This window comes from Gadus macrocephalus, chromosome 17, assembly GCF_031168955.1.
Source record: "Gadus macrocephalus chromosome 17, ASM3116895v1".
Taxonomy (NCBI): Eukaryota; Metazoa; Chordata; class Actinopteri; order Gadiformes; family Gadidae; genus Gadus; species Gadus macrocephalus.
The window spans coordinates 13,469,174-13,530,121 of NC_082398.1; the positions used below are offsets into that span (position 1 = coordinate 13,469,174).

A 60,948-nucleotide genomic window follows, 5' to 3' on the forward strand; every position below is an offset into this window, starting at 1 on the left:
TTGCTTCCGGGCTAAATTTAAACCTTAAAAAAATGTGAATTGCTTGCTCTTAAGAATTGCGATCTACCGTCTATTTGTAATATTCCTGTAAAGGACTCTATAACCTATCTAGGAGTTGTTATTACCAAAGATATAGATTGCAGATGTGGTTTAAACTACGACCCTATTATTGACAAAACTAAAAAAAAGTTTAATCAGTGGTTACAGCGAGACCTATCAGTCAGAGGTAGGATCCTTCTTACCAAGGCTGAGGGCATCTCCCGGCTCACTTATGCAGCTCTGTCCTTGGATGTAAACAAAAAGACTTCTAAACAAATGGACAAAATGTTATTTAATTTTATTTGGAGGAATAAAAGCCACTATATTAAAAAATGCTGTGATAATGAACCCGTATGATAAGGGCGGCCTTAACTTCCTTGATGTTTCAAACTTAAATTACACTTTCCAAATTAACTGGCTAAAACAATTTATAAAGAATCAATTTGGAATTTGATCCCTCACTTTATCTTCTCCAAATTAGGGGGCCTTCATTTTGTTTTATTCTGTAATTATAATATTTTGATGGAGTATGGTATTCCAATCCCCCTAATGGAATTTGCTATTGTCATGGATGCAATCCCTACAGGAGTTGTGATGCTTCTAAGTCTCTAAGAAGTAGAGCAGGGGTTAGGCCAACCTTGCTACCTCTTGACCCTACCGAGTCTGCAGTTGGTGGGGTTTGTTTCTCCCCTGGAACACGTAACAATAATTGTGGAATACGATCATTGTTCCACAATTATATAGTCTCTGTCCCATAGGTAGTTGCCTACTGGAATAATTGTGTATCTGACCTTAATTGGAAGAAAATCTGGACTTTACCATCTACATTTTTGATCACTAACAAAATGAAAGAGGTATCTTTTAAGATTATACACGTTCCCTATGAACTATTTTTGCAAAGATTTAAATTAGATATAGATGTCAATTGCTCATTTGGTAATATGTACCCTGAAGATGTGACACATTTATTTTGGAACTGTACCCATTCAAAACATGTATGGAAAGATATTTGCACTTTTATCACTTGTTTCATTGACCCCAAGTTTTCTCTTTGTATTGAACATGTATTGTTTGGTTTCTTCAATTACACCTCTAGTCAAGCAAACCAATATTTTATTATAAACCTTATTATTTTATTAGCTAAATGGAATATTCATAAATGTAAATACTCGAATCAGAAACCGCTTTTTGTTGTGATTGAGAATGAAACCAGGCAGTAGGTGGGGAATATTCGATGTTCTAGAAATGGGAAAGCTATTAAAACACTTACAGCACACACAGTGTGTGTGCTCTTTATAATATTTTTACATAATTTAATGCTGCATTTTGTATTTTTTGTGTCTGTATTTTGTATGTCTGCCATTTCTGTACCCCCTGGTTGTTGTTGTATTGCTAATTGTCAATACAATTTATTTAAAAATAAATAAATAAATACACTTTTCGTACTCAACGGCAGCCATCTTAGCTACGTAGCGGAAGAGGGCAGGGCCAGGCTGAGCCAACGACGTTGCATTTTTCACATAGCCTACATTAATAGAGTCATTTTGTAGTTTTTATAGCTTTTTATAGCTGCTAGGCGTAAAGAGTTCACCGTTCAAAGCGGGATTTTTATTGCGGGGGAGGAGCCGCGGCGGCAGTCGTGATCGTAATTTCCGTGATGCACAGTTAGTGCATCAGAGTATTCGATTTGGAACAACACTGACATCTGAAAATTAGCGCACTTAGTGAGTACGGATAGGGTACTTCGGTTAAGTGTACTGATGGAAGTATGGATATTGGAACACGGCAATGCTATAGAGCTGTGACCGCCCCCACAGCTTTTTAACAGCGTGGGTGTCAGATTGACTCGGCTGCCAGATCGACTCGGGGTCCTAGATGCGCAATAATGACGCACTTCCTGTAAACGATCTCCTTCTGTTTTCTAATCTATGAATAATAATCGAATGTACAAATTATTGATGCATATACTTGGGTTATATATAAAAGAAGAATCGGTTAACTCCATTTACTGAACGGGGCGATCCACTTTAATTCCAGCGCTCCCAACAGAGTCAAAACAGCAACCCACACCCAGCCACTTGCGTTCTCCCTCTTCAGAATAAGAGTCCCTAACAGGAACTGGGTTACATATGCATTCATCAGTGCTTTTAGACGTGCTTCTAATGGCTTTGTTGTGCGAAAGAACGGGCTGCTTTTTAAGTCTATGATTGAGCCCCGTTTATAAACAACCCTTCCGGGTTTTGTCCGTTGGCTTGTGTCGATGCGTCATCTGTAAGCGCAGGACCCAGAGTCGATCTGGCCAATAGGGTCCGACTGCGTCCTGCGTCCTCCTGCAAGACACGCCCCTCGTGTGAAATACACGCCCCTCGTGTGAAATACACGCCTATACAACGACTGACCAATCTCAGCGTGATGACGTAATACGTATGTACGGTGTCACAATGACAATGGGATTTCCACTGAAGTTTCCCCCGTCCTTCCTTACTCTGATGTTGGAGTTTATTTGTAAGCAACTTTATTGGAGCTCCAGCAGTTGTCTTGTTGAGCAACAACATCGTTAACTCTTCTGTTACGAAGCTGTTCCGTTAGAATTGTACATTTTCGCCCCTATTCCACTTGTATTGTTTACAGACAATACTTATACGATAGGGAATTCTTAGTAAGGGAAACATGACTCAGGCCATAAGGGTAGGCTACATTTTTTTATTATAGAGAAAGGGAAGGTCATTACACAAAGCATTTAAAGTAAATAAAAAAGTAAACACAAAATATGTGCAATAACATTAAGGGATACAATTATTATTAGAGAAGAGATCCGCAAATGTCAAATAGAATAGATTATGGCTCTGCACGAGGCTATGTGTGACGCCAGACGCCGTCGTGAATCAGACCAATCAGGGCCGACTAAATACACGCCCTCCTTACAATACACGCCTCCTCAAAATACACGCCCCCGTCTTGCAGGACGCAGTCGGACCCTACTCGATCTGGCAGCCGAGTCAATCTGGTACCCACACCGGAGGCGAATTTCCATTCATTTTCTCCATTTCATTTTCGTAAAATCGTTATATAAAGAGTTTTAAGCCTGGAACAACACCAATCATCCGTCAGGCTATTCTTGACGATAAAACATTTCATTCTGGGCCAAAAATAATTTGGAACACGGAAAAAAGGCAAAGGTACAAGTCTGAGTACATTATTTTTGTGAATGAGTGAGGAACATCTCATCCAATAAACCATTGCAAACTTTTGTTACAATGGTTACAACCCAATAATTTAGCGTGTTTCTTGCATCTTATAACTTTTGTCATTATGATATTGTTGTATTGTTAATACAAGTTGTGTCATATATTCTGTGTGTGCGTGTATCTGTGTGTGTGTGTATATATGTGTGTATGTGTGTGTGTAGGTATAGTGTTTCATATAGCATTGTGTGATCGACATAGCACGTTCCTTTGTTCCTGACTGCAATCACCGCATCATAACGTTACATGTGAATTCAGTCTCATATACCAGTTAAGTATTCGTTCAACATTAAGTATTCCTGTTTTTATGCAACCAAAAATACTTAAAAGGACTGCTAGTGTTAGATCATATATTGTTACTTTTATTTTAGCATCTATATCAAAAAAATGTTCAACATGTAGACCTAATTTCCTCTAGATCTCTTAAAGCAACTCTCTAACTTTCCATTAATCTAAGGCATTGGTTCTCAAAGTGCGGCCCGCAGAAACATTCCTGGCAGCCCGCAATGACATACAGATGTAAGTAAAATAAATAAATATATATACATATATATATAATATATATTTTTTAATTATTATATCAATATTAATTTAAACAAAAATGAATAAATATAAAGAGAAAAGTCGACTCTCTAGCTTTCCATTAAATCCTGTTACATTTGTTAGTTTTACACCGACTGTACATTACTTTGAAAGGATGAACCTCAGTTTCGTGATTTAGACCTCACTTGACCTCAATCCCAGAGGTCTGGGATTTTTTTCCTTTGGCGGCCCTCAGTTAAATTTTGACTTCCTAAATTGTCCCTCAGCTGTCAAAACTTTGAGAACCCCTGATCTAAGGGATTCATGGTTTCTGTGGTGATCAAGTTCAGTAGCAGGGGTCATCGACGACTTCACTTTCGCGGGTGCAGTAAAGTTTCCATGGTAACAGCGAGTTCCACCATTTAAAGACGTTGTGTTACACTGTAGGATTATGGGTAGTGTACTGGTTTCAAATGACATTGTTAATAAAACGTAAAAAAACTAAATTTTCAATTCTTTAATTTGTGGCTTCCACAGTAGAATATACAATCGTTTCACATGTATAAATGCACGTGGTAAGTATACTTTGGATGGTTACGACATTATGGCTCATAATGAAAACCTCTATGGAGAAAATTAAATGGATTTGAAACCTACCTATTTAGCCTACTTGTAGGCTTCAAACCAACCAAACTAAATGCTTTACCTAAATAAACAAAATACGCAGTTTATTATAGCTTTAAATTAGGGCTGTGCGATATATATATCGAATTTACTCGATATATCTCTGAAATAGCTGTGTGCGACACATACAATTATTATTTCGTAAGTATCGAGTATTTTACGGTAATGTGGGTTTTTTCAAGCGGCAGCCGAGACTTGCCTTGGTTTGGTGTTCAAAACATTCTCTGGTGGCTTTCTCCCTCCCTAACGCAGTTATGTGAGTGAGGGGTAAAAAAAAACACTTGCGTCACACACTCACCAACCTTCCCACGCGACATCTAGGTGCGGAAGGGAGGGAACTCATTTTCAAGTTTCTTACGTTTGCAGCGCCGGCCGGCTCAGTGTAGCATAGTATCCTAACCAATTCAATCGACAATTGAAACATGGAAGCAGACGAGCTGCTGGTTCCTAAAATAACTAATAAGGGATCAGTGATCTGGCAGTTTTTTGGATATCGAGAGGAGGACGTGGAGCAAAACACGCCAATGCTTGTAACGTCTTGGAGCAAGGTACGTTTTATTACTCTGTTTTCTGGGAATAATTGACGCAAGCAGAAACCAGAAAACAAGCCGTTTTTTCGTTTTTTCGTTTTGACAAGAAAACGAAAATCTAAATTTCAGTTCGTTTATTCGTTTTTTGGTTCTTACTGAGCGAAACGAATTTACCACTCAATATCTGGTTTCCGCCGGTGGGCGGGTCCTCTTATTGGCTAGCGTGCTTCATTGCCCTGTGCTCTTCATAATAAAAGTTCTTCCGTTTGATAATGTCGACAAAAATATTACTGTATTATAGACACTAGCAGACACAGAGGACCACACCACCCACAGTCAAGACTGACACGGCTTCAAATAACAATAATAGTATTCATAATCATTTGAAAATGAGAATTTATGAAGTTATGATGACTTCAGTGCAGTTGATGTTTAACCACAGTTAATACATGCAGAGCAGACCTGCGATCGCTGGCTGCTGATTTCCTCACAGCTTGAGAGCTATGAGGAATACAAGTGATCACAACACATTTCTGACAGCTGAAATGACCTTTATCCACTTAAAGTAAACAAATTATTTTTTCTTGTTGAAAGATATTTTATATTGTTTTCATATTATTATTTACGGATGGTGTTTACAGAATGCGAGTGCGTGTTATATTGAAAGCGAGGCTGGCTGTGCCTATGAATATAGGCTACAGTGAGTTTAAGGTGCTGTACAAGCAAATCATATTGTCTACTCTGTACAGTGACGGGGAGTGTAAAGTAACCTACTTCATTCAATATCGAATAGGCTACTGTAGCCTACACATACAAATGGTTTTGCTCATGGCAGTTGTGACAGTCATTTTAACGTGTCAGCAGGCAAGCTTCACTCATTCCAGGATGCATTATGCGTTGTCCTATAGCCTACTTGGAACATGTTTTGGAATGGATCTATAGTAGCGTATAGAAATTTGCTCATAACAGGCCAGCTGGAATACAAAGCAAACTCTTTGTATTCCAGCTGTTTTTTTTGTGATGTTTTATGATGTTTCAATGTTGTGTTGGTAATGTGTTAGACAGCTTAGATGTTCTTAGATGTTTTGTTAACCTGATTCCTATCCCACTCTGTTTAAGTAAAAGTGTGCTACTAATGCAAAATCTCTTTGCTTTTGTTTTTTTGTTTTCTTTAATGTGTTTGGAAATGACTTTTAATGATCTTAACTAGATCTCATAACTGGCCTAAACACATACAAATTTGTATATACCCTATACCGTTTGACTATAAGACCTATATAAGAATCTCTCTATTCATGTAGTCAGTCAATGATCAAACTAGTAGCATGAATATGAATTACAGTCCAAGCGGGTAAGGCAAGGCAAGGCAATTTAATTTTTATAGCCCGTTTTTACAAACAGTTTGTCTCAAAGGGCTTTACATAGCATGAGCATCATAACAACATCCTCTTCCCTTAAACCCTCACATCGACTGAGTAAAAACTCCCTGGAAAACCAAGGGGAAAAATTGCAGTTGGTCCAGACTGGGGGTGGAGCTGTGGAGAATATATGGAAACACAGAGAGACTGCGAGACGCCAAGGCCAAACTACAAGGTGCGAAAGGTGAGGGGGGGGGGGGGTCTGCCTCTCTGACCCATGGGGAGAGCTGGTTCCACAGTAAAGGAGCCCAGTAACTGAATGCTCTACTTCCCAGTCTGTTTTTAGAGATAAAAAATCATGGATAAGTCATAATAAAGGTAATGATTCATTATTGTGCATTTAAAGATGTATATTATTACATTGCAGCATTATTTGGGGATGACAATACAAGACTTCCATGAATGTGCATTTGAAGGAGAGTTTGCTTTGTATTCCAGCTGGCAAATTTCTATAGGCTACTATAGATCCATTTCAAAACACGTTCCAAGTAGGCTATAGGACAAAGCATTGTACATCCTTGAATGAGTGAAGCTTGCCTGCTGACATATTAAAATGACTGCCACAACTGCCATGAGCAAAGAGCAAAACCATCTGTACATAGTGTAGGCTACAGTAGCCTATTCAATATTGAATGAAGTAGGTTACTGTACACTCTTTGTCACTGTACAGAGTAGTCAATATGATTTGCTTGTACAGCACCTTAAAAAACTCACTGTAGCCTATACTCATAGGCACACTCAGCCTCGCTTTCAATATAACACACACTCGCATTCTGTAATCACTGTCAGGAAATAATAATATGAAAACAATATAAAATATCTTCCAGCAAGAAAAAATTATCTGTTTACTGTAAATGGATAAAGGTCAACAGATGCGCAATGCAGGGCTCTCCATTTTTGAACTGAGTTCAGAGTGAGATTTTGTACAAATTTGTTCACAGACATGGTGACTAATGTATGATAGTAGGCATTATTGGCCCTTAACACTAATATTCAGAAACAACACAGCCTCAAAAGGATATTGGCCTAAGCAACACCAGTAGAGGCATATACTTTCCCTGAACTTTTAAACGTTGCAAACGTGCAAAACATATATTATATTTAGGCGGCATTCAGTCCAATGCTTCAAAATATATCTGTGGCATTCCAATAGGCCAATGCTGTGGTAAAGTGTGCAAAGTATGAGTATGAATATTTGATGGAGTAGGCCTATGAGTAAGTGTTCCCTTCTGTTACATAGATAGAACTTTTTCAATCCCCTGCAGGAGAAATGTGTTATTGTTTGTCCCTATAAAACAATAATGGTAAAAAATCCTTACAAAAACAATAGGGATCCAACCTGTTGGCTTGGACCCCTAAAAAATATAATACTAAACATGACGGTAACTCTAAAGTCAAACCGTCCAATCTGAAGGCTTTACTTAAAGGGCAACTTCACCCATTTCACATAAGCTTTGTATTTTTAGAACCCCCCGCATATTTTTGAATGGTCTAGCATCATTTCCTTATTTTCTGGAGAGACTGGAGAGATCCGTATCGATCTCCAACACTTCCTGTTTTTTATGACGCAATATGACGATTTTTGCGTACCAGAAAACAGGAAGTGTAAGAGGGGATGATTCTCGTACGACTACAACCACTAGTCCCACCCCCCTCTAGGGGGGTGGGACTAGGAGTCCGAGGTAGGAAACCCAAACGCAATAATCGGGTTGAATAACTTCACATGGTGTGTCTGGTGTGTTTCCAGCATTCGTAGTGTTGATCAGCAGATAGTCCGCCAAGACGTTGAGGTTGCTTAGCAACCAGAGACGCTGTCCATGCAAGTGAATGGAGCGTTCCCTCTTCGTCATAACTATCAAACCAAACATCCTTCACATTCAACGAGCGAACATTATGAAATTAAAATGCACATTTCTCGCTAAAAATGTTTACATAAACGCATTTAATTGCGTAACTATGTTACTATTTCCACCCAGAATAAAGAAAGATGTCGGCCGTATGCTTCTGTGCAAGCGTCACTACTCTAGTGACGTCGGTTCAAGCTCCACGCTGATTTGTTCCATTAGTAGATGGAACAAGGAGGTGTCCGATAGGCGGAGATGATCAGCGGGAGTGGCCGCCAGCGAAGCTGTGCATGGTGGGAGTTGTTGTCTTCAATCCACAAGCGCCAAAAAGTCACTTTCTGCCTTTTCTCGGTCAAGACTGCACCGAATTAGAATTTTATTTTATTATTCGACTACATATAGGACCCAATTTCAATACATATTCATGCCTCCACCGGTGAAATGCTCCTTTAACCACTCCCCCTACTCACTTCCACCAATGCAAAGTGAACAGAACTGAGTAGGGGAGTATGAAGGTATTATTGTAGCAAAAGTCTTTAGCACCTGTAACTGCAGAATTTGAATGCGTACACTAAAGTCACAGTAAATTTGAAGTCGTATATATTTATTTTGCATGTGTACTCTAAAGTCACAAATGTGTAACAGTACATTTGTAGTCGTAAAAAAAATATAAATATTTTTTATACCATTGTAAACACAAAATAGGGTCTACGAGTACGCTAATCTGTGTTACAGGTGCACAAATCCTTTTGCTACAATTATTGCAGCGCAGTTGGTGCAAAACACATTCGCACACCCGTGTTTCATAATCTGAGAACATGCCCAAAAGGTGTGCATTCGTAAACCCAAATTTGAACAAATGCATCAGAAGTTGCACATCTGTGAACGCTATGTTAATTCAGCATTTTAATGAGCGAGCACAAAACCATTTTACAACTATGGCGACACATTAGTGCCATAATTCACTAATGTGATAAAAGATGCATTCGGGCGTATTATATTATTCCACACGCGTAGATATTAACTGCGAGCGCGCAAATTATCTCTGCGCACGCGCAAATTACCTCTGCACGCGCAAAACAGCCTCTCGCGCGCGCAAATGACCTCAGCGCGCGCAAAACAGCCTCTCGCGCGTAACAGCCTCTTGCGAAAGATGTTTTTACGCTCGCTCGAATTTAATTTTGGCACTATGGGGGAGGGAACCAAGGCAGGGCGGGCTTTCCTATGATTGGCCGTTTCTGAAGCGCGATATTTGATTGACACCCCTCCTCAGCCTTCCTCTCATTCAATTCTGAATTGTACAGTAAATGGCTGAAACGATAGTTACGTATTGTAACTCTAGATTCTATGAGTATAGTCGCAGCCTTTTAAGGCTATCGCTATTGGGTTATCCCTAGGCGTGAGCCGTAGCACTGAAAAAAGTGTAATCCCCGACCACCAACAGCGTGGGCCTCAATTACGTCCGCGTGCGGCGTGCCTCAACGACGTCCGCATTTCGCAGATATAATCGGGCGCCGGCAGACGTTCTGCTCCCAATAAACAACTTTTCTTCAGCTATTTAAAGGACAATGAGGCCGACACTTAAAAGGCTGCGCCTATACTCATAGAATCTGGAGTTACAATACGTAACTATTGTTTCAGCCATTTACTGTACAATTCAGAATTGAATGAGAGGAGGGCTGAGGAGGGCTGTCAATAAAATATCGCGCTTCAGAAACGGCCAATCATAGGAAAGCCCGCCCTGCCTTGGTTCCCTCCCCCATAGTGCCAAAATTAAATTCGAGCGAGCGTAAAAACATCTTTCGCGAGAGGCTGTTACGCGCGAGAGGCTGTTTTGCGTGCGCTGAGGTAATTTGCGCGCGCGAGAGGCTGTTTTGCGCGCGCAGAGGTAATTTGCGCGCGCGCAGAGATCATTTGCGCGCTCGCAGTTAATATCTACGCGTGGGGAATAATATAATACGCCCGAATGCATCTTTTATCACATTAGTGAATTATGGCACTAATGTGTCGCCATATACAACTGCTCGAATCTGCTCCTGCAAGTCTCAGCTGTGGGGTTTTTTGCAGGTTGTTTTGCAACACCCCTAGGTGGTAAATGTGTAGCAAAAGTATTCGTATCCGTAGATGACAGAGCGTCCGTGAGCGGGACAAGATAGTCCCGCCCATAATTTCCTAATCCAATGAAAATCGCCGGCAGGGATGCATTTCTCAAATTACACTGGGACCCACCCCGTGCCAGCCATGGAGCTATAAAGATCGCAGCATACTCAGCACGGGATACGTTTATTTCTGGAGAAGTGAAGAGGGCGTCCTACTGAACGGAGATGGGTATCCTACATTATGTTAAATGAAATGACTTAGTTCAAGTGAATTCCCCCCAAAGTATTTCATTAACATGCCGCAAATGTCCTTGAATGTATTTTAATGGTCGCCATAACATAAATTCAGAAATGCAATACTTTGGGGAGAATTCCCTTGAACTAAGTCATTTCATTTTACATAATGTAGGATACCCACCTCCGTTCAGTAGGACGCCCTCTTCACTTCTCCAGAAAGAAACGTACCCGCGCTAAGAATGCTGCGATCTTTATAGCTCCATGGCTGGCACGCGATGGGTCCCAGTCAGGGACGGCTGGTATAAATGGGCTAACAGGGCTAAGCCCTCTTACAGTGAAAATAAAAAAAATATTATTAAAAACTTAGAACATATTGTTTTAAATTTTGGTAGAACCTAAAGGAGCAACAGCACCAAAAAGTGACAGAAAAACCCAGGATATATATATCTTCGTTTTTTTCCTGTGAATGGGCTAAATGTATTCAGCCCAAGCGCAGTAGCGTAAGCTTCCATTGATGTTTGATTGACAGGTGCCCTGACACGCCCCCTTCATATGCTTCCCATTTGGGCTAAATTAGTTTAGCCCAAAGGCTGACCTAGCACAGTAGCTACAGTACAGTGTCCTTCGACTAATCACAGCACAGTAGCGCAAGTGCAGTATGGCGGGCGTTAGCATGAAAATGAATGAAGTGGATTATTTACTTTCTAATCGGTTTTCTTTAATGTCTTTGGAGGATAAATTGGAAGTTAAAAGATTGGGGACACATCAACCAAACGATGTACAGATTTACTGTCAGGAGTGCGGTCAGAATATGGCCGGTAATAGTGCATTTGTAAGCGGGTCAACTACGTTTCGTATCGAAACATTTAAAAAGCTGTCTAAATAACCCAACATGACGTGACAAGTGTGTAGAGATAGTGGCCCCTCTCCAAGCTGCATTTCAGCGACAGGCAGTAACAATAAGGTTCTCTAAGGAATCGGAAATGATCTAATTTAATGTTGCATACAACATTGCCAAAGAGGAGTTGCCATTCTCAATTTAAATCCGAAATTATTCTCATGAAGAGAAATGGATTAAACATCAACCCGACGTAGGCCTATAGCAATGAGATGGCATGTGCACAATTCATTGCAGTAGGCCTAATGGGCGACACCTTAAAGCAAAAGACAGCTGCGGACGTCGGAAACGCCACATAGGCCTACATGTCCTTCATGATTGACGGCGACACAGACGTCTCTACCAAAGAGTGTGTGATCGTCTACAGCCGCATTTTGCGCAAAGGGAGACCAGTCAACATTTTAATTGTGTAATACTTTAAGCACAAAAAAAGTTTTATTTTGCTTAATGGTTTAGTTCGAAATGTTCAATTTCAGCTCAGTGAAGCACTTTAAACACCTTATTTTTCTTTTTATTTATAATTGTGCTTCAAATAAAGAAATGCCTTTCTCTACACCTTAATCTTGTTTAAAAATCATTCACATTATATGAAAGTTATGAACAGAGATATAACGGTGACCTCATGGCGTCTGGAGCCCTGTGAAGTATTGATAAATGTAATGCATTCTTTAGCCCACCCACCCAAAATCACCACCAGCCGTCACTGTAATTTGAGAAATGCATCCCGGCCGGTGATTTTCATTGGATTAGGAAATTATGGGTGGGACTATTTTGTCCCGCTCACGGACGCTCTGTCATCTACGGATACGAATACTTTTGCTACACATTTACCACCTAGGGGTGTTGCAAAACAACCTGCAAAAAACCCCACAGCTGAGACTTGCAGGAGCAGATTCGAGCAGTTGTAAAATGGTTTTGTGCTCGCTCATTAAAATGCTGAATTAACATAGCGTTCACAGATGTGCAACTTCTGATGCATTTGTTCAAATTTGGGTTTACGAATGCACACCTTTTGGGCATGTTCTCAGATTATGAAACACGGGTGTGCAAATGTTTTGCACCAACTGCGCTGCAATAATTGTAGCAAAAGGATTTGTGCACCTGTAACACAGATTAGCGTACTCGTAGACCCTATTTTGTGTTTACAATGGTATAAAAAATATTTATATTTTTTTTACGACTACAAATGTACTGTTACACATTTGTGACTTTAGGGTACACATGCAAAATAAATATATACGACTTCAAATTTACTGTGACTTTAGTGTACGCATTCAAATTCTGCAGTTACAGGTGCTAAAGACTTTTGCTACAATAATACCTTCATATAGTAAAGCCCTCAGGTCTATTCTGCATGTATTAACTGTGGCTAAACATCAACTGCACTGAAGTCATCATAACTTCATAAGTTCTCATTGTCAAATGATTATGAACACTATTATTGTTATTTGAAGCCGTCAGTCTTGACTGTGGGTGGTGTGGTCCTCTGTGTCTGCTAGTGTCTATAATAAAGTAATATTTTTGTCGACATTATCAAACGGAAGAACTTTTATTATGAAGAGCACAGGGCAATGAAGCACGCTAGCCAATAAGAGGACCCGCCCACCGGCGGAAACCAGATATTGAGTGGTAAATTCGTTTCGCTCAGTAAGAACCAAAAAACGAATAAACGAACTGAAATATTGATTTTTGTTTTTTTGACAAAAAGTAGAAACGAATAAACGAACTGAAATCTTGATTTTCGTTTTCTTGTCAAAACGAAAAAACGAAAAAACGGCTTGTTTTCTGGTTTCTGCTTGCGTCAATTATTCCCAGAAAACAGAGTAATAAAACGTACCTTGCTCGTCTTGTCTGATCTCGTAATGGTTACCAGCTGCACGCTCCGTAACAGTTATACACACAATCGGAGTACAAGGTGCTCCCTCGTCTTATGCTTTTCTAGCTATAAGTTGGCCTCGAAAAAACCTTGTTGTTTTACCCTACTTCAAGCAACCATAAAGACGTGTCTGTGTGGTTTGTTGGGGAGAGGAGTTATCTATCTGTCGACCCCGGCAAGGCGCAGGGGGTAGAGGGCAGCACACCTACAATTCCAAAATAAATTCAATGAGCTCAAAAATATCGAACACATTGTATCAAAATGAGTTTATAATATTTTAGTTTAATTCATTGCAATGGCCTACATATGAAGAAAATGCTGCCTGAATTAGTTATTTGTGTAGAATATTTGTAGATGATTAAGCCTTAATGTTTATAAGCCTATTAATATCTCTCTCTCTCTTTCCCCCCCCCCCCCCCCCCTTTTTTGTAATTTGGAAGATTGTTTTTGCAGTTTGTGTTTTGTTTGAATATTTTTTTTTCTTATTTCAACTCAACTCTGAATATAACTAGCCCCCTGCTGGGATCCATTCTGCTCACTAACGTGCTCTGAACAGGACAGAAGGACAGTGCATTGGGCATCTGCTACAATGTGCTTTACGTGGGGCATAAAGCAGCGAACACCCACAGCTACAAAGTTCTCCAAACTTTTCTTTGTTGGGTCGTCGATTGGGTTGAGGAAAGGTTATTACGGTGAAATTCCTGCCTGTGTTGTAATGCATATAAAGTAATCATGGTGAACCATACCCCCTGAACCTGCCTTAAAGAAATGCTCTCAGGTTGGCTCATTGTCAGGCTGCCAGCTCACTGTAAACCCCTTCAGGTCAGTTTCAGACAGTTCACAGGTACCGGCTGACCAAATCCACCAAAGACAGGTTCCAAAGCCTGCTTGGGCCTGTGTTTCACCTGGCGAGGGACTCATCTCATGCAAACGCATCCACAAGTGATGTCCTTAAAGGTCCCATGGCATGCTACTTTATGGATGCTTTAATATAGATATTAGTGGGCCCCTAACACAGTATTTGAAGACGTTCCCGAAATTCAGCCGTGGTGCAGAATTACAGCCACTACGAGCCAGTCGCACATTGAGCTTTCCCCAAACGCGCCGTTTCGGTGCCTGTTGCCTTAATGCAAATGAGGAGGAGAGAGGTGGGTCAAGGAGGAGGGTGGGGGTGTGGCCCTGAGCAGCTTGCGGCCACGGTACCGTGCGCTCTGTTTACAGTGGATGTATTGCAATGGTGAGGCGCACACAGCCTTCGGCCGTGTTCGGTAAATATTCTAGAACACTCTGGGTGCTCCGGCGGGAGTCCTGGAGCTCTATATCTAAATAATATCATATCATACATAGATATCTATATCATATAATCAGTGTTTGTAATAACGCCGTTTAAAAGAACGGCGTTAGGTAACGCCGTTATTTTTTCAGTAGATTTGATATTTTTTCAGTAGAAGAGTTGATTGAATGAACTGCGTAATCCGAACACACCCCTGGCTCCAAACACAAACTGCTAGTGAGGAGACTGGGTGGGTTAACAACGAGATAAGCGGCTAAGGCAGAGTCATGTTTCATGGTAGCCAATCGGAGCCAGTGTTTTTACACACAAGCCAGGTCACGCATGCCACACACACACACACACACACGCATACGCACACACCAAACAGATTTGATGAAGCAGCAGAAATGGCGAGTCCGGAGCAATCCGATGAAAAGTTGGCATTTTCTGTAGTATTCGGCAGATGTTTCACAGCCTTTGCAACCAAGCAAAGTAAATTCAGTTGGAAGTATATCAGGGCCTTGAATGGGCAGTTGAACCGTTTAACACATTAAGGCCAAGTGAAAACTGCTTGGAAAAGTCAAAATTCTTTGACAAATAGCAACATTATTTTTTTTACAGTAGCCCAAATAGTTACTTTCCCTGATAAATAGTTACTTTTATTATAGAGTAATCCAGTTACTAACTCAGTTACTTTTTGGAACAAGTAGTGAGTAACTATGACTAATTACTTTTTTAAAGTAACGTTCCCAACAAACAAATTGTGATGTCTGCCTAACTTTACTCTCCTACCACTGCTGCATCATCCTGCCTTTCTGCCTATGTCCTTGGCCAATCACAACACTTATTTAGAATCCAAAAACACTATCTGCCTTAGTCATCTCTTTGACTTAGACAATTTTGATACAAACAAAATGGCAGAAAGCATGAGAAAGAGGGCTCGTATTAGCGCGAGAGAAGTATTAGCTCTTGTCTTGTATTCATCTTCATCTGGTAAGAGTTCATATTTCCTCAATTTTCTAGACACTAAATGTTATTTCAGTCAACCAAAGGGATTTTGAACTATGTATTTAAAATTTTAATCACGTTTTTTTGCTACAAGGTATGCTGAAGTTGCTAGCTAACACTAGCAAAACATTGCCTCATTTCTGGTCAGAACAAATCTTTACACTTAAGAAACATCATCGTAAAAAGACATTCAGGCAATTTTATACATTAAAGGGCAAACACAAATGTTTGCTTTTTATTTTAAGTGCAAATAGATTTGTTTTAGAAATGAGACATTTAGACACAAGAAGTATTTGGTAAGATTTCGATATTTTGCAGTGAACCTATGCATTTAACATGGTTAAAATACTCATCAGCACAGAAATGGGTCAACAGATTGCAGAGGAAACAGCCAGTAAAGCCTCCAGAGCTGAATCAGATCCTGATTCATCGTCAGAAAGTGAACTCGATGACATTGTCTTGGATGAGGACAATAGACCTGAGAAAGATGGCCACCCAGATAGTGGTAGTGATACAGACACAGCTTAACACAGTGAAGGAGAAACAGGAGCTGCACCTGAAACTTCTGCTGTTCAACGTCATAGGCGCCCAAGGCCAGATATGTGGAGGCGAGAGGTGATAAAAGAGAAACGTCTTAAGGTGGAGAGTTACAAGAATAAAATGGGACAGGAGAGAGCACCAAAGACCATGGGCCCCCCTGCACATCACAGCAGTGCTTAAAGTCGAAGAAACAAAGTTGTGAACTACTGACTGAAGAGGAGAGGACAGATATCCTCAACAATTTCTGGTCCATGCCCACCTGGGAGACACGCAAGCTGTATATCCAGACTCTAGTCGAAAATGTGCCTACAAAACAGAAGAAAGGTGGTGTTCAAGGAGAACAACGTCCCTATCATACCACCTGCAACTGGCAGATAGATGTAAACTACCTGTGTGTAAGAATCTTTTCTGTTCAACACTTGACATTGCCCCCAGGACCATTGGATCATGGCTAACTGTGGACAATAAATCCAAACTTATCCATGTAAACCCAAGATCAACAAGACTGGCCTACATGTGCCTAACCCATCTCAGATGTTGACCAGACCTTCCTGAAAAAATGGCTCTCTGGACTGCCTACAGTCCCATCCCATTACTGCCGTCAGGTTCCCTCCTATCAGGATAAGAAGTTCCTGGAGCCGGGAACAGTTCTAAGTGATCTTCACAAGGAATATCAGAACGCTGCTGGTGAAAATGGAAAGCGTGCTGTGAGTGAGACATATTTTCGAAAAGTGTTCAGTGAGCAGAATTACTCTGTGTTCATACCAATAAAAGACCAGTGTGATGTATGTGTCAGCGCCAAGGTAGGAAATACAGATCAGGATACCCTTACTACTCACTTGAAATTAAAGGCTCAGGCTCAAGCTGAAAAAGCTGCGGATGAAAAGGAATCAAGTGACAAACTTTCAGTGTGGACAATGGACCTTCAATGCGTTCTTCTGTGCCCCAAGACAAAAGCACACAGCTTTAGGCCGTGATAATATATATTATAATATATATTATCACGGCCAAAAGCTGTGTGCGCCCCCAGGCGATATTATGAATCTCAAATGACTGCGTCGGGTTCTCCGATGTCTCTGGTTCTTCCACGTCCACATCAAAGTAGACTGAACCACGACATAGAGGAGAAAGGGATTGTTGACCGTGATTGTTGACCGCGTTTGCTCCCGCCGGAGCCTCGCTGCCGAGGGACCACCGCCTCGGCAGCGGGGCTCAAACTGGAGACATCGCGGGCAATCCCTTTCTCCTCCATGCCGTGGTTCATGTTCTTGAGGTAGTCAAAGCCAAAGTTCCTTTCCCCCGATTCCTTCTCAACCATGGCTCAGATAACCCCCACTACGAGTCTTGTTGTGGAAATACTATAGACGAGAGTCTGACGTGTTATGCGCCATAACTCCAAAAGCACAATGGTTTTCCAAATAACAAGGAAGTGTACAACATTTGCGTTATAGTCCCGGAGCTCTGTATCGAAATAATATCATATAATACATAGATATCTATATCATATAATACATATTATCACGGCCTCCAGACGATATTATGAATCACAAACGACTTTGTCGGGTTCTCAACGTCTCTGGTTCTTCATCAATCTGAAGTGGACTGAACCGCGCGCTGCCGGCTGCCGTGCGGTGGTGCTTTGCTGCGTTGGTGCCTCACGGCAGCGTGCGGCAGGCAGCGGGGCTCCGGCGGGAGACAATCGCGGGCAACAATCCCTTTCTCTTCCATGTCGCGGTTCATTTACTTCAGGGAGTCAAAGCCAAAGTTCCTTTCCCCCCAAGTCCTTCTCCAGGGCTCTCAAGTTTTGAACTGAGTTCAGAGTGAGATTTTGTCAGCGGGGGGTATATTAACATGTGACTGCATACCAATGTGTCCACAGACATGGTGACTAAGTAAGCATTATTGGCCCTCAACACTAATATTCCGAAAAAAACATTGCCTCAAAAGGCTATTGGCTTAAAGGGGACATATTATACCACCAGGTGTGAGTGTGATTAGCCTTACAAGCCGTTTCGAAAATCTGCCCCATATGACATCAGTAGTGGGCGTGTCCAGCTAGATCTGCGCTGGATAGATGAGCATTGTTTACTTCAGTCCACAGGGTAGGCTGGTAGACTGATCTATCCAGCACAGATCTAGGTGGACACGCCCACTAGTGATGTCATATGGGGCAGATTTTCGAAACGGCTTGTAAGGCTAATCATACTCACACCTGGTGGGATAATATGTCCCCTTTAAGCAATACAAGTAGAGGCATATACTTGAACTTTATACCCTGAACTTTTAAACGTTGCAAACGTGCAAAAACATAATTATATATTTATGTGGCATTAGTCCAATGCTGAAAATATATTTGTGGCATTCAGTAGGCCAATGCTGTGGTAAACTGTGTAAAGTATGACCAAGTGTTTCTTTCTGTTGAATAGATAGAACTTTATCAATCCCCTGTGGGAGAAATTTGTTAATGTTTGTCCCTATAAAACAATAATGGTAAAAAAGTAAATGCAAAACATGGCGGTAACTAAGTAAGTCAAACCGTGAAGGCTCTACTTAACCACTCCCCCTACTCACTTCCACCAATGCAAAGCGAACAGAACTGAGTAGGGGAGGGCGTAGCCTAACTAGTTTGTGAGCGACCCAGAGAAACGCAACGCAATTTCAATGTGAACATGTATGAGGCTTTAATAAAATCGATTTTGAAATTCCGCCACACATTTTTTTAAAAGTGTCTCAAAAAGAGAGTATGTCCGGGCAAAAGAGGACGTCTGGTTACCCTACTTACGTGAAAGCCATTTGATTCTTGCCTGTTCTACTGTTAAAAAGCGGCCCAAATTGATGGGATATATTCTGGTAATTTCTCTGCGTGAGAAATACGAAGTGTGGCGTGTGAGCGTGTGCATTGGTTGAATTGCCTGTGTCTCACGCCGAATGCGTGAGACTTGAGAGCCCTGCTTCTCAACCATGGCTGAGTCACCCCCACTACGAGTCTCGTTGTAAGAATACCAGGGACGTCAAAGAACCGACGTGTTATGTACCATAACACCAACAGCAGAACGGTTATCCAAATAACAAAGAAGTCTACAACACTTGCGATACAGTGTGTGTAATCACACACACACACACGCACACATGTGGCGCTCGCACGGTCGTAGCTAATTGTCTCTCATTGGCGGGCCAAATTCTCTGGGCTGGCAAGGCAGAGAAAGGGGAGGTAACTTGGCCCCTTATGACGACATATGGAGCCACATTCCAAAACAGCCACTTGAGCTTCCATTTTTTCAAAGGCGAGCAGGATACCTAGTGCTCGTTTTACGCCGAACGCAAGTTTTTGCCACTTGGGGACGATAGGCAGGCTAAGGGGAACTCATATTAATGTTATTGCCATGGGACCTTTAAAACTTTCTAGGTTTGTTTACCCGGGAAAACTGCATGCATCTGTCCAGCAGAGGGCGACATTGGCGTTAGTAGTGTTAGAAGTAGAAGTCCAATCGGGAAACTAGTCTAATGATATTCGAATGGCCTATCAAGTGGAGGCTTGTTCAGAAATGGATTAAGTTATTTTTTTTCGGATTTGACAGTCTCACGAAGAAAGAGAACACTATGATAATCTGCCTCTGTTGTGCCTCAGGTTTTGGTAAACCTGATAGGTATACACAGAGCAGAGAACGACAAGGAGTCGAGAAAATAATCAATGATTGATACCAATCAATAATTCCAAGAAGCAGGTGGATAATCCCTGGTTGATGGAGGCATGTGTCATTCATCCAACATTCATTCAATAGTCCAATTCTGTGGGTCTGTGTTATTTTTTATTTTGTTTCTGATTCCAAGCCTTATTCCATCTGTGTGTTTATCTATTGCCTCAATGTTTCTTCTGTGGAACTCTTTGGTACATACTTCGTTTGATTTGAAGATCTAAAAAATATATAGTAGTAAATTTAGTAGTCCTAAATATATAGTAAAATAAAGTCATTTTGGTACCTCAGCCAACTGCGATAGAGCTTGAGTGGACTTGGTGTTGTTCATACTCATTAGTCTGATCTTATTGAAACGCAGTGATGCGATGGCCTTCCTAACTGGTGACAGGCTGATGGAGACCTGCTCACCAAGCATCGACGATAGGAGACACCTGCGACCTGTCTGTAGCAGAGAGTGAGTGGTGATAATGAACAACAGTACAATACAAATATATATCTAATATCAGAATATACATTATTACGTAGTTCTTCAAGGAAAGTGGTCAAATCCAAAGGAATAGCTTTAAAGAGACTTTATTTAGCATAAAGTATTTTCGGTATGGTAAACTGATACTCTGAAGCAAGGAGAGATTGAAGATGTGTCTAAGCACGTGCGAGCGTTCTCCTAGCTGATCAATAGACCTATAACCCTGTCCAATAGCTACCGGGAGAATTCTAGCGATCTCTCCCCCGTGTCTCTGGTGTTATCGTCTGGTCTGCAAGACCCGGAAGCAGTGCGAGGAGCCGGTGTGACGTATAACCCTCGGCTTCCTCGCCTTGTCTGTGGTGCTGCCTTCTGTGGTTAAAGTATTTATTGCAGCCTTCAGTAAGGTCTTGCTCCCCTTGTGGCTATGTATAGTATTTACGGCTTATATGTTTGGTCCTGCTTCATAAGGTCTATGTGTGGGTAGCTTAGGTTCTTAAAATACGTAACAATCCCTCCTTGGTCATCTCAGATGACCATACAATAATATTTTAAATCATAAACACCATTTACCACACCGAAAACCTAGTCAAAGTAGGATAAATCATCAACATGGTAATACAAGTCATATTAACAATACAGCAATGAACATACATCCTGGTTATCATACAATCATATGGTCAAACAGCACACAAACAAAAAAGTATCCATAGAAATCCTAAGCTAATATTTTTGGTTATGTGCTACAAGGTCATACAATTTTCAACATGTTCTTCTGTCGCCGTCGGGCCTGTAATTCATGAACCCAAGACTCGTCCCTCCTTGTCAAGGGTTCAGCTCACAAAGAGGTTACTTTTACATCATGGGAGCCTCCAAACAGGTTCTCCATCGTCGTCGTGTTAGCAACAGGTGGCCTGTAAACAACCGTCTCAAAGAAGATCAACAGTACCATTATCAATGCAGCGATACAGAAATAACGGGTTGCACTCGCAACCAAACAATACTATATAATAACAAACACAACTCGTCTTGGTGGTTCAATAACTAATTATTCAAGTAAATCCAGGATATTGATTATTTTAGTCACAGGTGCTACAAATGGTGGCGTTTATTCTATATATTGTAACTGGATAGGTTCTTTTACAACATGTTGTAAAAGTACAACATGTTGTCCCTATCATCCCGCACACCCCTCCTCGTTCTGCTAATAACATATCTAAGGCTAGCCTATTCTGATATGTCCCGGGAGGTGGCATCCAATTGTTCGGACAGTAATACCATATTGAGCACAGTAATACCATGGTCAGTAAACCATTTACCAGTGGTTTTGGCACTGTGAGCAGGTGCCAGGTCGTGCTGAAAAATGAAATCTTCATCTCCATAAAGCTTTTCAGCAGATGGAAGCATGAAGTGCTCCAAAATCTCCTGGTAGCTAGCTGCATTGACCCTGCCCTTGATAAAACACAGTGGACCAACACCAGCAGCTGACATGGCACCCCAGACCATCACTGACTGTGGGTACTTGACACTGGACTTCAGGCATTTTGGCATTTCCTTCTCCCCAGTCTTCCTCCAGACTCTGGCACCTTGATTTCCGAATGACATGCAAAATTTGCTTGCATCCGAAAAAAGTACTTTGGACCACTGAGCAACAGTCCAGTGCTGCTTCTCTGTGGCCCAGGTCAGGCGCTTCTGCCGCTGTTTCTGGTTCAAAAGTGGCTTGACTTGGGGAATGCGGCACCTGTAGCCCATTTCCTGCACACGCCTGTGCACGGTGGCTCTGGATGTTTCTACTCCAGACTCAGTCCACTGCTTCCGCAGGTCCCCCAAGGTCTGGAATCGGCCCTTCTCCACAATCTTCCTCAGGGTCCGGTCACCTCTTCTCGTCGTGCAGCGTTTTCTGCCACACTTTTTCCTTCCCACAGACTTCCCACTGAGGTGCCTTGATACGGCACTCTGGGAACAGCCTATTCGTTCAGAAATTTCTTTCTGCGTCTTACCCTCTTGCTTGAGGGTGTCAATGATGGCCTTCTGGACAGCAGTCAGGTCGGCAGTCTTACCCATGATTGCGGTTTTGAGTAATGAACCAGGCTGGGAGTTTTTAAAAGCCTCAGGAATCTTTTGCAGGTGTTTAGAGTTAATTTGTTGATTCAGATGATTAGGTTAATAGCTCGTTTAGAGAACCTTTTCATGATATGCTAATTTTTTGAGATAGGAATTTTGGGTTTTCATGAGCTGTATGCCAAAATCATCAGTATTAAAACAATAAAAGACCTGAAATATTTCAGTTGGTGTGCAATGAATCTAAAATATATGAAAGTTAAATTTTTATCATTACATTATGGAAAATAATGGACTTTATCACAATATGCTAATTTTTTGAGAAGGACCTGTATATGTTTTTATCAAAACTACCCGGGACTGGTGCATACTCCCGTTTCCGACGGGTCAAATCCGGGAGACCACCGCTCGTGGATAATGTGAGATCCATCACAGTCTTTGCACATGTGCTTTTCTGCCTGGTAGACCCGGTCCATCCTGGTCCCACAGGGCAGCATCTCACAAAAATTCAGCTCAAAGATTTTTTCTGTCCCTCGACAGTACCTTAACGAGACCTGACCTGTTGTTGTTGGTGTAATCGGGGATGTAGGTCCGGCTATATCCTGTCAGTCCTAGGAATGCTAGCATTTGTCAGACTGTGATTGGCTTTGGATAGGTTTTGATCGCGCTTCTGTGTCCTTTGCCGATCTCTCTTCTATTCCCTCCTATTACTTTCCCCAAGAAAGTAATCTCTTCTTTAACCAGTTGTAGTTTTGTTTGATGAGTGTTCTTCACGTTCACCACAATGTTGTGCTGCGGGGTGTGTCCCACATCATACGGTCCATTTGCCCACACCGTCTTCTCAATGTGTGTAAGCATGGTGGTCACTTCTGGGTCTTCTGGGTCGTCGCTCTTGGTGTTGTTGTCGATCACCATCCGATGTCCGTCCACTCTTCGGCCGATCGCCTTGTTCGTGGTTCGTGAGGATATTCTCCAGAATTCTGCATCCGGGCTTCTGTGTAGACATTGTTTGTCTGTGGATTGCCATCCACGGACCACTTGTGCTCTTTTCACCATTGGTCCGAGTTGTTTGGGTTTGTGGTCTGTGCTGACCAAGAGGGAGACATGAGGGATAGGTTCCAGCTGGAACCAGGATAGTTGTTCTTCTGTGAGGTCGACTCCTGCCGCCACTCCTTCGGGTCCCAGGTATACATCTCCACATCGTAGGTCCTCCAGCTTGAGCTGCCGGGTCTCCTCCACGTCCTCTTTTATGTTCACCCTGCACATCCGTTTAAATAGTTCCCCCAGACCTCCGTCGTGGTGTGCTTGCTTCTTTTTGCTAAGATTGAAGTGGTGAATGAGGTGTTCCATCCACTCTGCCTTCGGTTTGACGCACAGTCCAACCACCGTCTCCAGTCCATTCTGGGCCTCGGGCGGTAGCCCACTCAAGACCGCCTTTCGGAAGGTGTTGTTTGCCAGGTTGGTTTCGTACGGGTGGCAGTCATTTTTGTCTGCCCAGAGTATTTCGGCTCTCCTTACGTAAGCATGGACGGTTTCTTCTGGTTTGATGGTCAGGCCTTGGATCCCCACTGCACTGAGGTCTGGTGGGTATTGTAGTTTGAGGTTATCCCAGAAAGCATTTCGGTATCTGTCGAAGGGTGTTTTGTCTGGCACTTGAGTAGTACGGGTCATTCTTTCCAGTTCTATTGTTTTGTCGGAACCGTGGGCTTTTCCGATGATGGCCCTTACATCTCCTATGGCCAGGACATCACCTGATGTCTCCTCCTCGAACGTCCTGATCCAGGCCGCAGCTCCCGCCGTGATCGAAGGCAAGCGGTAGCCCAGGGCAAGCCTTTCTCGGTGTCCCCATGATGAGAATATTTCTCTATCCCATGCGTCCGTCATCGGGGGTGCTATCAAGGCGGCGCCATCGCCGTCCGAGCATTCGTCGCCGGACCGGTTCGGACTGGTATCCTTCGTCTTGGTCTTCTTAGTGCGGCGATCCGTCTTGGTCGTGCGATCTTTGCCTCGGGTTGCGGGTTGGGAGGCTGATGTTTGTTGCTCTTGCCTTGATTCCGAGGTTGCTCCCGCGTGAGTGCCGTGCGTCTTCTGTACGGCCTCCGTACTTGTATCATTGTTTACGGGGTTCCCTTGTACGCACTGTGGGTTTTCACTGTTGTCTTGCCCTTGTTCTTGAATGTTAGGGGAGTTCGGGCTCCCCAGGTGTCCTTGTCCGTGCTGTCCTTGGTTGGAACAGCCTTGGTCTCCTTGTAGATGCTGGATGGGTTGTTGAATTTCCTGGTGTTGCGGTAGTTGTGGATTGTATTGTAGTTGTTGTTGGGGTGCGTAGAGTAGGGTTGAGTCGGGTTGGGGGTTGTGTTGTAGCTGCTGATGCTGCTGAGCTGAGTAGAGTTGAGGGTTGGGTTGTAGCTGCTGCTGGGCTGAGTAGAGTTGAGGGTTGGGTTGTATCTGCTGCTGGGCTGAGTAGAGTTGAGGGTTGGGTTGTAGTTGCTGCTGGGCTGAGGAGAGTTGAGGGTTGGGTTGTAGCAGCTGCTGGGCTGAGTAGAGTTGAGGGTTGAGTTGTTGCTGCTGTTGTTGGGGTTGTTGGTGGGTTGAGTCGGGTTGAGTGACGTCTTGTTGTTGTCGCTGCTGCTGCTGCGCTGAGTAGAGCCGGGGGTTCGGTAGTAGCTGCTGCTGCTGCGTTGGGTAGGGCTGGGGAATGGGTAGTAGTTGCTGCTGCTGCTGCTGCTGGGGGTAGGGCTGGGGAATGGGTAGTAGATGCTGCTGCTGCGTTGGGTAGGGCTGGGGGATGGGTAGTAGATGCTGCTGCGTTGGGTAGGGCTGGGGAATGGGTAGTAGCTGCTGTTGCTGCTGCTGCGTTGGGTAGGGCTGGGGAATGGGTAGTAGATGCTGTTGTTGCTGCTGCTGCTGCGTTGGGTAGGGCTCGGGAATGGGTAGTAGCTGCTGTTGATGCTGCTGCTGCAGTTGCTGGGAGTTGGGTTGTAGCTGCCGATACTGCTGTTGCTGTTGTTGCTGGGTGTTGGGTTGTAGCTGCTGATGTTGCTGATGCTGCTGCTGTTGCAGTTGCTGGGAGTTGGGTTGTAGATGCTGATGCTGCTGCTGTTGGTGCTGGGGGTTGGGTTGTAGCTGCTGATACTGCTGCTGCTGTTGGTGCTGGGGGTTGGGTTGTAGCTGCTGATGCTGCTGTTGGGAGTTGGGTTGTAGCTGCTGATGCTGCTGATGCTGCTGCTGCTGCTGCTGTTGGTGCTGGGGGTTGGGTTGTAGCTGCTGCTGCGTTGGGTAGGGCTGGGGAATGGGTAGTAGCTGCTGTTGATGCTGCTGCTGCAGTTGCTGGGAGTTGGGTTGCAGCTGCCGATACTGCTGTTGCTGTTGTTGTTGGGTGTTGGGTTGTAGCTGCTGATGTTGCTGATGCTGCTGGGGGTTGGGTTGTAGCTGCTGATGCTGCTGCTGCTGCTGCTGTTGGTGGTGCTGGGAGTTGGGTTGTAGCTGCTGATGTTGCTGATGCTGCTGCTGTTGGGTGTTGGGTTGTAGCTGCTGATGTTGCTGCTGCTGTTGCAGTTGCTGGGAGTTGGGTTGTAGTTGCTGATGCTGCTGCTGTTGGTGCTGGGGGTTGGGTTGTAGCTGCTGATGCTGCTGCTGCTGTTGGTGCTGGGGGTTGGGTTGTAGCTGCTGATGCTGCTGGGAGTTGGGTTGTAGCTGCTGCTGCTGGGTTGAGTAGGATTGGGGGTTGCCGACGTTCGTTGCGCCCGGAGGGTGGTCCGCTTCTCGACCAATTATTGCACCCGGGCCGCTCCTCCCTTTTATCACACGGTCGGTCCCGTCCTTTGGCCCCTTCGTCGAGTCGTACTCAACGCCACCGTAATCCTGACTTCCTCCTGCGAACGACGGTGGGGGTTGATCGTTGTACGAGATTTCTACAGGTCCCTTCTCTATGTGGAGTATTGGGAATTGGAGGGCAGGGTCTTTGGAATTTCGAGGCGCCGGGTGGTCATAGCAGCCGTATGGTGATGGAGCCCTTGTAATGTTTGGGAAAGGCGGGTTTTCTTCGAGGCTGGGGTATGTGTTGTTGCGGAGGCTGGTGTTGTCCTCTCCACATGGCGTTCCTTTATCTTCAACGTCCGCTCCGTCCAGGGTGAGTGGGGCGTGAGGTGGTGCAGACAGCCCTTTCAATGCGGTTTTCTCTTGGCGGGAAAGGTCGGTCGGTCGCTCTTCCCTCTTCCGTGCTTCCATGTTGATTGCCGCATTGTATGCGTTGAGTAGGGCGTAGGTGTATTTCTCCCTCTTCTTCCTGTAGTCGACTGAATCCTTCTCTCGTACCTTCTTCGTGTTTGCGCGTCTTGTCGCAGCCCATTCGCTCTCCTTCAGGGTTTGCTCCCAGGCCGCTGTGGTAAGGCCGGTGGTGACCTTTACCCCAACAGCCCAAACTCCAATCTGTTCCCACTCCTTTCTGTACTTTTCCTCTCGCGCAGCCCATTTTTTCTGTTGTTTAGTGGACAACGCCTTGTCCTTCAGGGCGTTCGCTGCCAAATACCTGGCTACTGCCGCCCTCATCTGGGCCGGGGTGTCTGGATCAGGTCTCGCTTCCGTTAGGCGAGGTTGCACATCGAGCGAGGCCATGATGTCTGGAAAGGCGCGTCTGCTGGGGCTAGGCGTGGGTGAGCAGTTGGGGGCCGCTGTCTGGAGAGTAGGAATGAGGTGTTGCGGCAGGAGTGAGGCAGGCGTTGTTCCGGCCAGCAGGGGGAGGGGGTCGCGGCACAGGGGCTATGGCCAACACTTAAATGACTAAGCACACACTATTCGCACGCCGCGCTGACGACCAGACCTGTGGAGACAAAAGGATGGGGAGGTGGGGGGGGGGTCTGACGACCGGACCTTATGGTGGCCCGGCTTAACTTCGGCACATTCACCATATAACACTAAAACCACAGGTAATACGTCTCCCACGTTGGTACAAACATTAGATCTAGACGGGATTGGATACAGTCTATCGACAAACCCATATAAAACACACTCCTGGCTCTTTGCTTTTCGAGGCAGTTATTTAATTTAATCTGTTAGCGTATCCGAGGCCGTTTATCTAACCAGCTGTTTATGAATTTCAATCCGGGCCGAGGCCACACGTCCCCGCAGCCAGACGGAGGCAGTACAAGCTATTTACCTAAATGTTACTATTCTTAAGGCCGATATATGCTCTGTTTTAGACGTAACGCGTAAGCACGTAAGATACATAACCCCCCCTTGCGCGGTAAAATACCCCCCCTTACGTGCTTAAGTGCGTCGCCCAAAATTCCTGACTATGCGACTAAAACACTACGGCCCTACGCAGCTCGCAAAGACTGATTGGCCAGCTAACCACATCCTTTCAGGAGTCTCACATTTCCGGTTTTACAGCAACATTAACATCGTTCAGAGTGTGGAAAAAGACCGCTAACCTAAACTTAGCTACTGCTACTCTCGTCAAAAATACTGGAAGTGCATAAATAGAGTGGCGAAGTCACGCCCCTTCCGGTAGGGCTCATGGGACCTATGAGATCGAAAAATATGAATGGGTGTCAATGGAGAGAAAATAATTATTTTCTGGTCCCAGTCTTTATATGCCCTGGATTACACATATGTTGTTTGTGGATTTAAATGATAATTTTTCATGCAAAGAAAACTAAAAATATTCGTGAAGAAGTTTCATAATTTTAGGTTTTATGTGAGGCCGCTCTGTGAACTACAGCCCTTCGCTGCTCTCGACGCATATGATATACGTCACCACACCCGCCCTTGGAACTCGGCACAGAGATGGCGATCTCTCTGCCCCACTTCACCACTTTTTCCAAGGGGAGGATAAAAGCATCGAAAGAGGTGAAAACCATTATAAGTCGGGGCACGTGCAGAGTTTCAGTTATGCCGATGGGAAGATTGTCGGTCTTCTCCACGCCAGTCGCAGGGAGTGTGACGTCACATACGAGCCGTGTAGTCTCTCTCGTTGTGTTTTCTCTACAGCCTTTATCTGAACAATTGCACAATAAACGGTCGAACTCTTTGCATGAAAAATTATCCTTTAAATCCACAAACAACATATGTGTAATCCAGGGCATATAAAGACCGGGACCAGAAAATAATTATTTTCTCTCCATTGACACCCATTCAAATTTTTCGATCTCATAGGTCCCATGAGCCCTACCGGAAAGGGCGTGACTTCGCCACTCTATATAAACAAGCCAGCGATTTCCACTTCCACGCCCACAGATTCGTTCGTTGCTCCCCCTACTGTTCTGGCGGAGAATCCCCTTGCAACACGCGCAATCCTTAAAGGCACCCAGTGCAATTCAATTTCTAGTCTTTTTTACACGTAGTAAGTTTCAATAACTCCATACCATTACATATCGACATTCAAGGAGCAAAGATGAGACGTCGTTGTGTGGTGAGAACTGATAGAAAATCGTAAACAACAACAATCGCCGGTGGGGAGAAGCCATTTTTCCATTGACTGGAAGCCTGCTTTATTTATTGTAGGTTACAAAAAATAAAGAAAATGGCGGCATTGTTGTTGTTATCGATTTTGTATCAGTTCTCACCACACAACGACTCTCATCTTTGCTGCTTAAATGTCGGTATGTAATGGTATGGAGTTATTGAAACTTACTACGTGTAAAAAAGACTAGAAATTGAATGTTTATTTTTAAGCCTCGAAAGTTGCACTGGGTGCCTTTAAGGAACCGTAAATCAAAACTTGTCTAAAACAAGTCCCTTGTGTAAATTACGTGCTTACGTCTCTGCGTCTAAAACGACCCTAAATCGGCCTTAACTATACAGAGTTCAGTCATGGACAACAGGTTCTGTTTACCTTTTCAGTGGCGCCTGTAAACAGCTTGTATTGCGTCCCGACGGCCTCGTGGTCGCTAGTCTCGGTCCGGAACTTCCCAAGAACGTCAAGGGATCACCAAATTATTACGTAGTTCTTCAAGGAAAGTGGTCAAATCCAAAGGAATAGCTTTAAAGAGACTTTATTTAGTATAAAGTATTTTCGGTATGGTAAACTGATACTCTGAAGCAAGGAGAGATTGAAGATGTGTCTAAGCACGTGCGAGCGTTCTCCTAGCTGATCAATAGACCTATAACCCTGTCCAATAGCTACCGGGAGAATTCTAGCGATCTCTCCCCCGTGTCTCTGGTGTTATCGTCTGGTCTGCAAGACCCGGAAGCAGTGCGAGGAGCCGGTGTGACGTATAACCCTCGGCTTCCTCGCCTTGTCTGTGGTGCTGCCTTCTGTGGTTAAAGTATTTATTGCAGCCTTCAGTAAGGTCTTGCTCCCCTTGTGGCTATGTATAGTATTTACGGCTTATATGTTTGGTCCTGCTTCATAAGGTCTATGTGTGGGTAGCTTAGGTTCTTAAAATACGTAACAATATGAATTAGAAACTCGAAAGTATGTGCCGGACAGACAGGTCTCGATTCACGGCCCGCGTTGAGGAACTGAGTAGTGGTGCTCTGGTATTGCAGTAGTACCATGAGTAGTTGTGCTCTGGTATTGCAGTATTACCATGTGTAGTCCTGCTCTGGTATTGCAGTAGTACCATCCGTAGTTGTACTCTGGTATTGCAGTAGTAGGCCTACCACATCACAACAGGCCTGCTGTTGTCGGACCAGCAGAGACGCGGTAGCAGAGGAGTTGTTTCAGCAGATGGGTGTGCCCAGCCTCTGGGAAGGAGGAAATACGGGGATCGTATCCACGGAGAAGCCTCCCCTCCTTCCCGGTTGTCTCCTGCTGGTGTCCAGTGTCCGTTAGCCTTGTTTCTGCTCCGCACACACACACGCACGCACACACACACACACACACACACACACACACACACACACACACACACACACACACACACACACACACACAGGCACACACCGTCACATGCATACATGCATCACACACACACACACACACACACACACACACACACACACACACACACACACACACACACCACCCTAACCACTCAGTTGTCAGCAGCAGATCCGCTCTGCCTGTCTGATCGATGGCTGAATCCATAGGCGCGGTGCTCGTCGTGACGCGTGAGTTGTTAGTTTGTTTTAATGTGTTTCTTGTTGCTCATTGTGTAACTGTGTTGCTAGGCTGTTTTAAATAAAAAAACAATTCGCCCGACGACCAGATCCCCGTGGTGGACGTTAATATCCCCTTGGTGGACGGTATCGCCCCGGTTTCCCCCGTGTTCGCTCATAGTTTGACGTTAAACCTAGGAGAACCCAGGAGTTGTTCAGTGTTTACGTGGAGGGCGGACAGGATCCCCGGTGCTTCTGGGAAAAGTTGGATTTAACGTTCAGCAAGCGCTATGTTTATCTTCTTCTTATGAATGTATTTCGTTTGACGCAAAGGTTGCTGGAACTATACGCGCTAAAAACACCAAACTGCTCCAATCGTCCTGCCCTTTTCTATCTATTTTCATGCCTTGCTTTAGTGTGTGCAACATCGATTATTAACCTAAAGAAACAAATGGACATAAAGTATCTTTCACGCTAGAGACATCTCCCCAGAATGTTTCATCTGATTGGCGATTCCAACACATCCATGTCATTCAGTAGGTCATTTGGTAATTTAGTTATTTAGAAATTTGGTCATTTAGTATAATTTAGTATTATAGTATCATTTAGTATCCTTTACTATATTTTAGTATCTTTAGACCGCTGAGGTGAGGCCGGTGATCACACTTTCAGTAGGAACCCACCCGGTAAAGCCCAAGAACTGCAGAATGTAAACGTCTTTCCTGACCATTGGATTAGTGTCATGCTTTGAGAACACAGGAGATGCTGTTCAAATCCTCTGGTGCAGTCTCTGTAGTGCGACTCGGGAAATGGTGTCTAATTGTGTTTGCTTCAGAATGATAAGTCACTGTAAAGTTGAATGACAGGTCTATATGCTCTCTGATTCCGTAAATTGCGTGAGAAAAATGACTGTGTGTGTGTGTGTGTGTGTGTGTGTGTGTGTGTGTGTGTGTGTGTGTGTGTGTGTGTGTGTGTGTGTGTGTGTGTGTGTGTGTGTGCTTGCTATAGGTAACACATTACTCTTATTGAGGATGTAGGGTCAGCTTAATGTAGTTTTGGTTTAGTTACGGTTCAACCAGTCCATTCCTCTATTTGACGCATTGTTTCTGGACCTGCCCTCCCATTACAAATGTGTTAATACATGTGAGATCTGATCTAGAGTCAGGGGAGGTTAAACCAGTCCAGCGTTAATGATGTGCTAATGGTCTCTTCCTCTTGCACCTGAGCTGCAGTGCCTATGACTCAGGCTGCCTGTAACTCCACTTCTCTGGCAGCTAATCCTCATCCTACAAATCATGGCACCGAGTTCTGCTTCATGCAGATGACTGGTATAGGCTTCATGAGTTGTGTAGGGTGTAGGTTTGCATGTTATTATTGGTTTCTGGTTGATGCAAGCAGAGATTCACTACTGGTCTTAAGGAGTTGTCCTGTTTGCCATGATTAATTATTGACATTGTCTAAGTCGAGAAGTGAATCAGCCATGCTTTTGTGAGTACGCACATTCTGAGACTGGGCAGATGGCAATCCATTGACAAGCATTACATTCCAAACAAGTATTTAGCAGCACGTATAGCTGTGTCTTTGTTTTGTCCAACACAAGTATATGATGCTTGCATACAAGCTGCCTTGGCTAGTTGGTTTTCTCCAATAGGGACCACAGGTTTAGATTCTCCGTTGACACCGCTCTGAAGCTCACAGACTGAGAGCACTGGGAATCCTTGAGTGTAAACTGTTGTGGGCAGGAGCAGAGTGTTGAAGATGGATCAGACCTGGAATCTGTTATGGCTTTGGGTTTAAAATAACCCAGTGACCTTATTGAACGGGTGCCCTGCACGCTTTAGGCTGAAGTACCTCAACCTGTTTGCCTATGAGGATCTAATTATAAGCTTGTGTTCTTTGTCAACACTTCTAACCCTGGTCTTGGCTTTAAACTAGTTTACATTTGGCATGGATTTGTTTTGGTTTCGGCTTCGAATTACATGGACCAACCCAGCCTTTGTCTGTTTAAAACAGAAATCTTTTTGGTTTACTTGTGTTTGGTTTACTTAAAGTTATAAGATTGTTGACGTTCTAATAACTTGTAATCTTTAATATTATATTGTAACTATAATCCTTATCCAATGGTTAAACCAATTGTATGAGCAAATGAGGGACTAGTTTATTCATAATAATTGTGTTAAAAATTGTAACGCATGCAATAATTAGCTAACTAGAGGGGACGTTGTCATTAAAAATAGAACAAATCCACTGTCCTGTCCTTTGTGGGTTTTGGGAGACTGCAGAGCTCTACGTTGACTGCTTCCCTAAGGTGGCTTCACACCAAAAGCCAAGGCACGGCGCGATTACCTCCAAAGTCAATGGAAAGACACGAATAGACAATATTTTGTCATTCAAATTCGCTCCTCTAGAGAGAAGGGCGAATATTTGCTGCTTTTGAAGGTATGTTACTAGTGGGAAACTTGATGATACGCCAATGGTACTTCCTCTTTAAGACTTACTCCAACGAGTGGCACGGAAGGAAAGGTGGAAACTAAACAAGTGCCGCTACAATGGAATAAGAATAATTTACACTTTGTCTGCAATATCCAAAGAGCACTAAGTAATCCTAAATCACAAATAAAACACAACATCTTCCAGTTAATATCAAATGGTAAAACGTCTGTCTTGAACTACTTTTTAGCGACCCATTGGAATGTGGAACTCCTTGAACGTGCAATTTCCTGTCTTCTGAGGAAATGGAACATTCTCTAGCAGTGAAATAAATAGTTGAAGTAATAAACTGTACTCCTCACATATATACAGCAGATGTGAACATTTCCAAACTGTTTGATTTCAGATTGATGCTACACTATCCTACATTTCCTCATTCACGATTTAACTGCTACTCTCTCTTTTAAGGTTTCTTTGCATCATTCTCATTTTACTTACTAGGAAGAAAACAAAAACGATACCGTTATCCTGTCAGCTAATTCCTTGAAATCAAGTATTTGGCTGACGGTTATTAAATTCCAATCAGGGCCGATCAATCCGCAATCAATCGGAACAACCTCTTATAGTTTCTCCATTACCCCCACCCCTCCCCGATCTCAGTGCCAACGTCAATATCCTGCCTCACTTGGAAAGGTTTCATCTTAAACTGGGACTGGATTCCCTTTCCTGTGTAGAATCATTTCCACTGGTCGCTAAAGCAGACTGAACTGTAGAGCCACGGTATCTTCCAACACTCGTTCTTTAGTGATTCTCCAAAAGCTAGTCCACATGGCCACCATGCCCATAGGATACATGGTGTCTTAGACCCTAAGTGAATTGAGATTCTTAGACAACGCCTTTCAGTTACTCAGCTCCACACATCTCCTGCTCCTGCTGGCCTCCCCAAGGTTACACAGAGCCAGCAGTAGGCGGAGCAGAGTGGTAGGGTGTATGGGAGGGTTTGGAATGCACCCTGGATCCTCCATATCCGGGTCGGTGAAAGGCAGAGAGAGGCTGTCAGGCTATGGAGTTCACCGAGGGGACAAAGGCCTCTATCACCATGTTGATGTAGTAAAGCCGCTGGTGGGACTGGGAACACTGGGGGTCTGACCAGCACCAGCCCTGTGTGGCTGGGGGCAGACGTGTGCAGACATTGAAGCGTTCAGACGTGGGTTTGTGTGTGATGTATAGCGAGGCAGCACTGTGGCTCATTTCCCTGACTTACTAACTCACACATGCACTGAGGAACGTGCACGGCAGCGCACACAAAGGCTCCATTGTGTGTGTCACGCTGGAATGCCTTGACCGGTGATTCAGGACCATGGCGTTGGCCAGGGAACCTCTTAGACTCTGCTGCTCTTGGGGTCAGAGTGTGTGACCTCCAACCGATTGGACTGACTGCCTACGTGTGTGTGTGTGTGTGTGTGTGTGTGTGTGTGTGTGTGTGTGTGTGTGTGTGTGTGTGTTTGTTCCCCTGATCCCTGAGCCTCCTATCTCAGTGTAACCGCCCCTCAATTCACATCAACGACATCTCTGTCCAAAGGCGTCGCTGAAGATGGCCATGTGAAGGACTACGGGGCAGGAGTGTCTCGTGGTTTGAGTCCAAGCCCAAAGGGGGAACTTTGGACAGCGATCATCCGCAGTCTTCAATTTACATTCAGGGCGTTTAGCAGACGCTTTTATCCAAAGTGACTTGCAATAAGTACATTTAGAATCAACAATATATCGCAGTACAGTACAGTAAGGATGTTCATAGCACCAAGTGCCAAGCACTATCAATCGCTAGGATAACCCATTCCCTGTATACAGCAACACAGAACATAGCTAGGATAAGATGCTATACAACTAAGTCTAAGTACCAGTGAGTGCCAGGAAGCATGACATAGAATAAGTGCAGAGGTGTGGGGGGGGGGGGGGGGGGGGGCGGAGGCTCCACCACTGCTGGGCCAAAACAGGGTGAGTGGTAACTTTGACGATGGACTCTTGCTTGCTCTTAGCGATGGCGGTACCAGACGTCCAGCTGAGGTAGTTGAGGGGAGCGCTCGAGCTGGGGTGTTGGGTTCACCAGTGCTCGGAGGTCGGCGGGGGCAGTACCATTGACCGCCTTGTATGCCAGTAACGTCGTCCTGAATCTGATGCCAGCGACTACAGCGGCTACAGTGGTGGTCCCGGAAGAGGGGTGGCATGGTGTAGACGGTGGAGTCCTGTAGGCATCGCTGCCCCCTAGAGCCCTCCCTGACCGTGGAGCCGGGACCGGAGCGTCAGCTGGAGCGGCCCGGTACCGGGAGCTGGAGGGACTCTGCAGCGGGGCTTACAGGGCGTGGTCTCCGTTATAGATTGACTGAACGCCAACACAGAGACGGGCCACTCCTGGCAGACCCCTGGGTGACCTGAACCATCTGAAGGAGTCTAAAGTCCTGTGTGTGTGTGTGTGTGTGTGTGTGTGTGTGTGTGTGTGTGTGTGTGTGTGTGTGTGTGTGTGTGTGTGTGTGTGTGTGTGTGTGTGTGTGTGTGTGTGTGTGTGTGTGTGTGTGTGTGTGTGTTTGAGAGTGTGTGTTTGTTGTAATTTCCACTAGATGTGCAACCGTTGAACTTTATGCCATCACCTCTTTTCAAGATGTAGTGATGATTAACATCGACAGGGTTGATGTTGATTGCATACTAGTCTGTGACTACGACCCCCTCCCCCAGAGTGACCTTTGGAAGACACTGGATGGCTTCTCTCATTCAAGTTCAACCTCTCTATCTCTTTCTCTCCTTCTCGGTCTGTTGACACACACACACACACACACACACACACACACACACACACACACACACACACACACACACACACACACACACACACACACACACACTCTCATTTGAAGGCTTTCACGATGTCCGCTGTATCTGTCTCTCTTTTGCTCTACCTCTCTCTTCCTCTCACGCTGTCTTTCTGGTCTCTCTTTAACTCTTTCTTCCTACCTCCTTTACCCATAATGCCATGAGGGAGAAGACTGAAGTGTGTTCACGCGTGTGTGTATTCATTCACACCAATGCATGCATCCATGTTTCATCAGCTGCTCTTTAGCGGAGATCAGTTTCCCTCTTTTAATAGAAGCTGGGATCAACACGGCCCCGCGAGCGCCTATTTAGAATGAGAGGACACAGCAGCCTCTGGGGGCCCCCTCAGGGACCTCCTAGCAGCCTCTGGGGGGGGCCCTCAGGGACCTCCTAGCAGCCTCTGGGGGGGGGGGCCCTGGTGTGGGGGCCCTGGGGTGGTGGAGCAGCCTCTGGGCGGGGGCCCTGGTGTGGGGGCCCTGGTGTGGTGGAGCAGGCCCTGGGCGGGGGCCCTGGGGTGGTGGAGCTGGCCCTGGGCGGGGGCCCTGGGGTGGTGGAGCTGGCCCTGGGCGGGGGCCCTGGTGTGGGCGCCCTGGGGTGGTGGAGCAGCCTCTGGGTGGGGCCCTGGGGTGGGGGCGGTCATCAATCCCCCTCTGCACCATGTCGCGGTTCTACTTCAGGTTGATGTGGACGTGGAAGAACCAGAGACGTCGGAGAACCCGACGCAGTCCTTTGAGATCAATAATATCGTCTGGAGGCGCACACAGCTTTTGGCCCTGATAATATGTATTTTATGATAATATCTTTGTATAAAATGATATTACTTGGATAAAGAGCTCAAGAACTCCCGCCGGAGCATCCAGAGTGTTCTAGAATATTTGCAGAACACGGCCAAAAGTGCTTTATGAATCCGAGGCATTGCGATACATCCACTGTTATCACTAGCGCATGGTACCGTGGCCTCAAGCTGCTCAGGGCCACACCCCCACCCTCCACCTTGACCTGCCTCTAACGGCACGTTTGTGGAGAGCTCATTGTGGGACCGGCTCGGAGTGGCTGTAATTCTGCACCAAGGCTGAATATCTTGAACGTCTTCAAATACTGTATTAAGGGCCCACTAACTCCTATATATACAGTAATAATCCATAAAGTAGCATGCCATGGGACCTTTCAGAGGGGAGCTGCTCAAGAGCAGAGCTTATTAAAGGACTTCCATGATGTAACACAGCTGATCTTACGGTTGGTGTGTTATTATTGTTCTAAATTGGTCTTCGTGACTCTTGTGGTTAAATCAAACAACTATTCACACCCATCCTCCCCTTCAAATCTTTCCCTCTGACATCATTAGCTCTCGTCTCTCCCCTCCGTCTCTCACTCCTCTCCTGTGGTCCTGTCTAGATACCTTCTAGTCTATGCAGGGCGTGACACGTGGACAAGTGGTCTTTGACCCTGCTCCCGTTAAAACATCGCACAATGTCCAATAACTAACCAAACCCTTATCGGACAATGTGTGTTTATGTTATTGGATAACTAACCCTTACCGTTGTGATGATAAGAACGTTGCCGGAGTACTAGGGTTCTATTCCCACCCTAGGTGTCGGCCACACCCGCTGATGGTGAATAACGTGTCCCCCCCCCCCCCCCCCGTGATGGTGAATAACGTGTGTCGTCGTCCCCCCCCCCCCCGTGATGGTGAATAACATGTCCCCCCCCCCCCCCCGTGATGGTGAATAACGTGTTCCTCCCCCCCCCGTGATGGTGAATAACGTGTGTCGTCGTCGTCGTCCCCGTGATGGTGAATAACGTGTCCCCCCCCCGTGATGGTGAATAACGTGTTCCCCCCCCCCGTGATGGTGAATAACGTGTCCCCCCCCCGTGATGGTGAATAACGTGTTCCCCCCCCCCGTGATGGTGAATAACGTGTTCCTCCCCCCCCCCCCCTGTGATGGTGAATAACGTGTCCCCCCCCCGTGATGGTGAATAACGTGTCCCCCCCCCGTGATGGTGAATAACGTGTCCCCGTCCCCCCGTGATGGTGAATAACGTGTGTGTGTGTCCCCGTGATGGTGAATAACGTGTCCCACCCCCCCCCCCCGTGATGGTGAATAACGTGTTCCTCTCCTCTCCCCCCCCCGTGATGGTGAATAACGTGTGTCGTCCCCGTCCCCCCCGTGATGGTGAATAACGTGTTCCTCTCCTCCCCCCCCCCTGTGATGGTGAATAACATGTGTCGTCCGTCCCCCCGTGATGGTGAATAACGTGTCGTCCCCCCCCCCCCGTGATGGTGAATAACGTGTTCCTCTCCTCCCCCCCCCGTGATGGTGAATAACGTGTCCCGTCCCGTCCCCCCCGTGATGGTGAATAACGTGTTCCCCCCCGTGATGGTGAATAACGTGTGTCCCCCCCTCCAGCGGGCCAGACCCCCAGCCCGGCGGGGCCTGGCGTGGCCGAGGCCAGCCCAGAGTACATGGCCTTCGTGCTGGTGCCGGTCTTCTTCACACTGGGGCTGCTGGGGGTCCTGATCTGTCACCTCCTGAAGAGGAGGGGCTACCGCTGCACCACCGGGGAGCCCCCCGCAGAGGGGGAGGAGCCAGAGGAGGACCTGGAGCTGGGCGGAGGTGAGGGGGTCGCTGTGAAGACGTACAGAGACAGGGCAGCATGTCAGACCGAGCAGCAGCAGTAGGGAACGGCCGCCCGACACCCAGCCGGCAGTGGTGTTGGCCCACCTCTGGTTGTAATCTTTATGGGGCCAGGGGTAAGACTTGGGCGGGGAGTTCTTCAGTGGGCTGGTCCCCCACTCCCTCGACTCTACCATCCCAGTTGTACATTCCATTCAACCAGTACCAGCCCAGTGGTACATTCCATTCAACTAGTACCAGTCCAGTGGTACTTTCCATTCAACCAGTACCAGTCCAGTGGTACATTCCATTCAACCAGTACCAGCCCAGTGGTACATTCCACTCAACCAGTACCAGCCCAGTGGTACATTCCATTCAACCAGTACCAGCCCAGTGGTACATTCCATTCAACCAGTACCAGCCCGGTGGTACATTCCACCCAGTATCAACCAGTACCAGTCCAGTGTTACATTCCACCCAGTATCAACCAGTACCAGCCCAGTGGTACATTCCATTCAACCAGTACCAGCCCGGTGGTACATTCCACCCAGTATCAACCAGTACCAGTCCAGTGGTACATTCCACCCAGTATCAACCAGTACCAGCCAGTGGTACATTCCACCCAGTATCCACCAGTACCAGCCCGGTGGTACCACCCAGTATCCACCAATCGACGGTATCCCAGTATGGTATCCCAGTATGGTGTACCAGTGGTGTATACAGAGTTTACAACACTGGTAAGATGACAGCTGTTATACAGCTGTGGAAAAAAAGACGTGAAACTAGGAAGAACCTATTAACACGTGTCTATTTCAATCACACTGTAATGGAAACACCCAACGAGACAAGAGTTTAAAATATCAGTACAGTATCAGTTTCATGCCCTTATTGGAACTATAGTTAATTGCATCGTCCCTATCTTATAAAATTTTCAATACAGAAATTCACAATTATGCATCTTTTTTAGAGGCCAAATTAAACTGCAATACACTATGGTTGAAGTGGACATGGCTGCAAGCAAGGCTGCAAGACGGTTAAAGGAATCTACACATCAAAGAAGTCAGTCAATTGGCCTCAGTGTCAGACCTCATTCAAACTATCTTAAACTGTTTCAATCAGGGAGGTATCTCTAGCCCCAAGCAAAATGCATACAAATACTTTTTCAATTGAGTAGACATTATATAAACATGATTTAAATAATATGCATATAATTGTATATTATTGCATATGTGGCCCTTTAAGCCTGAAACTGATTAAGGGCTTTACAAATATATCATTGAATTGGGAGTGCTGGAAACAAAACACTGACATTCCCACAGAGTTCTCTCTGCCTCCTGCACGATACCCAGGCCCCACCCCCCATCCAGTCCAAACCAGGGTTTCCAGTTAGTGCGTATGACTGGCCGGTCTCCTGTGGGGGTCAGTCTGTGTAAGGGCGACCCCCGGACAATGCCCGGACCTCACACTGGACGTACACCAGCGTTCATACAAGAAAACGGCTTCACACCCTCTTCACCTCTCCTTCCCCTCACCGCTCATCTCCTCCTTTCCTCCTCTCACCTCCCATCCTCCTTCCTTTCTCCTTCCTCCTCCTCCTCCTCCTCCTCTCCTCTCCCCTTCCTAATCAGGACCATGAGACTGTCTGTGTACAGAAGGTTCTCCTCTCCTCTCCTCCTCCTCCTCCTCCTCCTCCTCTCCCCTTCCTAATCAGGACCATGAGACTGTCTGTGTACGGAGGGTTCTCTGGCAGATTGCTCATCTAGAAGAATATCCTTGTGAATCCCAGACTTGTTCCTCTCTCCTTGTGCGCTGGCCGATACTTTGCACGCCGCGCTTATGTTCGCGGCTGGCCAATCACGGCTCTTGGTCTGGGCTCTGGCGCTGTTGTTGAATGGAGTTTTTTGGCGTTATAAGTTCTGGGGAAATGTGCTTATCTGTGTAACTATCTGGACTTTTCCTTCCTTCCTCTATTTGGCTGATGGCCAAACCCTCACTCACTCACTCACTCACTCACTCACTCACTCACTCACTCACTCACTCACTCACTCACTCACTCACTCACTCACTCACTCACTCACTCACTCACACTAACCCTGGGTCTCCACAAGGCTTCCAGATTCACTTGTGTGTGAGTTTCTTGTAAGGGCGTATATGACTTTATGAAAAATATGTGTCTTGTTAAGTAATGATTTTCTTTCTTTGTCTGCATTTCCTAGACTTGAACGACACGTTCAGCGAGAACAACGACACCGTGGGGCAGATTGTCCACATGATCATGAGTAATGAAGGTATGTGATTTGATCCAAAAGTGTGTGTTTGTCCCCCTTGACGCCTCGTTTCCACATACGTATGTTTTTCGTATCCGTGCTTCCGTAAATTTACGGAAGGAGTCGCTAGTGTTTTACGTACGGACATGAATTTATTTACGAACAAAAGATGGGGGAGCGTATGATAATGGCCGTTTTTAGGAGAACGGTACTTTGGAACATGAGGATCGACATATACAGAGATAAAAACAAAACCAACCAGGCTTGGAAAGAGATCGGCGAGGAGTTTGGCCTGCCAGGTACTTTACATGTTTCGTGAAAAACATAAAAACTTCCATACGGTATCTCCGTAAAACGACGGCGAAAGTTAAATTTTTTGAACGTATATTACGGACATACCGGACAGAAATTTTACGGAGGGGAGGAGTCTCGGAGGAAAAACGGACATTACGGAGAATCACATAGGAATGAATGGACTTTCGGTCGGAGACGGTTGGATCGCATACGAGAATGTACGTATGTGGAAACGAGGCGTGAACATCTGCATCAGAGCTGTGTTCAAACTGGGCAGACTGAGGCCAACTTTCAAGGTGAACCTTTTTGTTTGTTCAATTTAAAAGGAGCAAGGAGAATAGAGGGCTATGTCACCGAAGTCGTAGAAAAAAACTAGGACCAATTGACGTTCACGTCACACTTTGATGATCAATAGGACTGTGGTCGAAGTACATTTACATTTACATTCAGGGCATTTAGCATACGCTTTTATACAATGCGACTTACAATAAGTACATTTGTCATAAGAAGCAGGCCCGCCGCTCCCTATACGCAGAGTATGCAGAGTGCGTAGGGCACCAAGTAGCTGAGGGGGGCACGAAAAATTAAGGTTTGTAAAAAAATAAAAAATAATAATACATTAATGAATTAAAATAATATGTAAATTAGTTATGAAGAGGCCCACTGTTGTTTGTTCTTAATTGTCTAACCTATCACTCAATTTCGGCAAATTAGATGTTTTTACCTAATATATAAAAAGGGGATCCCCCCCCCCCCGCTCACGTAGGGCACTGAAACGGCTAGCAGCGGCCCTGATAAGAAGTGAAACAATATATCGCTGTCAGTACAGTAAAGATGTTCATAGAGCCAAGTGCAAGTACTAACAATCGCTAGGCTAACCCATTCCCTGTGTACAGCAATGCTAGCAACTACTGCAGATGTTGCACAATTAAGTACTATGAATAAGTGCAATGTAGATTAAGTGAGTACAATAAGTGCGTACATTAAGTGCCAGGACGTACAACATACAATGGTGGCCGGAAGGGGCTAGGTAGCTATGCAGAGTCGAGGTGAACTCTAAACAGGTGAGTTTTGAGTCTTTTGCGGAAGCTGGTGAGCGACTCGGCGATCGGCAGGGAGCTCATTCCACCACTGAGGTCCCAAACAGAGAAAAGTTGTGACTTTGTTGATCGACCTTTGCTTGCTCTTAGCAATGGTGGTACCAGACGTCCAGCTGAGGTAGTTGAGCGGAGGGATCGAGCTGGGGTGTGTGACTTTACCAATGCTTGGAGGTAGGCAGGGGCAGTTCCATCGACTGCCTTGTATGCCAGTACCATCATCTTGAATCTGATGCGAGCTACTACAGGGAGCCAGTGGAGGACCCGGAAGAGGGGGGGTCACATGGGAGAACTTCAGTAGGTTGAACACAAGGCGCGCTGCTGCATTCTGGATGCGCTGCAAAGGTTTAATCGCAGAGGCAGGAAGTCCAGCCAGGAGTGAGTTGCAGTAGTCGAGGCGGGAGATGGCCAGTGATTGGACTAGAAGCTGAGCTACTTCCCTTGTGAGGAAAGGCCAGATCCTGCGGATGTTGTAAAGTGCAAATCTGCTGGATCGGGTCACCGCAGTGATGTTTGCGGTGCAGCATAACTGATTGTCCAGTACCACACCGAGGTTTCTGGCAGTTGGAGAAGGAGATACAGTGATGTTCTCAACAGTGACCAGTTACTCCATGTATGGGCAATCTTTTACTTGCATCAGGAGGAGCTCAGTCTTGTTGAGGTTAAGCCTCAGGTGATGATGTCTGCCAGACATTCAGATATGCGTGTTGCTATCAGGGCTTTGTCAGATGAGGGGAAAGATAGAAATTGACGATAGAGTGTCGTCAGCATAGCAGTGATAGGAAAAGCTGTGTGATGTAATTACAGAGCCCAGAGTTCTGATATAGAGGGAGAACAGAAGAGGCCCCAGTACAGAGCCTTGAGGGACACCAGTTTCAAGCGTGCAAGGTTTGGACAAGGAGCCATTCCATGTTACCTGATAAGTGCGATTCGTCAGGTAGGATGTGAACCAGGAAAGGGCAGATTCAGCAATGCCAAGTTCAGCGAGAGTGGCAAGGAGGATCTGGTGGTTCACCGTGTCAAATGCTGTGGACAGGTTGAGGAGAATGAGTTCCGATGAGAGGGGCAAGGCTCTGGCAGCACGGAGGGACTCAGTCACCGCGAGGAGAACCGTCTCAGTGGAGTGTGCCTTCTTGAAGCCGTGACTGGTGAGGGTGAAGGAGGTTGTTAGATGAGAGATAGGAGGACAGTTGGTTAGCGATGGCATGTTCCAGTGTTTTAGAGAGGAATGAAAGAAGAGATACCGGTCTGCAGTTCTGGATGTCGGTGGTATCAAGGGTCGGTTTTTATTCTGGTCTTGAAAGAGAGGCTTTATTCTGGTCTTGAAAGACGCTGGAACAATGCCTGAAGTCAGGGAGGAGTTGAAGAGTGCGGTGAGAAATGGCAGGATGTCGCTTGAGACAGCCTGGAGGAGAGAGGAGGGGATAGTGTCAAGGGGGCCTCCATCTCGTCGTAGAAGTCACAAAGGGGAGCTGGAGGACGGTAGATCACCACAATGAAGAGCTTGGTTGGAAGGGTGACAGTGACAGCGTAGAGTTTAAAAGCAGATCTGGCCTAGTGTTCTAGTGGAAGGACCCGGTAGGACCACATCGGCGAGATGAGGAGTCCGGTCCCACCTCCTCGCCCTGATGGTCTTGGGGAGTGTGAGAATGAGTAGACGGTGTAGAGGGCAGCAGGAGTAGCAGAGTTCTCTGGAGTGATCCAAGTCTCTGTCAGGGCCAGGAAGTGGAGGGTCATGAGGGACGCGGTGGCCGAAATGGAGTCTGCCTTCTTGACCGCTGATTGGCAGTTCCAGAGTCCTCCCATCACTTCAAGATCAGTGTAGGAAAGGGTCGGTGGATGGCACAGATTGGATCGGTTGCTGCGCCGAGCAGAGGATCTATGGTGGCGTCGTCTATGAGTGGAAATCCTGACGATGAGTGAAGTACGACGCATAGCTACAATAGGGTGGCTTCCCTGGTCGTCCTTGAGGGACTCCCACAGAGAGACTCCCTTAGACTTTGTTGCCCCGGTCTTCGTTTGCAGGGTACTGACGCTAATAATAGCTAGCCTTTAAATGCACAAGGTAGCTCAGGCAGCCGTAGCTACGCCCACCAATCAAGCCTATTGTCGTCACCTTGTGACTGAAACTAGCCTCAACGACCTCTTACTAAAAACAACGACAGCAGCCAAAACCAACACAGCGGCGATAGGGTTAAAGTTAGCACAACCAATTGTAATGCTAAACACTAGAGTTCTTAGTTTCAAGACTCCCCTACAGCCAGATACGAGACAACCTTCTTAAAGACAAATATAAATGTAACAGTAAGGATAAGACACAGGTCTGTGGAGGTTGGGGAAATGCAGAGAGAAGCCCTGGTCGAGGAGTTATAGACATCCCCCTTCGTCCCCCTTGGGCACACGTCTCCCTCAGTCCAGCGTCCATTACTGATCGCCGATAACCGCCTCCTCAGACCGTCTGTCCGTACGTCCACGTTGCCTTGGTTTGCTAATCTGAAAACACCTAACCCTTTTCTGGACGAAAAGCAGTTTAGAATCTGACCCCTGGTGGTCTGATGGTCTGGGGTGTCGGGCCTCTCTCTCACGCCCTCTCTAGCCCCCCCACCCCCAGAGTCCCTGACCGGGACGGCCCCCCATGTTCTGTTCTCGTAAGCACATTGCCACATACCCTGCGTGTGTGTGTGTGTGTGTGTGTGTGTGTGTGTGTGTGTGTGTGTGCGTGTGCGTGCGCGTGCGTGCGCAGAGGGACACAGACGGTCCAATCAGAGTTGTCGGATTGAATTGGTGTTTGAGGAACTTGTTGCGCGTCATCAGGAGGGATCCAGACATTACAGACGGTCGTCATGGCGACATGATGATGACTCAGTACCACTTCCTGGGTAATGAGGAAGTGGGGGGTTATACATACATATGTAATTTGTCCAATATGATACATTGATATATCGCTACAGTGATTTTTCATGCACATGAATGGCCATGGCGATAACACGCATGTTTTTAAACTGTTATGGTATCATTTGAGTACTTATATCAGTACTCGTTATCTCAGAGTACACAAATGTAAGTACTTGTATAGCGGCCCATCGTGTCGACTGGTACGTTTCAGCCGGTGAAGCTAGCCCGGGGCGAGATAAAGCTCTAGACCATCTTACTGAAAATCAACAAGATATTGGTTGAATCTGTTATTATGCAATGACATTCGGGCTGGACGGCTATCTTTCGGAGGTTAAAGGTCTACCCTTCACTGATCTTGTGATTTTGTAGTAATCCAGGCGAGTTCCAACAATATAACTTCAACTGGAGGATCCTGTTGCGAAATCATCCCATGTTGATGACAATGGGAACCGAATGCTATTCATGACTGACACAAAACCCTGATGAGGGTGGTGCCAGGTGGTGGGGGTCGGTATGGTATTGAGTGTCAGGTATGTCCACAAACATCTTTTAGGAGCTTCCGGTGTTTGCTGGCTGCTCCTTGATCAAACCATCCCTGCGGTGCGGGCCAGGAAACCCTGTAGGAGGTTTGATTGAAGTTCATGTTGGTGTACTGCTGCAGTCTGTCCTCAGGTCTGATGCCATCAGGCTAGACCTGGCCTGTCTCTCTCTGCGTAGGGTTAGTTTGTGTGTGTGTGTGTGTGCCTCCCTTTTAACTCTGTTTCTCCTTCCCTCTCCCTCTCTCACTCTCCAGCAAACTCGGACGCCCTCAAAGCCATGGTTGAGCAGAACAGCATTGACTCTGATGGGTGAGTACTCTGTCTCTCTCTCTCCTACTGTTGATCATTAAATGTATATTTAACATTTCAATTGCAGCCCAAGCGCCTTCCTCTTTTTTTTGTAATATGTTGTGCCTGGTCTGGGTTGGCTTATTTTACCTGATTTACCAAAACATACCTCATTTATTGGCAGTGGCTATTATGGATTCCATACACTGATCCGACCACCAGGTGGCACCAAATACCTTATTTTAAATCGCATTAGCTTCCAAGTAACCAGTTATTGGGGACGGGGTGCAAAGGTCAGCAGATCTGGAGGGGCAATCAGATGGCCTCTCTGTCTCCTGATGCATAGTGGATGGCCAAAGGGCTGATTGAGGGGCCCCACAGCCAGGGGCCACTTTGCTAAATGTCAGTTGGCTCCCAGATGATGCATGCTCTCCGTGCTTGGCAGCTCTTGCAATTCGTTACTTTGACCTGAGGGAGTTCGGGCCAGAGTTTTTCTGGCCCGAAGGTCGTGAAGGATTTTCTTTTAACGAAACAATGTACTAAATTAAAGGCATAATTCACCGGTGGAGATATGAAGGTTATATGAAGTAAATAATTGTATGAATTATAGATGTGCAAAACATTTTTGGGAAATCTGTTCATCCTAGCCTGAGAAAAGGCAGACAGTGTCTCTCTGGCTCAAAAGTAAGCAATCCTCCAACGCCCACAGTGTATTGCGCTCGCTGCACTGCCCGCCTGTTTCCGTTTGGAGGGGGAAGGACCCATGGTCCTAGCGCGAGTGGTAGTTCGAGCAAACATATCCCCGTGATACGTTGACTAGTTTAGACTTCTGCCCTCGTTTTTTCAAACGCATCATTTGTATATTACTGTACAGCATAAAATAAATGGCTAATTACAGTAGCTCAGCATATCAAGTATTTGTACTCATCCTTTTCTCCCCAGTTGAAATAAGTGTTTATCTTATACAGTAGGCTTACTTTAGTATAACAGCACTTGGGTTAGTAAAAAAATCACAACAACCGACATGAATTTGAAGTTACAAAAATAAAACGTGTGAGTTTGCTAGAGTCCAAATAGTAACAGCTCATCTTGAGCATCTACTGTCTCCTGGTAGCCACGGTACTGCCCATCTTGTGCTGGGCAATTAGCTCTGATGGCCTGGACATCACAGGAAGCCGATACTGTCTAAGAACGAAAGAGAACAACATGAGCAAAGCAAGATAAATTATGCCTTGAGTAGCCTATACAGCATTACACAGATTTCAAGCTAACGTAACGTAGCCTATGCTCTGTCAATAAGATCGGCTACTTTCGAATAACTACATTGTCACATTCCCTGGGACTCAAAACTATTGTAGTCAATGTGTTAGTAACAGAACAAACACTTACTCTATGCTCAGACGTCTGTTTCCAGTTCACTTTCTGGGTCCGGAAATATACATGTGTCCAATACCCAGCTGTTGAGATGAGGCGTAAAGCCTGGGTGAGAGGTTACACACATGGCTCCGTCCTCGCCAGATTCAGCCATTTATTCGAGAAGACACTGGCATCTCTGAAATTCGCTGCAGCACAGGGACACTGTGATAGTGTCTACAGGCGAACAGAGCAAACCGGCGCGCTCCGGCTCCTCGGCAACAGGCAGGGATTGTTCAGCTGCAGCCGCCGCAGCCTCCTTCTCTATTTGTGTCAATTCTTCGTGGCTGTATTCTGGCTCGTACTAATAGCCCTGAATGTCCGAATCCAACAATAGAATTTCAAAATCCACTTTGGCTGTTTCACATTGCAAATGTGTTCTCTAGCTAAGCGGTGAAGAAACATGGCAGACATTGTGTTTACATCTGGTACGCGAGCTCCCGCCCCCCCTCATTCCTTATTGGTGGGCTCACAAATTTGCGGAACCAGTGGTTTGTTGTCCTTGGCACTTCTAGCAGGCAAGCAAAGTTATCCTGAGATGACGTCAAACGCGTCATTTGACATCATCTCGGGAGAAAATTAGATCAGGAAAGCTGGGCCAAGGGAAGACTAGGTTAGACTGAGGGAATTATTTTATGTTTTTTATATTACAATAGCGATTTTATAATGATAGAACGCGGTTCTGGACGGGTGAAGTATCCCTTTAATGGATATGACTAATCAAATATAGTAGATTGTTATGAGTTTTAGATTTGTTCACGATTATTGTTTTGGAATGTTTTCCTCTATCAGCAATATAATTAAATTCAGGGGCCTGAACACCATCCTACTCATTGAAGATTGAAGATCCAAGATTCAAGAATTTATTTGTCACATGTGTAAATGTGGAACAAAAAGCAGTGAACTGGAGATTGCGACTGCAACTCCCAGCTGTGCAAATTTTAATAATAATAGAAAAGTAAGAATATTGAAAAAAAATAAAAAGGGAGGATTAAATAAAATAAAAGCAGGATGAGGTTAAAGGAGGGGGCATAAGCTTCTTCACTGGCTTTAAGAGGAGGGTTAAGGTGCAGTATAGTTAACGTGTGGTGTAGTTAAGGTGTAGTATAGTTAAGGTGTAGTGTAGTTAAGGTGTAGTATAGTTAACGTGTGGTGTAGTTATGGTGTAGTATAGTAAACGTGTAGTGTAGTTAGCTTGTAGTATAGTTAACGTGTAGTACGGTTACACACGGTTTCCATTCTTTGACAACCCTGAGTTGTTCATCTTTGGAATGGTTAAAGCCGCGTTTATATATCGCTGACCTCCTTTATAAAGGAAATATCGACGTGTGAAAGAGTGTTTTGTATCAAGTTGAGGCCGACACATATTAATCGAAATTTATATATCATAAGTTACACATGTATTAAAAAAAAATTCGGGTTGAAATCGGGCTCGGGCTCATAATTACAGCTAATGTGTCGGGCCGGGCCGGGCTCGTACAGAACGTGCACGGGCCGGGTCGGGCTTGACACACACACACACACACACACACACACACACACACACGCACACGCACACGCACACACACACCAACGTTTGCGGTGAAAGATGCTTCTGCACATTTCACCCCGTCTTCGCAAGGTTGTTAGGCGCAGCAAGCTTTATAAAAAAAATATATATAAAGCCCTGCATGGGCCCTGCAGGAGCTGTGTGAGAGGAAGCGCTGCCAGGTCTCTGGCAGTAAGGAGTAGGCAAGAAAAGCCATATGTTCAGAAGGACACTTCATGTTCTGAAGAAGGTTCATGTTTTAAAGTCGTTCATGTTCAAAAGACCCATTCATGTTCAAAAAAGCATTCATGTTACAGAACTGTTAATAGTAAAGCTTGAGAAGACTGGATATTTGTACTTTTTTGTGGAAAACTTGATGCGGCCCAGCCTCACCCAGAATCTGCCTCCAGCGGCCCCCAGGTAAATTGAGTTTGAGACCCCTGCTCTACGGGCTCTGCTTAACTAGTCTCCATTAAAGAGTGATGACACACACCCGTAGACGGGCTCTGCTTAACTAGTCTCCATTAAAGAGGGATGACACACACCCTCTACGGGCTCTGCTTAACTAGTCTCCATTAAAGAGTGATGACACACACCCTCTACGGGCTCAGCTTAACTAGTCTCCATTAAAGAGTGATGACACACACCCTCTACGGGCTCAGCTTAACTAGTCTCCATTAAAGAGTGATGACACACACCCTCTACGGGCTCTGCTTAACTAGTCTCCATTAAAGAGGGATGACACACACCCTCTACGGGCTCTGCTTAACTAGTCTCCATTAAAGAGTGATGACACACACCCCTCTACGGGCTCTGCTTAACTAGTCTCCATTAAAGTGATGACACACACCCTCTACGGGCTCTGCTTAACTAGTCTCCATTAAAGAGTGATGACACACCCTCTACGGGCTCTGCTTAACTAGTCTCCATTAAAGAGTGATGACACACACCTGTCTACGGGCTCTGCTTAACTAGTCTCCATTAAAGAGTGATGACACACACCTGTCTATGGGCTCTGCTGAACTAGTCTCCATTAAAGTGTGATGACACACCCTCTACGGGCTCTGCTTAACTAGTCTCCATTAAAGAGTGATGACACACATGTAGAGGGCTCTGCTTAACTAGTCTCCATTAAAGAGTGATGACACACCCTCTACGGGCTCTGCTTAACTAGTCTCCATTAAAGAGTGATGACACACACGTAGAGGGCTCTGCTTAACTAGTCTCCATTAAAGAGTGATGACACACACCCGTAGACGGGCTCTGCTTAACTAGTCTCCATTAAAGAGTGATGACACACACCCTCTACGGGCTCTGCTTAACTAGTCTCCATTAAAGAGTGATGACACACACCCGTAGACGGGCTCTGCTTAACTAGTCTCCATTAAAGAGTGATGACACACACCCCTCTACGGGCTCTGCTTAACTAGTCTCCATTAAAGAGTGATGACACACACCCGTAGACGGGCTCTGCTTAACTAGTCTCCATTAAAGAGTGATGACACACACCCGTCTACGGGCTCTGCTTAACTAGTCTCCATTAAAGAGTGATGACACACACCCGTAGACGGGCTCTGCTTAACTAGTCTCCATTAAAGAGGCGTGCTGTAGCAGGGTGTAACCCCCCCCCTGTGTGTGTGTTCTCTGTCTCTCTCAGCCCCCCGCTGACGCCCACCTCCCCCCCCCCGTCCAGCCCCCCCCGGACCCCCGTCTGGCCGGGCCCCCCGCGGGTCCCCCGCGGCGCCGTGGCCACGTCCAAGCACACGTGCAGCCACCTGCACACCATCGGGGGCCCCGGGGGCCCCAAGAACACCTGCAGCCGCTGCAGCCAGAAGAAGTGGCCCCTGATGCGGCGGCCCCTCACCCCCCGGCGCTCGGAGAACCGCCGCTCCCACCAGGGCGAGGTCACCGTGCTCGCCGTCGGCAGGTCAGCGCGGGGGTCAGGGAGTGTGTGTGTGTGTGTGTGTGTGTGTGTGTGTGTGTGTGTGTGTGTGTGTGTGTGTGTGTGTGTGTGTGTGTGTGTGTGTGTGTGTGTGTGTGTGTGTGTGTGTGTGTGTGGACCCAAAGGTAGAGGGATTAAAATCTCAACAATTTGCTGATTTAATTGAAAGTTTTTATATTTTTTTTACATTCTTGAATGTCCCTTGGCTTCAAATTAAAATGTTAGCTCCACTTTGCGTCTGAAACGGGAGCTCTCCCTAATGGCTTATTCTCTGTGCGATATGACGTCATGCAACCTTTGATATGGATCCCCGTTGTAAGTAACTGAAGAGAGAGCTGCTCCATACCCAGCCTGCGGTCGGACACATGACAGCATGTTGACGTGGAGGGGCCGCTCCCTCAGCAGCGGCGTTAAGACGCTCCTCCTCTCCTCCCCAGGTTCCGTGTGACCAAGTCTGAGAAGCAGCCCAGAGAGAGGCGGACCCTGCCGACCTCAGAGGCCAATGGCAGCGCTCCGACCTCCCCCGACCAGGCGGAGCCTAAGAGCAGGACCACGTCGGAATCCCAGCAGGTCAGACGGCGTGTGTGTGTTAGTGTGTCTTTGTTTGGGAGCTGCTTAGACGTGCATGTGTTGAAGTCCGTTTATGGAACACCTTTGAATTCATGACGTGGTAATATTATACTTTGAAAACAAGGAATCTGAATTTAGCAGGTTTTAATTCAGCTCTTTGAAATGAACATGGCAGTCCAGGTTGTACCATTGCAAAAACTGTGCAACTTTTTCAAAGTTCACCTATCCCGATAAAGAAATCCTGGTTGCAGATATTCCAATTATTCCAGTAGTCAATAATTTGGATCTGAACATGTGAGCAGAGGTGGAGGGTCATTCCACGGCCCAAGCAGGGGAGGCTGAATGCAGCTGAATGCTGGCCAACAGACAGGGTCCTCCCAGTCGCTGAGCACAGAAAGCTGCCCAGCTCAATTAATTAGCTCAATTAATTGACCTAATCGTGCATCAACTCAGATTATTACGCGACAATGTATTCATATATTATTAATGCCGATATATTTTGACAGGGCGAGAATCCACGGAGGCTGATGATTAAATGAGCATTCAGCCAACAGCCTCTGGGCTTTACCTAGCGGGCCAAAGCGGTCATCCTAGCAGTTAGGTTGTGTTAGATGGCCCTTGATCCCTGGGCTTTTTAATCTCAGAGTGTGAAACGGGCCTGACGCCACGGGGGGGATAGCCTCCACGTCGCCCCCATGGCCAGCGTTTAGTCCTCCAGACGTTTCATGACGGACGGACACTGCTCTGAAGGGTTGGACTTCAGGCCTGTCCCTGGATTACCTGCTACGATATATTTGGTGTTCCCATTATCTGCAACTGTTTGCAAGTTTTGCATCTGTATTGAATTGAAAAATACATATTTGAAATCGTTTTATTTTTTTATGGCACAACTCGATTTGTCATATAATATCTCAATCGACACAAGTTCCCTGCAGGTCTTGACGTCCTATTGGAAGGAAATATTATCGGTCAGATTTCGAAGTTGTTGAAGGAGTGACGGGAGGCTAATTCCAACAGAAGAGATGACCGACCAGCGACCATTGTTAACTGGCCACCTAAGGTTCACCCATAAGATAATATGGGCTTTATTAAAATTAACGAAAGTCTGAACCCTGTTCAGATCCTGCGTTAGAATAGAAATTAAATGTTTAATTGTAAACGGCCCAAAAACAAAGCGCAGATTCCAGATCATTCTGACGCTCCATTCCTCGACCTTTCCATCTGCACATCAGTATGATGGGTGTTGTGGTGGCTGTGGTTCACCAGCAGTATGATGGGTGTTGTGGTGGTTCACCAGCAGTATGATGGGTGTTGTGGTGGCTGTGGTTCACCAGCAGTATGATGGGTGTTGTGGTGGCTGTGGTTCACCAGCAGTATGATGGGTGTTGTGGTGGTTCACCAGCAGTATGATGGGTGTTGTGGTGGCTGTGGTTCACCAGCAGTATGATGGGTGTTGTGGTGGCTGTGGTTCACCAGCAGTATGATGGGTGTTGTGGTGGTTCACCAGCAGTATGATGGGTGTTGTGGTGGCTGTGGTTCACCAGCAGTATGATGGGTGTTGTGGTGGTTCACCAGCAGTATGATGGGTGTTGTGGTGGCTGTGGTTCACCAGCAGTATGATGGGTGTTGTGGTGGTTCACCAGCAGTATGATGGGTGTTGTGGTGGCTGTGGTTCACCAGCAGTATGATGGGTGTTGTGGTGGTTCACCAGCAGTATGATGGGTGTTGTGGTGGTTCACCAGCAGTATGATGGGTGTTGTGGTGGCTGTGGTTCACCAGCAGTATGATGGGTGTTGTGGTGGTTCACCAGCAGTATGATGGGTGTTGTGGTGGTTCACCAGCAGTATGATGGGTGTTGTGGTGGCTGTGGTTCACCAGCAGTATGATGGGTGTTGTGGTGGTTCACCAGCAGTATGATGGGTGTTGTGGTGGTTCACCAGCAGTATGATGGGTGTTGTGGTGGCTGTGGTTCACCAGCAGTATGATGGGTGTTGTGGTGGTTCACCAGCAGTATGATGGGTGTTGTGGTGGCTGTGGTTCACCAGCAGTATGATGGGTGTTGTGGTGGTTCACCAGCAGTATGATGGGTGTTGTGGTGGCTGTGGTTCACCAGCAGTATGATGGGTGTTGTGGTGGTTCACCAGCAGTATGATGGGTGTTGTGGTGGCTGTGGTTCACCAGCAGTATGATGGGTGTTGTGGTGGTTCACCAGCAGTATGATGGGTGTTGTGGTGGCTGTGGTTCACCAGCAGTATGATGGGTGTTGTGGTGGTTCACCAGCAGTATGATGGGTGTTGTGGTGGTTCACCAGCAGTATGATGGGTGTTGTGGTGGCTGTGGTTCACCAGCAGTATGATGGGTGTTGCTGTGGGGTGTTGCTGTGGCTGTTGTAGCGTGCTCTCTGACCAGGAGGTGTTCCTTTCTCTCCCTAGGAGCCGACCAAGTGACCCCCCCCCCCCCCCCGGTGAGTCGTCCTCGCTCTGCTGCTGCTCTTTCCTCCTCAAACACTGCATTAAAACTCAAGCTAGAGTCTCAGTGCAAAAAGAGACATAGTCGTAGCTCAATGCTAAATAGGGCTATTTATTTTGTCATCTTCCCCCGTGAGGACCTCGGCCTTGACCTATGACCTTTCATCCCAGGGCAGGGAAGGAGGGGCTTCAGCGGACCGAAGACGAGAGGGGGAGGAACGGCGGAGCCAAAGCAGAGACCAAACCAACATGTAGGATGATCTGCAGCAGAGGGGCTGAACACACGCTCCTCCTCTGAGGGCCCCTGCTCAGTGGACCACAACGAGGAGGAGGAGGAGGAGGAGGATGAAGACGGCAGCTAACAGGGAAGAGAGGAAGAGCCCCCCCCCCTCTCTCCGCAACAGCCCTCGGTACACTCGGTGCACGAGAGCGTGCGCGCGCTTACATCGTTGCTGATTTGTGTCGGCGAAGGCGTAGTCATCGGTGACAGAGGCTGGCAGCTCCCTGGGGTCGCCAGGGGAACAAGGGGTCAGGGTGAAGAAGAGGACGATGAGGAGGCTTCAGTACAACGGGAATATGAAAATGGGCTTTGTCTTACACCGTGAAACCTTCCGCCGGCACCCTGCATACCGCGGTCACACAGATGGATTGTAAAGTGCCAAGGTCAGAGTCGACGGAAAGAAAAGGTCTCAGAACTCAAACTGTCACTCCCTCGACGCAAGTCATTAGTATTACAGAACCAAAGAATAAGAGCTGTGTGTACGGCAAGAACAGCAACGCAGTGGAAAACCAGGCCTGATGAATGATGACACTGGCCTTTTTCTGTTGTGGAAAATCCTGCTTGTGAAACCTAACCCTCCACCTGATCCAATCACAAGCAGGTCTGAAAGGTCAGCAGACAACCATCGCAATTAGACATCCCCCCAACCTCCCCTGAAAACAGCAAACGTTGTCCTCATGACAGTAGACGCCAGGCCAGTACCCAGGCCTCATGGCAGGCATGAGGTGGTTGTTTGGCACGGGGCTCTCGCTCTAAGACATTCAGTCTGATAAAACCAACCGGTAACGAGCTGAAAACCAACTTAACATCAATTCACTTCCAAACATTCGCCCCATGTTGCGTGTTCGGTGAGGTGTTTAAACCTCAATTTATTGTGTGTTTGTGTGTGTGTGTGTGTGTGTGTGTGTCTGCGCGTGTGTGTGTGTGTGCCAAATATTCTCCCGAGAACATCCCCAAGGTCATGTCTCACTAGAAATAATTTTATCAAGACAAATATAATTTGAATAATAAATAATAATTCATTGAATTTATATAGCGCTCTTCTAGACACTCAAAGACGCTTTACAGTGAAGAGGGGACCTCACTCACCACCACCAGTGAGTAGCACCACTGGGGTGATGCACGGCAGCCAATCAGCGCCAGAACGCTCAGCACACACCAGCTTGAGGTGGAGAGTGAGGGCAGTTTTAGGCAGAACACCGGGGAATCCCCTACTCTTTGCGATAAGTGCCCTGGGATCTTTAAAGACCTCAGTGAGTCAGGACCTCGGTTTTACGTCTCCTCCGAAGGACGGCGCCTTCCACAGCACAGTGTCCCCGTCACTGCACCGGGGCATCAGGGATTGATGTTTTTGGCCATTGGTAAGAGTGCCACCTACTGGCCAATACCCGACACCACTTCCAGCAGCAACTCAGTGTTCCCAGTTGGTCTCCCATCTAGTACTAACCAAGCCCACACACAGATTCATCTAAGGCAGGGTTGCTAATGGTCTGGCTCCTATTTTGAAGAATGATTGACATTCCTTGCTTGAGTTTAAACAAATGTAACTTAAAAGTGACTCATACCAAAACAACATTTCTAAAGGGTTTTTCTATCCATTATTTTCTATTTTTAAAGGAAAGCCAGGCTGGTTGAAGCAAAACATTTCCGCCAAAGTGATCCTGAGTAAAGTTCAGGTTTCATTTCTTAACAGTTAAACGTGTCTTTTTAAAAGATTCCTTTTGTATTGGGCTTCGATATATATTTGTGATTGCTCATATTTCTTTTAAATGTTTATGTTGAGGTGACACTTCAACATATTCTGCATTGTATAATTCAATGAAGGAAATCCAAAATGTCAAGCCCTTAAACTATTCCCATAAAGGTCTTTAAATAAACATTTGGCATTTAGTTTTATTTGATCATAAATTGCCCCTCCTCCGCCACACACACACACACACACACACACACACACACACACACACACACACACACACACACACACACACACACACACACACACACACACACACACACACACACTGCTCTAAAAGAAAAATCCATCCATCTACCTTATCGAATAATTTCCTCCCTGGTTTCAGTTTTAAACTGTAATAATAAAAGTAGGATTTATCGCCATCATCTTGAAGTGGGGCGCTCACCTGAATGCTTAGTGTTTATAAAATGGCCTATAACAGAGTTCAGAAGGCCATATCTGTAGGCCCTCACCGTACCACTGACCTTATAGCTCAATGGAAGACATCCCATGCATTGTCGGAAATTGTATTTCCCTAAAACGATTCACTGATCGCAGATACCACTCCTAATTGTCAACAGACTGCAGGGTCAGGAGTGAATACGGCAGACTGTTAGCACACACCTCATGCATATAGTGTTTGAGAACTTGCTTTTGTGTTGTCAACAACCTGAAGACATTTACACAGAGTTGAAGGAGGGGGTGTCTAATCACGCGCGCAGAGCAAACATACCTTGAGGGGTGTGTGCAACCTGTTTAGCACCATGGGGTTGGCCGTGCTGCCGGTTAGAGATCTGGACTGCTCTGTTAAAAGGCTCTCTGCTTCTCGATGCCTCTCCCACCCATGTGATGAAATAGTTGTGAGGTGTAGTATAGTGACTACACAAAATAAAGACAGTCTCTTTCTGCTTGTATATTCTGAGAACTATATTCTGGGATTACTCCCCGTCAGACTGGGGATAATCTCCAACACACATGCGGGTTGTTGCCTCTTCAAAAGCTACTCAATAGCCCCAAAAGCATCGTTATTGCTATACTGCCACCTAGTGGACCTTCCAGGTAAGGACTTAATAAACATTAACAGGTTAATACATTCACCCACTGTTGCACATTTTACTTTTCTTCTTTCACAGAATGCAATTCATTTTCTCTCTCAGCTGCATTGGAAGGCAGACTGCCAGCCTTCCGTGGGATCGAGGTGCATCCTTAACCTTTGGTGGAGCGATGATCTCACTTCTACCTGAGGTAGTCCTTGGAGGGCCGTGGTGCAGCCCTCTGCTGGTTGAACGGTGCACCTGCATCAGCATTTCTGCGGGTGATAACCTGTGTGTAACTTGAGGAGTTATAGGGTAGATAAAATAAGAATCTGGAAACGTGTGTTTTAATGTTGTCTGCTCTCATTGTCTTCATCCGCTTCTTGAAGGGATGCAGTGTGCTCTCTGCCAGTCGGTTGGAGGATGGATGCCATGGGACAGATATGTTGCGTTCTGTGTCACACACTGTTTGATTCCTGAGCTTGTGAGACCTCCGTCTGAGGTGGGCCATGGGCTGCATAGCATTGACGCAACCTTCTGACCGTACGTGACTTGTGGCGTCATTGGTGGGGAAAACCTCCAGCCACAGGGAGTGTGTATCGATCACCACCAGGTACCTTCGTCCCAGGATTGGCCCTGCATAACCAACGTGGACGCGGGCTCTCGGCTGCCCCGGCCAACCCCACAGGTGAAGCAGGGCCTTCCTATTCTGTTGGCATTCCTTTGTCTCTGTCCTGGTCCGGCCGCTGCCACCACAGGTAAGACCTCGCCGGGCTGTCATGCGTGATACGCCCGCTGAGACTGATGAGGTGACTTCAGGGGGGCCTCTCATCCCTCTGGAGGGGTCACGGTTCGAGCTTCCCTTGGAGCAGCCGTCTTGTGCACTCTGGTATGAACTGTGGAACGTCTGTTATCTCTGGCCATCCATTACCAATGTAGCTGTGCACCTGAGACAGCGTGAGGCCTTCTTCCTGACTTGTGACGTGTTCAGTGGCGCATCGTCTATGTGCTCCAACATCAGCCGCCGCTTCTGTGGCTCATCCTCCGGAGGCGGGGGAACACGGGGTCAGCTGAGCACATCAGCGCAACCGTCATCCCGGCCCGGATCGTAGATTATCTGATGCTCATACGCTCTGAGCAGAACATCTCTGAACTCTGGGGGAACCCATGTGGCGCGCGGGCTTTGTCTCATGAAACGGTGTGATTAGAGGCTTATGATCAGTGGTGCGGATGAACTTGTGCCAATACAAGTATTTATGAATCTGTATTCGAATTTCAGCCAAGCCCTCTTCATCTCATTGAGAGTGCCTCTTTTTAGACAAGGTAAGAGTTTGTGACCTAAACCCTAGCAGGGGTCTCAAACTCGCAGCCAGGGGGCCAATTGAGGCCCGCGGGATGATATATTGTGGCCCTCTACTTCGACATCATAGTTTAGTGTTAGTGCGGCCCGCACGTTGTTGTCAAACGCACATTTTTGCTGAGTCGCTTGCCACGCTTTTTAGCACTTGTGATAGGGTGACCAGATGTCCCGGTTTTGACGAGACGGTCCGAATTTTGAGTTGCGTGTCCTGAGTCCTGACAAAAGCCAAATGTAAATGGACTGCATTTATATAGCGCTTTTCTGACCATCGGCCACCCAAAGCGCTTTACAATGTTGCCTCACATTCACCATTCACGCACACATTCACACACCGACGGCGGAGTCAACCATGCAAGGTGACAGCCAGCTCGTCGGGAGCTAACAGTCAGGGTTAGGTGCCTTGCTCAAGGACACCTCGACACTCAGCTAGGAGGAGCCGGGGATTGAACCAGCAACCTTCAGGTTACCAGCCAACCCGCTCTACCTCCTGAGCTACTGCCGCCCAAAGGACGCTAAAATGTCCCGGTTTCCACCAACCGCTATGAAATGTCCTGTGTTATCAGCGATAACATAGCCAACGTGATCTAATTATAGCCCGATCATTAACTTAGATTGGGTCAGTTGTGCTACTTTTTTTTATGGAATGCTTGATGCGGCCCAGCCTGACCCAGACTCTACCTCCAGCGGCCCCCAGGTAAGCTGAGTTTGAGACCCCTGCCCTAGAGGCTTCTCCTTCACATCAGGCCTCTTGTGTGAGCGCACAGCCCCCCCCACTATGGAGGGCGTCACATGCTAATTCAGCTGCCTTTCTGCGGGATAATGAACGGACTCACTCGCCCACCGGAGGAGTTATTCTGACTCTCGCTTCTCATCCGTCCTAAGAGGCTGGTGCATTGAGCAGCGTGGAGAGGGCAGGGAAGGAAACAGTTGTAATTATTAGGGTGACCCCGATAAGCCTTCAGCTCTGTGATATTCAGAGGGAGTGGGGCCCCCCTGATATCTTTGACCTTTGACCCTATCGGTGCAGAGCCTCTGCGGCTGCCTTGTGGCCCAGGTGCTGCACTTCGTCTTGCATATTGTACCTTGGGAAGGCCTGCCACATATCTGCTTCATCCAACTCAGTTCTGACGGGTCAAACGCAGTAGCCTGAAGCTCAGCTCTGTATCTTATTTTGGTACTTTTCGGATCTTTACTAAACTGTTTATTTTCACTTTGTTTACTCTTGTTTCTACAAGCCCGCCAAACTGGGCCTATTTCCCCCCAGAAATAGCCTTTCTATTGCTCTATGGCTCTATTGCTCTAAGGCTCTATTGCTAGCAAGAGGGTGCATGTCTGCTTGGACATCTGTAGCAGGCTGTAGCCTCGTCAGCACCACGCGTCTTGCTCCTCCGTCCTCATGTGCGATGCCCCTGGTTTCCTGAAGATTTGCCTTGCAAATCTTTTGTGTTGTTGTATGCTGATTCTATGACTAATGCAAGTTTCAGTGCCTGCCCAAATGGAAAATTCGTCTCAGCTAGTAGCCTTCTCTGCACAGGCTTATCATTAATCCTACATACAACGTCACATAGCCTTTCTGAAAGGGCTAACTTGCAAAGTTGAGCTGCGTACATCCATTTGGCTGTCTCACCCGTTAGTCACAACCAAAGCGCCATCTCACTCGGCTGAGGATTAAAGTGATCCTCAACAGCGTCACTAGTTCATCAAAACTGTGTTCTCCAGGCTACTCAGGGCTCACTCGATTTTCAAGCCCAAAATAGAAATCCCCATTAATGGCATTCTGCCACCTGGTGGACCTCCCGGGTAAGGACCTAGTGAACAGCATCAGGTTAATACAGGTGGTCTATAGCCTGGGTAGCCCCGCTCTTTCTTCCGGCGAACTGAGTTCGCTCTGTACAAGGGTCTGGAGAAGAGCCATACATTTCTTTCTGCTTCCGATACGTTTTTGCGGGAGCCAATCACCAAGCTGACTTTTCCCCTTGGCGCGCTATTGGCTGGTTTAACACAATGACGACAGGGAAGCGACGGCAAGCAGCCAATCGCGTACAGAGTCGGTTGAACTAGGCCGTTTATCACGCCTCTTGTGCTGAAGGAAAGGACGGCAGCTTCCCCAGACCAACGTGCAATCTACGATTGGCTTGGTCCGGTGACAGCCAGGCTAGGTGGTCTAGCTCTGATAACTAGGCGGTGGAGATCACATACTTCCTCTGCCCTTAGCTGTTATCATTCATCATAAATTCACTTCGGACACTGAACGGAGGCCCTGTGTTGGTGTTCTCTCAGCCAGGGGCCCTCGGGCCCTGTGGTGGTGTTCTCTCAGCCTCGGCCCCGTGGTGGTGTTCTCTCAGCCAGGGGCCCTCGGGCCCTGTGGTGGTGTTCTCTCAGCCTGAGCCCCCGTGGTGGTGTTCTCTCAGCCTGGGGCCCCATGGTGGTGTTCTCTCAGCCTGGGCCCCGTGGTGGTGTTCTCTCAGCCTGGGCCCCGTGGTGGTGTTCTCTCAGCCTGGGGCCCCATGGTGGTGTTCTCTCAGCCTGGGGCCCCGTGGTGGTGTTCTGTCAGCCTGGGCCCCGTGGTGGTGTTCTCTCAGCCTGGGCCCCGTGGTGGTGTTCTCTCAGCCTGGGGTCCTTGCTGGTGTTCTCTCGGCCTGGGCCCCAGTGGTGTTCCCTCGGCCTGGGGCCCTTGGTGGTGTTCTCTCGGCCCCTGGCTCTCCACCTGGCAGGCGGAAGGCATTGAGGGGGCTGAAGTGTGTAAGAAGGCAGGTGGGAAAGTCTTTGTTGGAACACCTTGAGCCGGTGTGCCGGTGGCTGACGGTCCTCTTTGTTCAGGAAGGGGGCGTAACTGCCGACAACAACAGA

At 46.4% G+C, this 60,948-nt stretch overlaps 1 protein-coding gene and 1 long non-coding RNA gene across 3 annotated transcripts; one reads left to right on the forward strand and one right to left on the reverse strand.

Moving 5' to 3' along the window:
* The first annotated feature begins 30,077 nt into the window (after positions 1-30,077).
* Positions 30,078-55,846, forward strand: rell1 (RELT like 1). Of its 2 annotated transcripts, none has more exons than XM_060076610.1 (8): positions 30,078-30,490; positions 38,182-38,388; positions 40,605-40,676; positions 45,735-45,789; positions 50,367-50,636; positions 51,089-51,221; positions 53,654-53,685; positions 53,866-55,846. In XM_060076610.1, the coding sequence occupies exons 1-7, from the start codon at positions 30,454-30,456 to the stop codon at positions 53,666-53,668; spliced, it is 789 nt and encodes a 262-aa protein (XP_059932593.1). In that variant the 5' UTR covers positions 30,078-30,453; the 3' UTR covers positions 53,669-53,685; positions 53,866-55,846. The 2 variants fall into 2 exon arrangements, with proteins under 2 accessions (XP_059932593.1, XP_059932592.1); XM_060076609.1 differs by having other exon boundaries at positions 30,082-30,490; positions 53,654-53,681; positions 53,860-55,846.
* LOC132475458 (uncharacterized) lies at positions 46,706-47,786 on the reverse strand. The gene is made up of 2 exons (XR_009529919.1): positions 47,158-47,786; positions 46,706-46,953 (listed from the first exon to the last, which is right to left on the reverse strand). It is a non-coding gene; the product is annotated as an uncharacterized LOC132475458 (long non-coding RNA).
* Positions 55,847-60,948: the final 5,102 nt, after the last annotated feature.

Coding starts and splice junctions, on each gene's coding strand:
- rell1 (XM_060076610.1), top strand. CDS start 30,454: ATGGCTGAATCCATAGGCGCGGTGCTCGTCGTGACGC. Junction 30,491..38,181: donor CGCGGTGCTCGTCGTGACGC/GTGAGTTGTTAG, acceptor CCCCCCCTCCAG/CGGGCCAGACCCCCAGCCCG. Junction 40,677..45,734: donor CATGATCATGAGTAATGAAG/GTATGTGATTTG, acceptor CTCACTCTCCAG/CAAACTCGGACGCCCTCAAA.